General features: G+C 35.0%; 6 protein-coding genes across 6 annotated transcripts in view; 3 read left to right on the top strand and 3 right to left on the bottom strand.

The window, feature by feature from the left end:
* The window catches only part of LOC116016870 (probable acyl-activating enzyme 16, chloroplastic), a 13482-nt gene extending 1714 nt beyond the window's left edge, over positions 1-11768 (top strand). The window contains exons 2-18 of the mRNA XM_031257309.1: positions 541-726; positions 1768-1882; positions 2507-2594; positions 3805-4016; positions 4916-5034; positions 5900-6049; positions 6233-6300; positions 6674-6779; positions 6987-7145; positions 8340-8393; positions 8474-8554; positions 9218-9355; positions 9998-10157; positions 10926-11005; positions 11115-11260; positions 11355-11412; positions 11498-11768. Coding sequence (XP_031113169.1) covers positions 541-726; positions 1768-1882; positions 2507-2594; positions 3805-4016; positions 4916-5034; positions 5900-6049; positions 6233-6300; positions 6674-6779; positions 6987-7145; positions 8340-8393; positions 8474-8554; positions 9218-9355; positions 9998-10157; positions 10926-11005; positions 11115-11260; positions 11355-11412; positions 11498-11590 — 2013 coding nt within the window. The 3' untranslated portion in view covers positions 11591-11768. The remainder of the gene's footprint in view (positions 1-540; positions 727-1767; positions 1883-2506; positions 2595-3804; positions 4017-4915; positions 5035-5899; positions 6050-6232; positions 6301-6673; positions 6780-6986; positions 7146-8339; positions 8394-8473; positions 8555-9217; positions 9356-9997; positions 10158-10925; positions 11006-11114; positions 11261-11354; positions 11413-11497) is intronic.
* Positions 11769-14600: 2832 nt separating this feature from the next.
* LOC116015784 (exopolygalacturonase-like) lies at positions 14601-20033 on the bottom strand. The gene is made up of 4 exons (XM_031255956.1): positions 19881-20033; positions 17283-17351; positions 15734-16048; positions 14601-15516 (listed from the first exon to the last, which is right to left on the bottom strand). The coding sequence occupies exons 1-4, from the start codon at positions 20031-20033 to the stop codon at positions 14776-14778; spliced, it is 1278 nt and encodes a 425-aa protein (XP_031111816.1). The 3' UTR covers positions 14601-14775.
* A 7108-nt stretch (positions 20034-27141) lies between these two features.
* LOC116016819 (selenium-binding protein 2-like) lies at positions 27142-32620 on the bottom strand. The gene is made up of 6 exons (XM_031257242.1): positions 32367-32620; positions 29327-29522; positions 28532-28991; positions 28321-28428; positions 27841-28113; positions 27142-27677 (listed from the first exon to the last, which is right to left on the bottom strand). The coding sequence occupies exons 1-6, from the start codon at positions 32491-32493 to the stop codon at positions 27396-27398; spliced, it is 1446 nt and encodes a 481-aa protein (XP_031113102.1). The 5' UTR covers positions 32494-32620; the 3' UTR covers positions 27142-27395.
* Positions 32621-39089: 6469 nt separating this feature from the next.
* LOC116016662 (heat stress transcription factor A-5) lies at positions 39090-44874 on the top strand. Its single transcript, XM_031257021.1, has 2 exons — positions 39090-39598; positions 43406-44874. Exons 1-2 carry the CDS (start codon positions 39368-39370, stop codon positions 44636-44638), a joined length of 1464 nt encoding a protein of 487 aa, XP_031112881.1. The 5' UTR covers positions 39090-39367; the 3' UTR covers positions 44639-44874.
* Positions 44875-47185: 2311 nt separating this feature from the next.
* On the top strand, positions 47186-47953 carry LOC116017189 (protein RALF-like 24). The gene has a single exon (XM_031257723.1). The coding sequence runs from the start codon at positions 47255-47257 to the stop codon at positions 47699-47701; it is 447 nt and encodes a 148-aa protein (XP_031113583.1). The 5' UTR covers positions 47186-47254; the 3' UTR covers positions 47702-47953.
* A 4237-nt stretch (positions 47954-52190) lies between these two features.
* Positions 52191-54605, bottom strand: LOC116015667 (adenosylhomocysteinase). The gene is made up of 2 exons (XM_031255808.1): positions 53812-54605; positions 52191-53225 (listed from the first exon to the last, which is right to left on the bottom strand). Exons 1-2 carry the CDS (start codon positions 54520-54522, stop codon positions 52479-52481), a joined length of 1458 nt encoding a protein of 485 aa, XP_031111668.1. The 5' UTR covers positions 54523-54605; the 3' UTR covers positions 52191-52478.
* Between the last annotated feature and the right edge of the window lie 6608 nt (positions 54606-61213).

Here is a 61213-nt window from a genome sequence, read left to right as displayed (position 1 = left end):
GGGGGGTGGGTGGGGGGTTGTGTTAGTCTAAAATGATTGTTATGACTGAAGTGCATTTTTGCAATTCCAATGTAGTTTCCATTTTTGCCTGATTCAATCGGGTTAATTACTCTATTGAAGTCATGCTTTTGCTAGACAATTCTCCAATCACCTTCCCAGCTTCACACAGTTCTCTTGCTAGAATATCTGCCAATTTTATATTGAGTTCACTTTGAGGATTTTTAATGCTGGTTACTTCTCTTTTGAGAACCATTTGCTAGGTGTTGTCTCACCTTACACAATCAAGCATAAAGCCCCTGATCAATTCCAGTTGCTAATGTATAAAAACATTCTGATAGTTAAGAAAATTTAATGCAAACCTTTATTAAGTATTACATTCCCATCCTTCTACCTCTTACCTAACATGTACTTTTGGAATGAAAACTTCTTGAGTGAATGTAATATGATTAGGAAATGTTCTGAGTAACTGATTTGCTCCGTTAGATTATTCTAATATTTTTCAGTCCCTAGTTTATTCATTATATTCTTTTTAACATGAAGGTAATACAAATCAGGAAGTGCTCACCTGTTTTGGAGAGCATATTGTTGCCAGAGAATGGAGTATTGCCATCTTCAGAATGGAAAACAGTTCCTGATATTTGGAAGACAGCATCAGAGAAGTTTGGCAACCGCATAGCATTAGTGGACCCATACCATAATCCTCCAACAAATCTAAGCTATAAGCAGGTAAGCCTTTCCTTTGGATATTTTTGCTTTATCACTTTATTGATATTTTTGTCTATCATGTGAAGCATAGTGTTTAAACAGAGGTATTTTCTCTCCTATATGTTCTATGATGTGGGGGTGGCTTGTGCACTTGGTCTCAACTTTTCTTTTGAACGTTGGGGTTGGTGTATTTACTAAGTGCTCACTTGTTGACCATTAGGTAGTGGTCTGGTACTAGGTCATCAAGGTCATTGACTCAAATCCTTGAAACAACATATGGTAAAGTTCTGTACATCTTTCATACCTAGATCTTGCAAGATGTGACAGCCTTGCACATTAGATTCAAACTTATTTGTGGGGTTGTGAGAGTTTTTATCTGTTGTTGCATATGTCCTAGAGGCTTTGTTTAGTATTTTTTTAATTGGTTTCATATAGTTGATGATTATCTTGTCCTCGCAACATGTACATTTCTAGATTTATTGGTAAAATTATTAATTGAGAATGTTGTTGCTTCTATTAGTGATTATCATCTATTTGAAGTGTATCGAAACTATGTTATAATTAGCTACACATCAGGATTTCTTGATGTGCCCAAGTATATAGAGACTGGTTTCCAGTGCATTTCTGCGAGTTACTGCTGTAGCTGGAGGGGTATTCTTCACTAGATCCTGTAGTTTGGCAGCTAGCTACTGTTACAAAGGTGTAGAATGGTCCTTTTATTGCCACTTAAGTTGTTTATCTGAAATATTTTGTCTGCTAAGATCTTAAAGAACACTGTATCTTTATGGAACTTGGTTCTGTACTTCATTTGAGAATCAGTAGTTTCAGTGTTTTTAATTCCTTGTCATGACAATTAGTTACATATTTTGCATCTGGCCACCTCCACATCTAATATACTGTTGGGTGTTTTCGAAGCTTGTTTTGCGAGCAATTTAAGTATCTTGTTTCAAAAAGGCTTGAGTCTCTAACTTTGTCTTGATCCTGATTTTATCTTCTTCTTCTTCTTCTTCTTCTTCTTTTTATTTATTTATTTATTTTTATTTTTTTATATGAAACTTGCAGCTTGAGAAGGAAATTGTGAGCTTTGCTGAAGGTCTTAGAGTTATTGGCTTAAAACCAGATGAAAAGATTGCACTTTTTGCGGACAATTCATGCCGATGGCTAGTTGCAGATCAAGGTACTTTCACACACAGCCACACAAACTCTCTCACTATTACTTCTTACTTTTCATATTTTTATTTATTGTAAGCTTCCACAAGCATGTGCTGCTTGTATACCCCAGCATTCTCAGAAAGATGTTGACTATCTTTTACTTTTTACAAAGTTTAACAATGGCTGGAAAACCATTCATGACCAGAATTTGACAAAGCCATTGTTTGAATTTATTCATTGTTAGTATTTCATGGAAGAAAGTTCTTAAATCCTAACTCCTAAGTATTAGGTGCAGTAGGAAGGATTTCCTGGTTAATTCCCTTGTGCTTAGTCGCATGGTTTCTCTGGCATTTTAAGTATCACATTAATGTTCAAAGTCAAACACATTATAACTCTTTTGAAGTCCGAGAAGCTTAAAAATGCTCACTATTTTCATGTTTACTGGTGGTTTCCAAAACCACCATATTGCTACCATCATTTATAGTTGGTGTACTCTTATGTGGGGTTGAATCAATTAAAACTATTTAAAAGTGACCTTGCGGTTATATTAGCTGTATCAAGTCAGAAACCTACTTTTTACCTATCAAATACATTATAATGCAAAATGAAATTCCTTTATTAAGAAAATTCATTAAAATGAACCCTTTAGGTATAATGACCACTGGAGCAATCAATGTGGTGAGGGGTTCAAGGTCCTCAGTTGAAGAGCTTTTGCAAATATACAAGCATTCTGAAAGGTTAGTCCAGATATTCTTCCAGAGAGGTGCTTCTATTAACTATTAATTTCACTTTCCTTTTTGTCTGAATATCTGATGTATATGCATACATATGATGAAATTTTCTACTTGGTGACGATAAGGTTATGATAATTTTAATTTGGATTATGTTTGTGACTTACTATCTAGTGTTTTTATTGTTTACCTCATAGAGGGCATATAACTTGCTTTCTATTCTTTCCCTCCTTTTCACCCATTTTCTTGTTACATTTCTGTATCACAAGAGCTGCTGACTTAATTTTGCTTTAGGCTTTCATTGAACCAAACCACGCTATCTTTCATTAATAACTCAAAAAATCTGTATCACAAAACATGTTTTTCCCCTTTCTAATTCTTATAAAAGTACAACAGAAAATATTAACAGCTTCAAGTAAATTAGACTGCTTCACCTCTCACATAGTTTTCGACTTAAATTGCTTGAGATGGATGCTACATCTGATTTGTTAAACAAGTTAACTCCAATCCTACATTGAAGTTAAATTCAGTGGGCTTCTGTGGTTCTGCCACTGCACAAAAAATGCAATAAAATTTACCCCATATATATTTGCAGCATATATGTGTTGGTGGCTTTCATTTATGAACATATACATGGAGGAAGAGAGAGGTTTCTAAAAATTGCATATCAATTAACCTGTCTTTTCTTCTTCCAAGGTTTTAATAGCCATTTTGCTTCTCTCAATATTTCTCCTCCTCAAACCAACCTCTCTCCTATAGTCACAATCTTCAAACTACTAAAGTTATGTTTTTGAAATCATATGTATCTTTTCCATCAGGGTCACCAAACTGCCTCGCACACCAGATTATAGAAACAACTTTTGATTTATTTCATCATATGTGTGTGTGTAATATATATGTGGATTTAGAATTTAGAATTTTGAGCGAAGTTTAATTTTGCTGATTGTATATCTCAGCATTTGTTGTTGAAATTGGACAATTTGCTCAAAATGATCTATTCCTTTTATGAGTAAGCTATCTAAAATGAGTGTTCCTAAACTTACCAATTTTCCACTTGCATTTAAAAGAAGCATGCCCAGTTTATGCTAGTAAATGTAATTACTACAGGCTGATTCTCCCTCCTGTATCTTCTTCCTTTCCATCGAAACTGATAAGTTTTTATATCCTTACAAAATAAATGGAACATGCCATGATTTTTTTGTCACTATAATTACAGTGTTGCACTTGCTGTCGACAATCCTGAAATGTACAGCCGAATTGCAGAAACCTTCCACTCCCATGCAGATGTAAGATTTGTCATCTTACTTTGGGGGGAAAAATCAAGTATCACAAGTGAAGTAATGGATGGACGCCCCATATATAGTTATAACGAGATCTTAGATTTGGGGAATGAGAGTCATATGGCTTTGCTTCACTCACAAGAAGCAAGTAAGTGATTTTACCTCAGATAAATGAATGATTTATAAAATTAATTACTGATATTTAGCAGAAGATATTTTGAAGCTTTATTTATATTATCAAAAACAATAGTCAAGAATCGTATCATTCCAATGTTTTCTATGTAGATAGAAATTGTATTCTGTTGAGGATGGTAAATACAATAATGCATCTCCTCTCTAGTAGTTTTTACTTTGGATTGGGGCGGAGCACAAAACATAGCATCAAGACAGGCAGTTTATTGAACTGTTAAATAAAGTAATATATATGTCCATCGCTAATAGTTTGAGGTTTAGTTATGGTGGATAACATTTGCTACTTTATCTATAACCCTCAGCAAATATACCAGACAAATGATACTCCACTGGATGTATATGCAGATAGATATATCCTTACTCTATATTTTCCATTTCTTAGCAAGGAAATGCTAGTTGCCGGTCCATTTTTATAGAAGCTTAGACAACAATTCTCAAATCCACTGCTTACTTTAATTTATCTTCTCCCACATAATCACACTGCTTTTTAAGTCTGTAATTTCCAGTTCCAATCCAGGAATTCTCTGTAATTTCCACTAACTCAGAGTCTAGAACCATGGGGTATATGAGGCTACAACATGTAGACATTTGATTTGACTTAGGAAATAAAAAGAAAAAAGAAAAAAAAAACAACCGTGAATATAATAATGGCCACTTGGTCATACAATATACTTTCACATGGTAATGTGAGAGTAAAATGCTGATTTTATTTCATTTACTTCTTGTTTTATTTTGAATTCTGTTAAATGTAAATGCTTGGGTATCTTAGACACTAGTATATCCTTTGAAGATTCCTTGTCTCAGACTGAATTATGTTTGGGTGGAATGATCACTGACTAACTAATGCAATTTCAGGGCATCAATACACATATGAACCGATCAACTCCGATGATGTGGCTACACTTGTTTATACTAGTGGAACTACTGGCAATCCAAAAGGTGTTATGCTCACGCATGAAAATCTGCTTCACCAGGTCTCTGCATTTTCATTTTAACCTTTACTATAGTAACATTGCCAATATCATTGACCTTTATAAGTAGTAACCTCTAAAAAACAACATTAGTTTCCAAAATTGATATCATTTTAGAAGTTCTTTTCAGCAAGGCACTTTATAGAGTCTCATTCTGAGTTTGGGGTTCACATATTGCTAAACCTTGGAATTGATCATAAAGCAACAGATAGGATATGGTGTTTTTATATTGTTGATCATAGTCCATAGATTGGTTATAGGAAGCATGCATGCATAGAGTTAGTATTGAAATTCAAGTTTTGGTAAGGTTCAAAGAGAGTGAGAGGATACTCCATTGGGGTGGAGTATTGGAGTGACCTCTTTATTTATTTATTTATTTTTTGAGTACAGTGACCTCTTTATTTATTTATTTATTTTTCTTTGTTTTTTTCGTCATGATGATCCACTTTGATGTTGTTGCCAACTCTTGGCTAATGTTAATTTTTATTGAATTAGATTGAGATAATTTCTTCCAAAATTTGTACTCCCTTTGTCCCATTTTTTAAGAATAGTTGCATTTGGTGTGGTTTTTAAGAATACAAATAAGATGGTATGCACTTTCCAAATTTTCCCTTCTAAAAAGAGGTATCCTGAAAAAGTTAAAAAGTAATAAAGGTTGTATTGGGACAGGATCAATAAGATGGGACAGAGGGAGTAGGTTTTTGATCATCCATCCTGGTAATTTTTGCTCGGTTAATATCCCAGGTTCTGGTTGTAATGATTTATAGGAAACTACTTCTAGTGTTTTAGGATCTTGTTATTTTGCTTTTGCTATCTACAGAATTGTTGCTCAGTTGATGCACATTAAATGAGCAGACTTTATATGTAGATTTTGAATCTTTGGGATCCTGTACCTGTTGTGCCCGGGGATAGATTCCTGAGCATGCTTCCTCCTTGGCATGCATATGAACGTGCTGCTGAATATTTCATATTCTCGTTAGGATGCGAGCAAGTATACACTACGGTCAAAAACTTGAAGGTATATTGTATTGTTATATTCGTACTCTTTCATTGAATTTCAGTTTACCTAGTTTTCATTGATATTAAACATATTAGAAATTGTAGTCAATTTGTTTTACTCAATTTGCAGTTGTCATTGTCCTTTAAAAAAAATAAAGAAAAGAAGATTATGTCGTTCTGATTCAGTTTACTCATATTTTAGGAAGATTTAAAACGTTATCAGCCACAGTATCTAATATCAGTTCCTTTGGTATATGAGACATTATACAGGTAAATTTTATGTAACGAGCTTTTTGTTTTATTACTTCATTTCATACAAGTGTTCTATAACTTTACTAAGGAGGAGCTCTGCAGTGATAAAATGACAAAAAATTGGTTTTACTAAAAGTTGGATTGGCATTAAATTTCTATAAACTTCTAAAACACTAAACAGAATTCATGAATACAAACTCCCTTCAACCCAACTTTCCATCTGTTATATTTTGTGATCTAAATTTCTGTAGTTTCCCTGGAATAACAAATATGAAGATTTGTATTCTGTGTACTTTCCAAATCTTCTGGATGCATTCTTTTCTTTCATGATACAGTGTTCTGTATTTTTATTTTTATTCTTATTTTTATTTTTTAATTTTCAATCTTGCAGTGGAATTCTGAAGCAGATAAATACAAGCAGCCCTGCTCGTAAGCTCATTGCCTTGTTATTTCTAAAGATCAGTTTCGCATACAAGGAGGCCAAAAGGATATATGAGGTTTAGCATCAACCTTTCTTTCAATTTTGAATGTGTTTGAGTTTCTAAATTTTAATTAATATAGAGAGCTTTGGTTAGTATTCAAGATTCATATTCTAACAAATCTTTAGCTACAGTCAAAATGTCAGATACTCCACATGTAAATCGATAGCACCTTAACTAATTTCTTTGAATTGTCCTCTATATTTTTTTGTCTCTATGTTCCAGGGGAAATGCTTAACAAAAGATCAGAAACAGCCTTCTTACCTTGTTTCAGTTTTGGACTGGTTATGGGCCAGAGCCATTGCTGCTCTATTGTATCCATTGCATTTGTTGGCAAGGAAATTAGTTTACAGTAAAATTCACTCAAGCATTGGTATTTCTAAGGTATGGTAAAAAGCTTACCTAATTAAGCCACGGCATGCGATTCAGTGTGCAGAAATTGAAGTTAATATGTCACTTTCTTTCTTTTACTTCAAAAGAAATTTGGGATATTTGGATACAAGTGAATGAGTTTCTCAATATTTGGTTAGAACACGCCCATATTTATTTTAGACAATGGTATTTGCATACAGAATTTTATACACAAGTTTACACATGCTGACATGGTTCCACAGCTCTTCATATTCATTGGTTACTTGTGAATTTCAAATTGATAAGCTTAAAAGTCAGCCCACAATGTGCTTACATAATAACTGGGAACTAGTATAAATAGTCTTTATTTGTCACTTTGATATATGATGTTCCAGGAAATTGTGGTAACTTAGGTCAAACTTATAAATTTTTAACTTTGAGTCTTCTCTGTTTAAAAAGCATATAGGAATGTTGAGACCCACTTTGCAAAAACTGGTGAACATTGCTTCCATTATCCGTAAGGAAAACCGTTGGACTGAATAAAATAATTCTGCTTAAGGTTGCACTTAGAGTTATGCTAGGATTGCTAGCAATGAAGAAGCTTATAAGCAAATAATCGAGAAACATAGCAGCAGATAAAAGCACTCTGTGGGTGATTTTCTTGATGAACAGTTGGTGTCTATGGAGGAACCCTTTTAACAAACATTCCTAAAAGCACTTATAAGGCCACTTCTAAAATGCTGTTCACTAAATCTAAGAAATGTGGCAGTTGAGTGGGTCATAATAATCTGAGCTAAGATTACCATATACGTCTTTCTCAAAAGTTTTAAGCACTTGTTGAGACCTATAACAACTTAATATGGTTGAAAACATTCAAGCCAAAATTATCTTCCAAAAATGGGAAACACTAAAAGAAGTGAGTGACGAACAGCAGTAATGCAGCATAGATGCCAATGTACATCGCTGTACTGTGAAGATGTATTTTCATAATTATGTGGCCATGTGTATAGAAAGTATATTTGGCATAGTGAGAAAGAGTCGGGCACTCAGGCACAGTGTAGGTTTTGAGGAAAGGTCTGCAACTTTAAACCCTGTTGAGAGAAGTTGATTCTAGCGCGTGAACCTATGACGAGCAATTGATCACAACATTCCTACCAATAATTTTTTGTACTCTACGAGGTATTATGTAGTAGATGTTAACTTATTAATGGCTTTGGTCTTTTGCAGGCTGGAATAAGTGGAGGTGGTAGTCTTTCCTCGCATGTTGACAAGTTCTTTGAGGTTTGGTGCTTTATCTTTATGGCTATCGCCAAGTGTGTGGATTGATGCTTAGCTCTGATTCAAACTGTGATATCATACAGGCAATTGACATAAAATTGCAAAATGGATATGGTTTAACAGAGTCATCTCCTGTTGTTGCTTGTCGGCGTCCAAACTGTAATGTAATCCTCTTCACATTGAAACTGTGCATTCCTAGTCAATCTTTAACTGTCATAGCTGAAGTTGTTAGTTGATTTGCACTGATTAGTACTTCAAATGAGTGAATTGTCTTTTTGTATTTGTTTTTCATCGCCAACTATTCACATGTTAGAATCATCTACCTAGACTATTTTTTTAGACATCACTTCTTAATTTCCTCAAAACAATTTTGAGTAGAGGTAACTTTTCATGAAATAAAATTGACAGACCCCATAATTCTATACTGGACAACAAAAAATTGGACAAGCCACTGGAAGTTACCCCTAGCAAAAAAAAATTGTGTGCATTACTTTCAGCCTTTTCTCTCATCACGATTATTGAGTGCACAACCCCAAACTATCTTCTCTTTGATCCATCCAATATAGGTTTTCTTAATCATTTTGCTTTATTAATTTTTTCTTGAGGGGAGATTGGTGTTCACTGGGGGAAGAGAGAGCCAGAGAGGGCTTGTTGGCTTGTACAAATAAATTGGTACTTACACCATTGCATGCATATCTGTTCTTGTTGCTTATTTGATTTCGATCTTACATATCATAAATTCCTGTATTCAGCTACTTTTTTACTGTGCTTTGTGTTGCCTATACAAATGAAAGTCTATATCTTGACAATTACACATTTGTTTGTAGGTCCTTGGCTCAATTGGGCCTCCCATTCGGCACACGGAAATAAAAGTAGTAGATGCAAAAACAGATAAGGTCCTCTCCCCTGGTTCAAAAGGCATTGTCAAAGTCAAAGGACCACAGGTGATGAAGGGCTACTACAAGGTTAGTACTCCAATGATTTTCATTTTTTTAGATCAGTTTCATTTTGTTGAAATCAGTGCTTTCTTTGTTATAAAGTATTTGATAAATTGATAGTGTTATAATCTAAGATTGGGCCAAGGTCACTCAATTGGGCTATAATGCACATGGGGCCAAACCACACTTAAAGATTCGAATCCAATCAATTAGCTAGTCTAACTCATAACCTTATAAACCCATATGTCCTCTCTTATTTTATCAATATGAGACTCTTAACAGATAGTAAATCTAAGAAATTTTCAAAATTTTCCATTGAATAAGTCTCTCTTTCTACATAATTCATGAATTTGTATGTGTGCAACTTCACTTTAGTTCTACTGTGTTCTGCTTTCGATGACCAATTGGCCACGTAATGTCTTATAACTCTTACGTGGTGTTTGGTTCATGGAATAGGCCAAGAATGGAACGGCATTCCTCGGAATGTCTATTCTGCCCTTGGTTCATTTTATATTCTGCAGAATCGACTATTTACAAAGCAGCATTAAGAATATATGCTCGTGTGTCCTTGTTGCTTGTCTAGTAGCTTATAAAGAACATTTGCTTTTATCTTTGAATACTGATCTTGTTGTTTGTGTATTGAGTATGAAAATTTGTTTTTATGTTCAGAATCCAATGGCTACAAAGCAAGCTATTGATGAGAATGGATGGCTAAATACTGGTGATCTTGGTTGGATTGTTCCTAATCATTCTATAGGGCGATCTCGCAATTCTTCTGGTGTTATTGTTCTTGAAGGTCGTGCCAAGGATACTATAGTGCTTTCATCAGGTGATTGCTAAACTCTTACTTGGGGTGCAATGATACTCAAGCTGTTATATTCACCCACCATTTTTCATTTACAGTACTGAACAACAAACTTTTCTAATTCCATACCATGGTGATATGGGCTGATAGTAGGAATACAATTTTGCACGAGTATGAAATTTGGAGTAAAAACCTTTCAATCAGCTAAACCCTTTTAGTCACTTGCAATTTGAATCACAAAATTGTTCCCTATCAGTGCTTTCTGTTCATGTAACTTCTGCATTTAATTCAATGCTGCTTTACATGCTTACAGTATTTTATTCTACCGGTCTGGGCTCTTATGAGAACCACCGTCCATGTGAGAACTGTGGACAAATATGGGATGTCCCATCTGTGGACAAATATGGGATGTCCCATCTACTATATCTAACGGTTGAAAAATGAAAGTGGGTCAATTTCATTAATATTACAAACTTCAAAGTTTGTACGGAGTAATATTTATAAAACTGACTCACCCTTTTTTACCTTATTTTCAACCGTTAGATCTACTGCAGCTCAAATTTGTTCACAATTTTCACGTAGAGAGTGGTTCTCATATGAACCTAAAACACACTATCCTACCTTATAATGGGAAAACGGAAAATTAATCTTCTTAATCCTAGTTTTTCAGGTAACTAGTATCTTTTACTTCATAATTTCATTTTCTTCTCAAGGCCTTGGCTATCAGCATTCTAGCTGTGAAACATTTCCATAAAGTTTATGTAACAACTGACATATATATGCAATGGATAGGTGAAAACGTTGAACCATCTGAGATTGAAGAAGCTGCGATGGGTAGCAATTTGATTCAACAGATTGTTGTCATTGGTCAGGTGTGATAGATTTTGACTCGTATTTGATTTCTACAACTAGTTTTAACGTTCATTTGAATACATACACCTTTTATTTTACATCATACAACTTCACACCTGTAACATGTAGGATAAACGACGTCTTGGAGCTCTTGTTGTACCACATAAAGAGGAGGTTCTTTTAGCTGCAAAAAATTTGTCCATGGTTGATTCTGACGCTACAGAAGTTAGCAAGGAGAAAACATCTAAACTATTACACGAAGAACTACAAAAATGGTAAGGCAATATCGACCAAATTATTGTTGTCATCATTTAGTAGAAACAAATGAAATGCACAACAAAACCCCGTCTCGTGTTTCCCTTAATGCAGGACGACAGGTTGCATGTTTCAAATTGGGCCTATCCTCATCATTAACGAGCCTTTTACGGTAATCATTTTTGGCAGCATAGCCATTCATTTCCCAGATCAAAGATTTGACAATAGCTTACACATTTTGGTTTGTGGGTTTGCAGATTGATAACGGTTTGCTGACTCCAACAATGAAAGTCAGGAGGGACAAAGTAACAGATCTATACAAAGAGCAAATTGAGGATCTATACAAGTGACTTCCTCAAAATATTGGGTTGTAATTTTGAACCAATGGTATTTAATTAATAACTCAGTTGCCTTAGTGTTCAAGGTGCCTACAGGTTTTTTTTTTTAATTGTATTTCTCTTTTTACTTTTTCCTTGTATCCAAAAATAAAAATAAAAATGAAGTGATTGATATAATTATTTTCTTAAATGCTTATCAGTCAAAATTTTCTTGATATGCGTTTGGATTTAATTTTTATTTTTTTTACCATTGAGGACCCAAATTGAGTAATGAGTTGATACAAATTCAATTTCGAACAGAGTAATTGAACTTTTACATTTTCAATGCATTTTGTTACGTAGTACAATAAATAATAATAATAATAATAATAATAATATTATTATTATTATTATTAATTTATTATTATCCCTCCTATGTTAGTTTTGCAGTACTTGCTAAGACTATAATGAGGTGTTGCAATTCTAACAGCAGAATCACAACACTTGCAATTCTTATTTCAGAATTAATGCAACACAATTGTAGGCCACTTTTGAATTTTTATTTTTATTATAATTATTACTTTATTGATATAAATAATAATCTTTTAATAAAGTGAGATTACTTTAAATCGATGAAGAATGAATAGTATGGATGAAGAATGAATACAGAATGAATAGTACTATATATTTTTATTTGATTAATTGATGATAATATGTTGGTTGAGTTTTCCTTCAAATTTTGAAATATATAATACCTAATTAAAGTAAACATTATAAGATAATTTTGAAAGTCATTTTCCTTTGATTAACTAATTTGTTCATTCTCATCAAAGCAACAGAACACATACTTTTTTTTTTGAGTACTATTCACTCTGTTATAATGTAGTATAGGCTCGAACCCACTCCTATCATCCATGTGGGAGTGTTAACCGGAACACCGGATGTCACTAGAACACATACTTTAATAGTACAAATCTCACTTAATAGTATTGTAATTAATAAATTATCAAAATTGTAATAATAAGTTAATTAATCAAAATACATTCCATTAAACTAAACAAAATTTATCCTCTTCAATCAGATAGCTAGGAGCTTATTTAAGCAGTTTTCCTTGACAAATGTAAAATGATTGGACAAATTATATATTTAAGAATGTTGTTATTTTACATTGGATATTATTGGTTTTGTGACCGGGGTAGTCACTTGGTTGGCTAACATAACCGATTAAATGAGAAATAAAATGTAAAAAAATAGAGACAACAATTTAAACATAGAAATCAAAAGGTAAAAACCACGGGCCTTTTTGGGCGGTGTCAAGCCAGAAATTCACTTATTTTGTAGGCATTTTTGTACAATTTTGTGTCTTCTTCAAATGGATGTCGATTGAGCTATCCTAGTTCTCGTTCCTGACTCCCTCTTTTATAGTAGAAGGGAGAGTGATGCATATGGTGAGTAGGCTCCCTACAATAATGAGGTATTTAATAGGATTTTATGGGTAGTTAATGGGATTTATTGGCAATGAATAGGTTTTATGGGTGATGGGTAAATATGCAATTGGACTAGGCGGACCGTGCACTTTGCTACCCTACTTGACAACCACTTGGCCGATCCGCATCGACCACTCTACACTTCGTCAACAACCGCTCGCGATCCGCATCGACCACTCTACACTTCGTCAACAACCGCTCGGTCGGTCCGCATCGACCACTCTACACTTCGTCAACAACCGCTCGGTCGGTCCGCATCGACCACTACACTTCGTCAACAACCGCTCGGTCGGTCCGCATCGACCACTCTACACTTCGTCAACAACCGCTCGGTCGGTCCGCATCGACCACTCTACACGTCAACAACCACTTGGCCGATCCGCATCGACCACTCTACGCGCCAACAACCACTTGGCCGATCCGCATCGATCACTCTACGCTTCGTCAGCAACCATGGCCGATCCGCATCGATCACTCTACGCTTCGTCAGCAACCACTTAGTCGGCCTATTACCGCCTCTACGCTTCGTCAGCAACCACTTAGTCGGCCTATTACCGCCCTACGGGCGCGTCAGCAACCACTTAGTCGGCCTATTACCGCCCTACGGGCGCCCCGCTGCCACCCTACGGTTGACTCACTGCCGCCCTACGGGCGACTTATTGCCGCCCTACGGGCAGCCTACTAGGGAGCTAGGAGATTCCGACCTACAGGAATCATTCGAGCTCCCCGAAGTTTCTAATCGTTTGCAATGCTCGAGGCGACAAGTGATGGCATTTTGTGAGTAATTGATCTGCCACCTCGAGCACTTAAACGTCACGGAGATCCTGCAGAGCGACTGTTCGATGTGACCAATGCCGACATGACACGTCAGACCATCCGCATGTCATCTGTTGAGTACTCACGTGACCTGCTTAGTATAAATAGAGGGAGAGACACTTGCGACAGAAGAGGGATCTCTCTGGCTCTCTCCTTGTTACTGTTCGTCACCCGTAGAGCGACATAGCTTCTCACCGCTCAGTCGTTAACCGGTAGAGCGACCGATTGACCGGCTGAGCGACACCCTTTACCTCACGTAACACACATATCCGTAGTGTAATCGTAGACCCCGTTTACATTAACGCTATCAATGGGTAAATGAATATTTATGGCTACTTAATTGGAAGTTATGGATGAATAATTAGCTAGGGAGTCAAGATTGACTGATTACGTCGCAAATTCGAGTGTCATGCCCGACTGCTTGTTAGGTGGTACTGAATGGGTACTTATGTTGGGGTATCCAAAGACCTTGTGGTCAAGTGGCACCCGGTGTATACTCCTATGTGGAAGGGAGTAGGTTCGAGCCTCAGTGGAGGCATCTGTTCACTCTTTGCTTAAGTTAAGAAAGTAGCTATGAACAGATACTACACTCTTTGTGCTTCAGTAGAACTAAAAAAAAACAGATACTACATTGTAACACAGTCAGTAGAACTCAAAACGAAAAAAATGAATGGTCACATGATCGAACCATGTGATTAAAAAGATTGAGAAAATGGAACATATACTATAGAGAGTCATGAGTGTTTCAAAAACAATTATTTATTAATTTACATTTATTGTATATATAAAGATTATTAAAGTGGAGACTTATTACATCATATATCAAGTGTCTTATGTCTATGCTATTGAACTATATGACTTATTACATCATATATCAAGTTTATTCGTGGTAGGTTAACAAGTTAAAATAGCAGGTTAACCACACCTGGCAGGATAATTGCTTCCAACGAATTCCCCTTTGAAATTTGAACAACTGGCCTTGGTTTGTCGTTGACTTCCCCATTTTATGTTCAACCGCGACAATGTGATATCTCGGCAAGGATTAGCTTTGCTGCAATCCATAATCACTGCAATCTCGTCATTGCTAGTTCCCTTGATGTTCTCGTATTTCACGTTTGAGATCTTCACCTGCGATTCTCCCCCCGATCCGCAATTCGAATTCGGACAATAGTTCTGGTCGATGATGATCGGATTATCGACGTTCTGCAAAACGATGTCTCTGTAAGTGACGCCGAACACCTTGCTAGGGTAAGGAGACGCCCACGTCTTGATCCGAAGTCCGTTTGTGGTGCCGGATAATCGGGAGTTCTCGACGACGATGCCGCTCACGTCGCCTTCGTCCTCGTACTTTCCTAGGCTTCCGATGCTGATGCCGTGGCCGGGGCCGCAGTTGACGTTGTTGATGTGGACGTTTTTTGTTCCGCGGATTATGGCGATGCAGTCGTCGCCGGTGCCGATGTCGGAGTTGAACACTTTCACTCCGTCAGATCTGGAGATGTGGATCCCATCGGTGTTAGGGCTCTTGTCCGGCGCTACTATTTTGACGCCGTTTATCTCGACGGTTTGGCTCTCAAAGATTTTGATGTGGGACGACTTGCTGTTTACCGACGTTATGCCTCCGATGTACGCATCACTCACTCCGCTCAGTTTTATAGACTATGAGAATATAATTTCTGAGTTTTAAATATCTATAAACTGAATAAATAATTTGAATTTTGTATAAATTAAAAGAGTATACAATCCGCCAAAGGCCTTTTGGTCAAGCGGCATCCGGTGTACACTCTCATGTGAAAGGGAGTGGGTTCGAGTCTCAGTGGAGTCAACTATTGACTCTTGTAAAAAAAAAAAAAAAAAGAGAGTATACAATCCATACCGTGGGGGATAGGTCGCAATTATTATCTTGTTTGCAATTGTTTTGACCCCACGCAGTTTCACCGAGGCCATTAAACGTGCCGGTGCCAGAAACGGTTAGGCCCCGGACGGTAGTGAAATGAACCCATTCTTCGGCACCGCCGATAGAAGCGCCGGGCGGAGCCTTCACATTGCCGTTAACTTGAAATGTGATTGGAGCATCGCATGGGCCGTAAAAAGTAACGGCTTTCAACGAGAAAGTCCCCTTTGGAATTACAACTGTGTTTTGGTCTTTATTGCTTCCCTGGCATGCTAGGCTCCAGGCTTCCTCCAATGCCTAAAATACAACAAACTATGAGACTATGAAACAAATTTGGTGTAGTATAGTGTATAAATGTTATACATATACAAATATTCTTTCATTTGAAAAATTATTGGACTAAATAAATTAAAATTGAACATATTGTAACAAAGTCAATATTAAAAAAAAAATTGATTGGGTTCGGGAGGGGTGGTAATATTAGGGTGGCTATAGTGATAGCTATTAGATTAGAAAAATAGCAGTACAATAGCAATGAGAGCGATTGGAATGATAAATGACCATAAAAGAATTTAAATAAAATGTATTAAAATAAACGGTGACTATTGGTTCGAGTGGTGTGTTGAAAGCAATTCACTCATTCAACTATTATTTTGCCAAACTTTTTTAAAAACGACTAGAGTGGTGGAGTGCTCTCACCACCGATCATTATATCATGGATCATGGTCCACTTTGTAAGATAAACTACTGATATAAGATATATTTTTATTATATCAAATATACATTTTTAAAACACTAAATGTTCATTTTCTGAATGCATATTATTTGAGTACGTACATTATTTGGTAGTAGTAATAAACCTTCAGTATACAAAATAATGTATGTTCAGTATATTAAAAATAACATTCTTTCATAGTCCACGTTACCAAACTATAGTCCACATTATAATTTGCCATTTCCAGAAAACTATTGGTTCATTTTCCAATAGTTTTCTGGAAAATAAGCAAAATTGTATAATTAAAATTTTAATTGTTGTTAACTAAAAAAGATTTGGCAATAGCTATGTTATGCCCAGTTATTTTTTCAAATAACAATCAAAATAATTTTTAAAAAAAAATGTACTAGTTTCGGTTTTTGCCAAAAACTAGTATAATATACTGGTTTTGTCTAGTTTGTATTGGTTCGCGGTGGAAACCAATATGGTTTCTTGGAAACCAATCAAGATAGAAAGCGGATGATGGCGGAAGAAACCCGAAGAAGCATTCTTAAAAGCTAGGAAAAATCAGTTGATTCAGAAAATGACTTCCTCCAAAAAAAAAAAAAAAAACAAAAATAAAAGAGGAAGCCATTTTCCAAAAAGAAAAACAAACTATTTTTCCTTTGCCCGGAAATCATTTTCCGTTAACTTAAACTTTTCACTTTCTCTTAAAAATTAGAGAAATCATTTTTTGAATTTTCAAACGCACCTTAAATCATCTGCCAATCTTAAAATGAAAATTATTTAAAATAAAATAGAGAATTAATTATTTACCGCTGTAATATCAGAATCTTCATCGGAAATGGCAGCAAAAGAATACACGTTAAAGATTTCAGCTTCAACCTGGTGTAAACAAATTCTGAGTAGAATGAGAGCAAGGAGATAATAAAATGTTGGGATAATGCATGAACTGTTGCAACCCATTTTCAACTTTTTTTTTAATCTTTCTTTCTTCCTACTATATTATATATATATATATATATATATATGAAGTCACACACAAGAAGGGAGCTCTATTTATATGTAAATAACCATTAAAGGAATATATATATATATATATATATATATATATATATATATATATATATATATATAAGGTATGAAAATTATATCCAAGATTTAAAATCTTTATATATCTCATTTAGAATTAGATTATTTACAGAAAATTATTAAAACAAATTGTACTTTTTTTTCTTAAGATATAGGGTAATTGAAAAATTCGTTATAAGTGTTTGTTATACTCACTTTTCGTTTCTAAATTATTATTGATGTTGCACTTTTCGTGCCTTTACTAATAAAACATTAAACACGGAATTTGCAATTTTAGTATAACTCAGGGACGAAAAGTAAACAGGAAATGACGAAAAATGCTAACGCCAATGATAACTTAGAGACGAAAAGTGAGCATGATCAACACTTAGGAACGAACAATTACCTTATAACTTAGAGACGAAATGTGCAATTTTTTCAAAATATTAAGTAAGATCTTAATCATGTCAGGAAGAAGTATATTTTAATTCCAATTAAATTATATAACGTAACCGATCTGAAAATGGGTTAAAGGGCTAAAAATTTGCAATATGATACTTAATAACCATTATACAAATTTATATATATTAGGAATGAATTATGATACTTAACCATTGTACAAATTTATATATATTAGGAATGAATTATGATACTTAATAACCATTATACAAATTTATATATATTAGGAATGAAAATTATGTCATGGGATCTGATTTAGAATCGTCCTTATATGTCTTATTTAGATTATTTATCCCAAAAATATTAATTAAGATGTTAATCTTATTAGGGAAAAGTATATTTTAATTCCAGTTAAGACTATATAACAAATCTGGATTGAACTATGAGACTATATAGAAATATTTTTTTCATTTGAAAAACCATATATATATTGGACTAAATAAAATTTATTGAGTTAGGAAGGAGTAATAAAAGACCTTGTGGTCTAGTGGCACTCGGTGTCCCAGTTTACATTTTCACATGGATGATGGGAGTGGGTTTGAGCCTTAGTGTAGTCAACTGTTGACTCTTTGTGCTTTAGTAGGTTGAGAAAGTAATCTTATTGATATTAAATCATCTGCCAATCAACAGGGCCGGTAATATATATATATACTAGTTTTACACGCTGGGTTAATGCCCATGAATATTTTTTTAAAATAAAGGCATTGTAGACACATAATTATAAATTAAAGAAATCCACATGTATCATTTTTTGTTGTAACTACTAATTTATTTAATTCAATAAGAGTAAAATAGAATGATCCCGCTTGAATTTGTTGGGTTATTTGAGTACTCTCTTTGCCAACTAATCCCCAAGTAGTTAATATAATTAGCTTCAAATTATTTTTTAAAAAAATTTGTTTCATGGTATTAATAAAATACTTGGTAAATAAATATATAATATTATTTTGTATTTTTTTTGAGAATATTATTTTGTATTATAACTTTGATATTTAATTACAAGATACGGATTCTTATAAGATAAGGGGATGTCTTCTTTTCACTGAGGTTTTACCAAACAAAATGAGGTCATCGGCAAAGAAGCAATGAGATAGTCGTTGCCCTCCTCGCCCGACTTGACCTCTATGGATGTTCTGTGTAATGGCTTGACTCTTGATTCATTCCAGAACAAGAATTTCACTCATTTGAATGAAAGAGTTTGATTGTAAAAATAAGATAATGGACAATGTAATGAATATCAATTGATAAATTTTAATGTAAAGAATCTTTGCATGCGAGAAAATAAAGACAATATAACTAATGAAATTATTTCTCGTATTTAATTTAAAGAGTCTTTAAAAGTCTAAATTGAATACTGCCAAACTTTTAAAGTTGATAAAACTCTTTAAAAGTCTAAAAGTTATGATTGAATAAACCCCCTTAATAAATGAAAACGAATATTCTCAAAATCTTAACAAACTACACTGTTCGTTAGTGTTCAATTTGTTAATAACCCCAGTGAGGGTACATCCAATAAGCTAATGATGTAGAAGGATAAAGTGTGTGCATGAGATAAATATATAGACCCATATGCATGTGAGAATGTGCTAACTCAATTGAAATTAGCATGTCATTACCATCAAGAACCAACAAGAATTTGACAGTCATTTGACATAGTCAATTGTAGATCATTAGGTCGTCAAAGGTTCATTGCAATCTGCATATTGCATTCATTGTGCAAGAAAAGGAGGAAGGAGAATACTATGAAGCTTGATTTGAGTTCTGTGATGCTGCTAGCAGTCTCAATCTTTCATAAGCATTGAAAGACATGTGAGAATAATCCCTCATGGCTCGGAAAAGTTCAGGCAACTGAATCTTCAGAGTACCCAAAGATTTCTCTCTCACCTGGATACAATGCTTTTGATAAGCTTCGATTTCCTCATCTAACCTCTTCTGCAAGCTGTCTACCACAAATTGCCTCTCTGAAATAGGATCTTTGCCATTAGCGTATGTTCTTCTATCAGGGTCTATCTCATCGGGTGGAGTTCTACGTTGCATATACTTATGGTACCAGTTTCGAAAGCCTGCCTCTTGCCGTCTTGCGCATATACTCTTTTCTAGTATATATATATATATGCCAAAGGGCTTGTGGTCAAGCGGCATAGCTGTGGCTCTAGTTCTGATATGTTCTGATTAACCTGACAATTCGTGTATATGGGTTCGTTAACGGGTCGACATGATAACGACACGAGCACGATGAGGTTAAACACGAACACGACACGTTAAGGTTAACGGGTTCAAAATTATAACACGAACACAATTTGTTAACAGGTTAAACGGGTTGACACGATAGACACGTTTTGTTAACGGGTTTCGGATCGTGTCGACACGATATTACACAAAACCCGTTTAAACCCGCTAAATCTATTGATATATTAAAAACTAAAATTTAAAGTTAAGTTATATAAAAAAGAAATAAAACATACAATCAAATCCATCAAACAAACTAAAAAAATATTCAATTTATAACATTCATAAAATTATAAAATAACATCCAAAAATCATAATTAAAGAAGTCCATACTAGTTTTTAGAATAAAATTGAACACAATAAACATTCAAATTTCATATTGTTGAACATCAATAATTGGTGTATGATATTGGCCTAATGTAGTAAATTCATTCTTAATCATGTTCATGATATATTTTGTAAAGACAATGGTTCTTACCTAAATGACAATGGTTCTTAGCGGGTTCTAAACAGGTATGTGTAAACGGGTTAACACGATAATATTAATGGGTTAAACGTGTTCTTAATAAGTTTAACGGGTTGACCTGTTAAGACACGAAAACATAACGGGTTCTTAACGGGTCAACCCGTAAACGACCCGGGACATGTTAAGGCTAAACACTAACCCGTTATTTTCGTGTCCGATTTCGTGTCGTGTTAACGGGTCGTGTCGATAATTGCCAGGTCTAGTTCTGATCTACTATGAGGGATCACAATTTTATACACAATTTTTATTTTATATAATACTAACTGAAAAACATTTATGTTGAAATGAAAAAAAAAAAATTAAAAACAAAAAAAAGCAAGTTGAACAGTTAATAGAATCACAACTAAATACCTTGATATGCTCTGATCCTAGTTCTGATATGCTCTGATGTACGAGAGATTAAGGTTATGATAATGGTTCTAATATGAAATGAAAACAACAAAAGGTTCAAAAACCGCATACACCCACACTGAAATGCACACACCATCCCCCTAGCACAAACACACCTCTACACCCATACCACAATAAATCCAACTAGTTGCACGCAATTTCAATGATTCAATGATTTTTTGTTTTGTTTTCTTTTGGGCAGATGATAATAAACAATTAAACTATCAAACTCTTAGTAGCATATATGATTTTTTTAAATGCATGCTACAAGCATATATGTATAAGGGCACTACGCTTTAAATTAAAGTAAATTATAATGTTTCACAAACATTTCAAAATCAATAAAAGAACGCATCATCAAGAAGTATATTCTCATGAACCAAGGTGAAATTAAAGCAAGAAAACCAATTCCACTTCGTGCAACTGCTGGACTTGTAGATGATCAAAGAACAACATTCATTCACAATATTTTTTGTATACAACATCAAATCCAGCACAGAATAGCTTCTCAGCTTCTAAATCTCCCCATTCATTAATGTTTGACTGCCCCTCTTCTTGTGCTTCATAATAGATTTAACCAATTCTCGACTACTCTCATTCTTATGTTATTCCCTTACTTACACCCTTCCCTTGATTTGATTTGTGTGCTCTCCAGAACTTCATCACTTTGACGATGTTCATCCCGAAATAATATTCCCCAAGTTGGTTAAATTCAATCAGATCTTGCAGATCAATGGTTTAGATTTGTCCTCACATCCACACCTAAAGAATTGTTCTCACAAGAATAAAAATCTCTCTCTCTTTCTCTCTCTCTCTTTCTCTCTCTCTCTATATCTCTATATATATATATATATATATATATATATATATATATATATATATATATATATATATATATATATATATATAAGGTATGAAAATTATACCAAGATTTAAAATCTTTATATATCTCATTTAGATTATTTACAGAAAAATATTAGGAAATATTATTCTCACCAAAAAAATAAAAAATTGTGAAAGATTACACTTTTTATCCATGGTTCCTGAGTTATACTAAAATTACAAATTTCGTCTCTAATGTTTTATAGGATAATTGTAGAATTCGTCTGTAAGTGTTGATCATACTTACTTTTCATCCCTAAGTTATTATTGGCACGTTGCAATTTTCGTCCCTTTACTAATAAAACATTAGAGACGAAATTTGCAATTTTAGTATAACTCAGGGACGAAAAATGCAACGCCAAGGATAATTTAGGGACGAAAAATGAGCATGATCAATACTTAGGAACGAATTGATCTATAATTACCTTATAACTTAGAGACGAAAAGTGCAATTTTTCTAAAAGATTAATTAAGGGGGTGTATTCAATCATAACTTTTATAGAATTTTAAAGAGTTTTATCAACTTTAAAAGTTTGGCAGTATTCAATGTAGACTTTTAACCCGGTATTGGATCCAAACTTTTCAAAACTCTTTAAAAGTATGCTGGTATTCGATTCAGACTTTTATAGAGTATTTAAAAGTCTACTGGTATTCAAAATGTTATTAACTTTCATAGACTCTGTCAAAATAGGATTTCGGTAGACTTTTTATTCATTAATATAAATAGATGAAATCCAACCCTCCAACCCCAAACTTTTCAATATTCTCTACAAACCTTTTTTTTCCTCTATTTAAACTAGACAAATTTTTCATTAATTGTACAATATGTCCCAAACTTTGTTACGAAAAATTATTTGTTAATATTGACTGCAATTTTTTATGAAAGAGGGATTGCTACGAATAGCAAAAAAATAACAAATAAAAAAAATTGATGTGCGAACAGCAGCAGCTTGCTGCTGTGCTGTTCGCAGCATTAATTTGCTGCTGGTTGCAAAATTTAGTAAAAAATCATATTTTAAAATTTTATTTAATTAATATAATTTTAAATAATTTTATATTCATTAAATATTAATATATGTGTTTATATAAGAAAATAAAAATATATTCAATGCATTCAAAAATATATTAATTAAAATTTTATTTAATTTAAAAATATTTTTGTAGTTGCTGTTGGTTGTATTTTTTTTTTACAATGCGCTAATTTATTTATGATCTATAGAAATATATTTTTGAATGAAAATTATAAATAATATATTAATAGAAGTTATGGAATGTTTGTAAGGGTGTATTCAATTTAGAGTTTTAATGACTTTTGTAGAATTTTTATTATGAAAAAATTTTTAAAAGTTTATAAATGTTTGTTGTACGGATATTTATAAACTTTTATAAAGTTGATGAAAGTTTAAAAGATTCTAGGAAAATCTACAAGAACTCTACAAAAGTCAATTAAAATCCATCACTTTAAAACTCTTTGAAAATCTTTAAAAGTCTTGATTGAATACCCCGTAAGATCTTAATCATGTCAGGATGAAGTATATTTTAATTCCAATTAAAATTATATAACGTAACCGATCTCAATATGGGTTAAAGGGTTAAAATTTTGCAATATGATACTTAATAACCATTATACAAATTTATATATATTAGGAATGAAAACTATGTCATGGGATTTGATTTAGATCGTCCTTATATGTCTTATTTAGATTATTTATCCAAAAAATATTAATTAAGATGTTAATCTTATTAGGGAAAAGTATATTTTAATTCCGGTTAAGACTATATAACAAATCTGATCTGGATTGAACTATTAAACGGTGCAAGTCTCAAAACAGATTAAAGGGTTAAAAATATAGAAAGTAAGTAAAAGAATTATACAAAGCTTCTGCTTGGAGGAATCGACACCTATTGCTCAAGTCACTGCACAACGCCACAACACATTGAAAATAGAATACGGGCTGATATCAAACTAAAATCAATTTTCAATATCTAGCTAAAATCAACAGCTCAGAAGAAAAAAACTTTAAAAAAATATATGGTGACATTATGATAATTTTGCGTAAGTTCAAAGTTTAAAGTGCTTAAGTTTATAGCTTTAGGTGCCTAAGTTTAAAATTAAAAGGTTTTAAGTTTAAAGCATAAGGTGCGTAAGTTTATAGTTTAATGTGCGTATGTTTAAAGCTTAAAGTGCGTCAATTTCTAGTTTAAGGTCCATCAGTTTAACTTGCGTATGTTTAAAGTTTAAGGTGCATTATTTTTCAGCTTAAGGTGGATAAGTTTATAGGTTTATGTGTCTAAATTTAAAGTTTAACTGCATAAGCTTATAGCTTAAGGTGCATATGTTTATAATTTAAGGTATGTATGTTTAAAGTTTAAGGTGCAATCACTTTCTAGTTTGAGGTGCATCAGTTGTATGTTTAAAGCTTAAGGTGTATCAGTTCGAGACACTTGATCATTCGCGTCCATGTTGCCAAGAAGCGCTTTCTTTTTAAATTTCCTTCATTTTGAGCTGTTGATCTAGATTAGATCAACGACTCATATCATTTCCTTCATTTTGAGCTGTTGATCTAGATTAGATCAACGACTCATCTTCATTTTGAGCTGTTGATCTAGATTAGATCAACGACTCATATCATTTCCTTCATTTTGAGCTGTTGATCTAGATTAGATCAACGACTCATATCTCATTCCATTTTTCACCTGGGAGCTGAGACCCTCCGCACGTGAACCACTCCATATATATATATATATATATATATATATCTTGGTTCTCCTCTCCTCGCGCTAATGAATGTACGTCGCAGTGCTGGGGGAGGATTTGGAAACTCAAAATCCCCTCACGTATTCATACGTTCCTCTGGCTCGCTAGGCACAACAAGCTAATGACAAACGATGTCAGGGTCCAACGGAGAATTTCAAGCAACAGCAGCTACGGAGCCTGTGGGAATGGAAATGAGACAATCGAACATATCCTACGATGGTGCCCTGAAGCAAAGCAAGTATGGGATGGGATAAAGTGTTACCAGGGATGTTATCTAATACTGGTGGCCTCTCATTTTTGGACTGGTTCGACACTGGAATCAGAGGATTTATGAAGGATGGCAGGCGGAATAATAGGAGTGTCGACTTCGTAGTTTCTGCATGGTGGCTCTGGCGCTGGAGAAACGATAAGATATTCAACCATAAGACATCAACGATCGGGTTCAAAAGCTACTGGATTCAACACCAGACGACAGAAATAAACTTGGCTTTCAATAAAGGAACCGGCCCCAGGGCGGCACCTGACAACAGAGCATGGAGGCTTTTCAGCTGGATCAAGCCTCCGTCAAACTGGATAAAGATCAATGTAGATGGAGCTATAATCCCTTGGCTAAAAGAGCGACCTGTGGGGGACTTGCTAGGGATGAATTTGGGTCCTGGATTGGAGGGTTCGGTGAATGCCCAATAGAAGTAGCTGAAGCATGGGCGGTCCTGAAAGGAATTCAGTTTGCCAAGGAAATTAAATGCAATAGATTCTGCCTAGAAAGTGACTCGATGAATCTAGTTGAAGCATTCAGAAACAACCTATCCATCAGCTATCCTGTGGATAACATTTTGCAGGCATGCAGATGTGAACTTGAGGGAGTTGCTGAATGGCATATTAACCATGTGGTACGCGAACAGAACCAAGCTGCGGATGCTTTGGCTAAATTGGCTTCGATCAACAGGGAAACAGTGTTGTTCAGTAGACCGCCAACAGGCCTCTACTCAATATTAGATAATGATAAATCTGGCACTCCAATGTGGAGGCAGTCAGACATTCCGGAATAATGTACTGGGTAACACCCTTCCTGTAGATCAAAAAAAATTATTCTTTTTAAAAACTAAAAGAAAAAAAAAAACAATTTTTGTAGGAATAAGGTTCAAATTGGCCACTGAATGTAACCCGAAAGGGCAATTAGGCCACTGAACAAAAAAAAGTGCAATTATGCCACTGAACACTCCAAATGTATGCAATCAATTTCACCTGATAGTAGGTTACCATGCATTTTTTCATGTTACTTGCTTACATGGACGGTGAGTTGGCATTTTAAAATATTTTTTAATGTATGTTATTAAGCATGAGGCACATGTAATGTAATTTTATGTATATTAAGTTTTGTTTTTATTAGCATATTGAAAGCATATTATGAATTTACTACAAAGGTCCTGTTTGGTAAATAATCAGCCTATCAGTCAATTTTGGCTTATTTGACCACTATTAGTTGTTTGGTTAATAAGCTTTTTGTAACTCCAAAATACTAAAATTCAAAAGGCTACTCAAAACAGCATTTTCAATTAGCTTTTTGAGAAACGAAAGTATACCAAACAGCTATCAGCTAACAGCTAATCTATCAAACAACTTTCTACCATCAGCTAATGTTATCAAGAAATCATACTTTCTAACCCAAACAGCCAACCCAATCAGCTAACAGCCATTTACCAAACAGGGTCAAAGTGAAAGAAAATAGATTTGGTGTAGAAGTAGTTTAGTGTTTATGTATATTATTAATGTTTAGATTTATGATCATATAGAACAAATATTATGAACATATAATACAAAATGAACATTATTAAACATGATGTATTTTCCTCAAAAAAAACATGATGTATGTGTCAGTAGTGTAATGTTTATACACATTAAGCTTTGTATTTATGAGCATATAAAGAGAACATTATGAACCTACTATAAAGTGAATGAAAATACATATGATGTACATTCATTTTAATATTTATTAAATTACGATTTAGGATTATGAACATAGTACTGAACATTGTTGAAAAAATAGCTAGACGCTCCTCGAGGGCCTAGCACCTAGGATGCGATTAATCAGCGCATAGGCGCCCGTAGTACAATGTAACAGAGTCAGTAGTACTAAAAAAAAAACGATATCATTTTGAGTAAATAACCCATTTAAAAAAAAAGGACAATAGCTAATTGACTGACTAGGCGACCTAGTTGGTGCCTAGAAGCCTAGGCGCCTAAGCAGCCAGCCGGCGCCTAGTCGAGATTTTTGCAACACTGGTACAAAATAATATTATTAAACATGATACATTAGTTGACACTTAATATAAAACGACTTCGTTTTAAACTATAACCCAGAATATAATTTGCCAAGGCTTTTATTATGTGATTCTAAAGAGTAACCCTCCATTGGCTATTAGGAAGTGAAAAACAGATGTAAGGGAGAGGTCCTCATAATTTATTTGAAATTATTAGAGAAATTATGAGACAGAGATCGAGTGTGTTTGATCAAACATGCATGCATATCCCTGGGTTATTTAACATGCATGAAATGCTAATATCTCATGGCTACTGGCTACAAGGCTTTATTGATTGGTACATGGTAGCTTGCTTAAATCCAGATATCAGAAGTGCAGTCACCACCAGGATACCTCATCTCATGAGCCAAGGCTGGACCATCAGGCTCAGCTCCGAAGTCGACGAAGAAGTTAGGGTTAATGGAGAGCCCACCTTTGTGTGTGTCCACATCTATCTGTATAATGTGGGAGCCTTTCTCCACCAGATCTGGATAGAACTGCTTGTCCCAGGTGCTGTACAGCGAGTTTGTCGCGTATAGCCTCTTCCCGTCTAGGCTCAGCTGTATCATCTGCGGTCCTCCTCTCAGCTTCTTTCCCTGCAAATCGCGATCAGATGAAATGTTAGGCTCTCCACTGGTGTACAAGAATCAGATTGTTTTGGACGAGGTTGGTTTAGCGTAGTGATAAGCGTTTAATCTTAACAGATTGGAATGGAACCAAGTTTGATGCATTGTAATAGAATAAATGGTCTGCAAATACCTGGATATCTGGGACATCCACCTGGTATGTTGTACCATCTTCAGCCTCTGCAACTACAGAGCTTCCTTTTCGGATCAATCCACCAACCCAGACTTGCCCTGCCAGCTTCGGGTTTGCTCGATCCTCGATGTTATACTGTCTAATATCACCGTGCAGCCAATTGGCGAAGTAGAGGAAGCGATCATCCAACGAGATCAGGAAATCAGTAATGAGCCCGGGCATTTCAGGAAGAATCCAATTCTGCACTTTCAGTGGTTTCACTGACGCTGCTACCTGCAGTACTTAGCTATTCAGCTGCCAAACCGTTAAGCATATACGGAGTAATATATAAATCCAACTATCAGCTTAGGTTTTTAGTTGAGATGGAACACATGCTTCAATTTGATATCAGTACATAAGGTTTAAATCTCTGCACCACCCGATAAAAAAGAGACTATGGTGCACGTGTGCATTTCATGATTGCCAAACACACAACATTACCTCATGGCCCCACGAGTCATCTGGTTTCTTGAAAAAACGAACCATGTTGCTGGTCAAGGCACACCCCACGAACCCGGTTGCTTCAGATGGATCATGCAGGAATCTTATCTGCAACGGGTTCGAGACAAGTGAAATACGAAAAATGGAGAATTGAAGTAAACGCAACTTAGTGTTTATGGAAAGGGAGGAGCGAAAGAGTGAGCCTCCTTACCTCCAAGGGTAGAAGCCCGGTATTTCCAAGATCCAGCGTCTGTTTCAACTCGCCATCAGGCCAGCTATAGACATGCAAATGGCGACCGTACAGCCCATCAGAAACATGCTGAGGATTGAAGCCTTTCGTGAAGGCGGTGGGAGCTCCCCAAGAAGAGCTGATCATCGTCTTGTGTCGAGGCTGGTACCAAAAATCGTACCCATACTGTGGACTGTGCCCCGGCTTTTCCCACCGCCCCTTCACATTGAAATCAGAATCAAGAAGAAGAAACCCATTCCCCTCCGCATTCCCATCTTTATCACCAAGGCACGACAGCATTATGTCGCCTGAAGCAAGGCAATGAGCTGTGTGTGGAAACGCCAATCCAGTCTTGCTTATAATATCATCAGGTTCAACAACTTTATACAAACTGGGAGCTTTCGGATCCTTTATTGTGTCAATCGCATATACCCGCCCTGATCTGAAACAGTAAAAATTCATCTAATGTAACCAAATCAACAGACTAAATAAACTGTTGATTCGTTGTGCTTCAATAGGTTGAGAAGGTAGCTATGAACAGATACACAGATACTACATTGTAACAGAGCCAGTAGTACTAAAAAAAAACAGACTAAATAAACTTAAACTTCTGAGCATTTAGTAGTACCGATATGGCATAGATGCACAAATTTGAACCCGAAACAATTATAGTACCTCACGCACCTCTTGTAAGACATGGCAATGGCGAAATACACTAATCTGAAGACTGCAAGGCAGACCCAAAGGCGGGAAATGTATATAGATCGAGCTACTTACATTAGTGAAGGCAGGACGAGATATCTTCGAGTAGCAGATGGATCGCCATGGCAAGAACTGCAGGAATTCCAGCCAGAATGGTGTAGTTCATCGCCTATGTAAGGCATTGGTAGCCTGTGGATTATTTTGGAAAATGTTGGTGAATTAGGATCAACATCAACAGTAGCCAGGTAATCAGGCTTCTCTGTTCCTGTTCCTGCATGGATGAACCAGCACAAATTTTTATCACTGAAATATTGAAACTGTAAATAGAACTGTCAGCTCCTACATCTATATAGCTTTTCTATTCCTCTAGAAAATGGTTTACAAGGTAGATGGTTCAACTATTTCCAACGTTATCACTCAAAATTGTTCAACTCAACTATCTAATTCTTGCTAATGGTAAATTTCGAATTCCTTGACTTGACAAGTGAGTTGTTACAGACTCCTTAGCGAAATTTGACTTCCATGACTATTGTCCAACTGTTTTAATCGACCCAAACTTGGGGTCTAGCCTTGTAGGGCTTAGCTCAATGATTCAAGGGTCACCTTGAAAGTCTTGCTCCAGTAGCAAGGTGGAGGTTTGATTCCTACTGAAGACATGGTCACTGAGAGACCAAAGCTCAAAAGATTGATCAAATGTAATGAAGACTCCTTATGCACAAACTCCCACAAAGTGCACAGGTAGAGGTGAGCACGGTGTGGCGATTTTAGTCCTTGAAGGACCAAATCAACCACTTTATTAAGTCACAAATTGGTAGTAGAAATAGTCCCCAAAAGACTAAAGTCACTACTTTGTGCATAATTTGGGAATTAAAGATGGTCATGCATATAACTAATAAAAAAATTGAAATTATAAACCATTTGAGTAAACTTAGGTCATTAAACTAAATATGTAAAATAAGGTAAAAATAGCATTTGCTGGCCACAATAAGTAAGACTCCATGTCAGAAATCAAATCCTTAAATACAAAAAGGAATCTTAAAAAAGAATGCACGCATTTTGCTATAATAATTTTTTGACAACAAATCGCATCAAATCTGCTCTTCATTGGATTTGTTTTGAGAGAAGTACTAATAAATTAAGATTATTTAATTGGACAATACACCATGCCACAAATATCGTATTCCAAATTTCATTTCAAATATAAAATCTCGTGAGAAATGTGTTGACTACTGGACTAATGTGTAATTAGAGATGGAATATTCTAGAACACCATAGGTAATCGTTTTTTAATTTTTATAAGTGTTTTTAAGGTTTTTTTTTTTTAGGGTTTAGGGTTTAGGTGGAGACGTGGAGTCTCGAAATATGAGATTTTAGGGTCCGTCCCCGGAAAAGGATGATTTAATAATAATAATAATAATAATAATAATAATAATAATAAAATCATTTTTTCACAAATATTTCATTTTTTCTAGTATTTGGTAGAAAGTAAAAGAATTGTAATTTTTTTTCATTTGTGTTTGTTTACTAATGCGTTAAAAAAGGGAAAATTATACTATAGACTTGGGTTCAACTTGAAGTTAACATATTATGTGCATGTAATTAACATAATATGTGTAAATTATATTGTGGATCATGAATAAATGTACATTTTTAATATATTAAATGTACATTATGTATACTGAAAGTTCATTATTTGATAGTATTGCCTATCAAATAATGTACCTTATAAAAATGAATTTTTAATTGATTAAAAATGTACTTTTTAATATAATAAGAATGTACCTTATATTAGTGGTTCACTTTATAAGGTGAACCATAATAATGGTATAATAATTGCATATTATGTGTCTATAGTTAACTTACACATAATATATTAATTAATGTAGAAACCATTTTTGGTATAGGCTCACATTACAAAAGTGGACCTGGGTCATAGTATAATAATTGTTAAAACCAGGCATCCGGTGACAATGTGACATACAATGTTTGTTTTTATCTAATTAAATTATTAAGAATAGTGACGATAGATTCAATATTTATCCAATCAAATTATAAAGATTCCTTGGCCCAATGAGAAAATTCATGGTACTAAAAGATAATAAGGTAAGATAAAAAAGAAAATTTTGATTATGCTTCTCACAAATATGTCAATGATCAATGTTGTGATGTGAATGTTGGCCTTTAATTTTCAAAATGTGAAAACGAAGAAGAAAAAATGGAGAAAAAAACGTAGTTTTGAACAAAGAAAAACAGATAACCACATTTGCACCACTACTATTCATGAGAATGACAATATATGCTACGTATTAAAAATTGAATGGTGACAATTATAACACAAATAATTTAGAAAATTTATGTGAAATTGATAATTGGCATATTTTTGAATGACATAAATTAGAATTTTTTCTAAGATAAATTATCAACCTAAGCTGAAAATATGTTGCCTATCTTCTTTTGATCTTATCCAAGTAGACCAAGACTCATGATGACAAACGTGCCGTATGACAATACACTACTATTTTAACACTAAAATTTATAACCATTCAATTATTGATCATAAAAAAAAATTTAAATGTAAAATAAAATAAAATAAAATAAAAAAGAAAAACTAATGCTAGAATTCAAGATTTATTACACCCTGGCAAAATTGAGAATTGAAGTGTCATTTTAAATGAAATACGAATTTTTTTTATTTAATTCGTATTTTTGTAGTATCGAATATCTCGTAATCAACTCGCATAAATTTCATAATTTTAAAATAGGAGCTTTTTTTTTGAAAGGTTAAATAGGAGCTTTAATCCTCTTCAAAGAAAAAAAAAAAAAAAAAAACTTTAATCTTAATTTTCAATTCCTTGGATGCATCGAAAGAAAAAATAATAATAATAATAACATTCTTTTTCCAGGCACCGAGAAAATTAATTAATTATTTTGTAACATAAAAGTGATAAAACCCGATAATGATAACAACCTAAAATTCGCTGTTTTTTGGGATATCCGAGTCCGACGGGGAAAGGGAGACGATGATATTCGTGAATCGGAATCGGAATTTCACGAGATTTCCGAACCGGAATCGGCGATTCCGAAACCACGAAAGGGGGGGGAAAAAGAAGGATACCTGAATAGACGCACGTGACATAAATGAGGGACTCCCTAGGACCTTTCATGGCTTCCTTGGGGCTAGCATAGCCGGGCCCAGTCTTGCAGCACCTGGGTTGCTCCGCTGCCGCCGCCGCCGTCGCCATCTCACTTCTCCGGCCAGGAAAACGAGAGTCCAAGGCTATGAGTGATGTGTTATCAGGAGGCCCCTGAGGTTTTTTTTTATTCGTAAAATGAGATTCCCCCGGCGAGCTGCTTCTTATAATCTTATAATACGACGACAATGATTATATTAACGGACATATATAGGTGCAGGGCAAGATTGTCAAGTGCCACAAGTGTCACATGTTTTGTCGGTATGTGGACGCTCTTGTATTCTGTGTGAGGGTTGCATGAGTTTTGTGTCCAGAGGGGATGAATCTGGTGTGGTCTGTCTTTGGTGATACCATATTTTCAAAATCAGATTTTGTGATCAATCGCTTCTTGCTATGACACGTCCCAAGATCTATCTTTTCAGAAAAAAGTCAAACAAATCTTCTATTGGGCTTGTTTGGTTATGAGCGGTTAGATTTTAGCGGTAGCGGATTGTGTTAGCGGTTATCAAATAGCGGATTATATTAGCGGGTTTGACCAGTGGATTGTATTAGCAGTTTGTAAAAAGATGTTTGGTAAAATTAGCTGTTTAGATTAGCAGTTAACATTTAAAATGACCAAAAGAGTATACATAATATATATATATATATATATATATATGTATAAATAATAACAATAATAATAATGTTTTAATACATACATAAATAAATAAATATATATATATATAACAATAAATAATAAATAATAAATAATAACAATAATAATAATGTTTTAAAATTAAAAAAAAACAAAAAAAAAATAAAAAAGGGGAGGGGGGTGGGGGGAGGGGAGCCACACGGCTCCCCTTTGTTTCCCCACTTATCCCACATCGGTGGGATAAGTGGGGAGTGGAGCCTTGAGGCTCGCCTCAAGGCTCCATTTTTCATTCAATCAGTTTGCCCAGCGCAGGCGGTGCGCTGGGCAAACTGTAAGTTTTAAATTTTTTTTTTATATATATAAGGGCGTTTTGGGGAAAGTAATACTTTCCCCAAAACGCCAAATGCAAAACGCTGCTATATGCAGCGTTTTGTATATTGGCGGTTTGGAGCAAATCCGCTGCTCCAAACCGCCATTAACCAAACAAGGTTTTCAGCGTTTTGACCATCGTTTTGACCATGGTCAAAACGCTGAAAACGGCGGATTCGCTACTAACCAAACAAACATATAACCCTATTTTTATCTATTAAATTCACTTCCACTTTTAAAATCAGATCTTACTTTATAATATCATTACATGGGTTAATTTCATTTTTATTGTAGATTTATAGGTTACAGATTTAGTTCTTTTTTATCAAAATTTTTTATTTGGTCTTAGTATTATTGTGATATTATCATTTTTTGTCATATATCAATAAAATAATTTCAATTTCATTAATTACATTTCGGTCAATTATGATTTTTTTCAAAAAAATAAACATAAAAAATATAGCAAGTCAACCTACTTTATATAAAAAGATCAAAAAGTCCTTGTATTTAACGGTATTTCAACGACTTTATAATGAAGGACAAAAAATGATCATGCCACAATAATACTATGACCAAATGTGAATTTTCTAATAAAAAGGGACTAAAAGTGAGTTGTCACCTATAAAGAGTGTGTTTGGAAAACAGGAAAATGATTTCTGGAAAATGAGTTATTTTTCAAAAATCATTTTCCTTTCTTGTGTTTGGCTACAGAGCAAAAAACTGTGTGTCATTTTCCAGAAAATGGGCAAGGAAAATGATTATTATCCATCTATACAATCCAAAAATGCAAAATAATCACCACAATAATATCACAATTGTTACAAATAATCATTCATTTATAACAAAACATATGTGTTAATAATGATAATATTTTGTAACATTTTATAGTTATTGCTATTAAATATCAGGGATTACGATTGAGGAAATTGATTGTTTCGTTATTACTGTCACATAATTATTATTACAATAATAAAGATTATCGATTTTGAGCTAAGGAATCAATATATAGTAACATTGTTATTATTGTTGTTTTTGGATTGTGATGCCCACTTTGATTAAGTATGAATATTTGATTATATATTCATATTTTTAATGAGTTTGTTTTATGCATATAATTAAATTAAGTGTATAATATTATGATTTGAGTTATGTAATTTAGTTTCATGAGAATTTATTTTGCAAGTGAAAACATATCCTATGGTTTTGATATTGTTGGAATTTGCATTTTTAAGCGCTATATCTCATAAAGTTTATTATATGCATTAAATCATTTTGTAGTGGGCCTACAAGTTAAAACTTTTCAATAGTTGAAAAGTATATATAGTTATTATAAATAATTTTTTTCCAAAATGGTCTCTCGATTATTGCTCATTCTCAATTTTACATTTCAACTTTCAATTGCACCCAATATGGTCTCTTGACTTTCAAAAACTCATCCAATATGGTCGATCTTCCGTTAGGTTTGCGTCAACTTAATGTTAAAATTGAGGGTATTTGCGTCAGTTCACATCATTCGCAGCTAATACACCTTCCGGTCGTCGTTCATTTTTTCACTCTATCTCCCGTGATATGATCTATTTGTGTTTGTTGGATGTTATGTACTTTTTTTTTTTTTGAAAGGGGATGTTATGTACTTGTGTTTGAATGGTTTTATTGCTTTTGTGCTACATTGCATGTGGTGTGAATGTGTTATATCTTCTCTTTACAACTACCTGCCTACCTTCACATGTGAGAAGTAAAAATGGATGTTTTCTTGTTGCTTTGCTAAAGTTAATAGGATGAGAATAATTTGTCTGGTGATTTGTAATAAAAATTTGCTAATCAATTCCCATAATAGTATAAATTTTTTGCTAATCATTTAATGTCATTCATGCTTAAAGTAGTTCTGTTATTGTTAATTACTTTGAATTATTGCTAATCACTTCCCATTATTGCTAATCACTTCTAATTGTTGCTAATCACCTTCCCATTATTATATTGCTAATCACTTCACATTGCAGTATAAATTCTCTTACTAATCTTCTGTTAATTCTGTAATTTAATTTTGAAGTAGTTCTTTGTGTTAGAGGTCTTTGTGATTCATATTAGCATTTATCTTATATCCTAAAGCAGCATGGAATGTCATGAGTGAACACTAATTTATTATTATGTTACTTAAATGGCACCAAATTGAAAAAAAAACTACTTCACCTTCTTTGTGATCTTTGCATACAATACGTTGAAAACAATAAAGGAAAAAGCGGTGGAGTAACCTCTCAAAGGTTATTGTGGAAGAAGATAGAGGCAGAATTTCAAAAAAAAAAAAACAAAACAAAAAAAACAAACCCTGAATGGGATAAAATAAAACAAAAAAAAAAAAACAAGGTAGATTGGATGAGAGCTAGATGGGGTTTGTGGAAACAACTCAAAGGAAGAGAGACAGGATTAGGATGGGATCTTGAAAAGGAAACTATTAGTGCTACATATGAGTGGTTGGATTTGAACATTACGAAAAATCCAAAGTTTGAGGCTTTTCGGGGAGAAGAGTTTGAATTTGAACTAGAAACTAAGATAGATCAAATTTTTTGTTGTTATGCTCAAGAAAGTATTACTTGGTGGATAAAGGCTTCCCAGAAAGAAATGGATATTTGACACCTTACTCTAAGACTAGATACCATCAATCAGAGTTTCGTGGAGCAAACCCAAGGGGATCTAAAGTATTTAATCGAGCTCATTCATCTTTAAGAAGTTGCATTGAGAGGGCTTTTGGTGTTCTTAAGGCTCGGTGGAAGATATTGCAAAAGATGCTTATATATTCATTAATAGATCAAAACAAACTTATTTGCTCATGTTTTGCATTGCACAACTACATAAGAAAAAACACAATTGGTGACCCCGGTTTTAGATTCATTGATCAAGATCCAGAGTTCATACCTTCAAATATTTTTCAAGATGTTGAAGCTAACTTTGTATCAAGTGATGATAATATGAGAATTCAAGAAATGACAATTATTCGCTATACACATTGCATCTAGTTTGGTTGCAGCTAGGCGTCATTCCTAGAGTATTATTACTTGTATTAGTTGTATTAACTATTATGTTGAATTATTATTATTGACTTATGTTTATTCTGATTTTGTTTGAATTGATGTTTTTGATGTTCAACTATTATGAGCTATGGAGTCTTCCTCTATAATTATAGAATTAATAATACTAATAAAAAAATACTTGAAAAGTTTAATAATAATAATAATAAATAAATAAATAAATACAAATAAATTGTAAAAGTAATTAAAGAATTCATGAATTAGCCAAACACTTTTGTATAACCAGTTAATACAATCAATTAGTCAAATCAGTTAATAGAATCATCTGTTAGTTATCAACTAACCAAATCAGCTATCAGTTATTAGCTGATTGCCAAACACCCCCTATATAATGATCTTACTAAAAATCAACTAAAAAACTATAGAACCAAAAATAGTACAATTGAAATAAATAGGAAATAGCATTATTTTGGAATAAGAGCCAAATTGGCTACTCAACGTAACAGGACAGTGCAATCAAGACACTCGACCAAAAAAAACGTTCATTTACATCACTAAACAGCGCAAATCCATCCGAATTCACCTGCTAGCCGGTTTCCATCCCTTCTTTCCGGTTGTCCGCTGATGTGGCTGATTACATGGAAATATCTAGGTTTATTCTTTTATTTTCCTTCGTCTAACCTTCCAGTGTGTAAGCATAGTGACGTAGCCAAGCGATTGCAAATCCCCAATTCGAAAAAAAAAACTCCCATTCAAGCTCCATAGGCGTTCCTTCTCCAGTAGTTATTCTTGTTCTTTTATTTCTCTTGTTGTTACAGAAACCCTAGGTGCAGGTGTACAAGAAACGTAATGGAAATTTCCAATTCAAGGTCGCCTTCAAGTTCTCCAAGAATGTCCAATCGAAATTTTACTCTCCAATACGAGTTGTGTTTGTACTGTAAATGTGGGTTGAAATACCCATTATGCACAGCTCGGGATAGTGGAAGGAAATTTGTTGGATGTCAAAATTGGAAGGTTAGATTTTTTACTTTTGTTTTTTCATATTTTGTTTTAGTTTTGATTAGGGTTTACCCACTTTTATTTTCAAGTTAGTGGATGTGGTTTGTTTCGTTTATGTTGAGGATATCATACAAGGGCTTGAAGCTATAGAGTATGAATCTAACAAAATTGATTTAATGGAGTGCAAAAAGATTGTTGAAAGTTTAAGAGATGAAGTGTTGGTGGTCCAACAGAGATTGGACAGTATTGAAGAAGCAACAAAGAAAATGACTACAATTGACCATCATAATTGTGTAAAGGTTGTTAAAGTTGTAGGTTTTGGACTTGTAGTTTTAGTTGCAATTGTATGGTTTAATTTTAGGTTTATGAGTAAACCTGGACTTAATTGTATTTTGTAGATGCATTAACCTCATGATGAATGCCCAAGCACCTTTTGCTCAGATGGCATGTAGTGATTCTCCCATATGAGAGGTCATGCGAGGCGGTATTGGTTCTTATAATATAATGTAATAGAGTCACATTTCAGTGCAGTTACAAAATACATTAGTAGAAGCCATGTATCATGTCATAATTCGACCTTGCCTAGAAATTTTTCCAACAGGGGGTTCATTAGGCTCACGGGTTTTCTTTTTCTTTGGCCTTCCGGTCATAGGCCTTGGTAAATGGGCTTATCTCACCATTCAGTGGTTGGATAGTGTGACTATAAATCCTATTGTAAACTTCCTTTGAGTAGCATTCATCAATGAATTCTTCTAGATCTTTGCCTAGATCAAATATGGCACAACATGCATGTGGACAAGGTATACCTGTGAGGTCCCAAGTTCTACATGAACATGTTTTCCCCTTTAGCTTCACTTTGAACTGCTGACTCAATATTCCATTCAACAACTTGACCATTTTTCTACTTTATTATTAGGGTTTAGGGACCACATGAATGACTCTATGTTCCATTAAAGAATGCACACCAAAACGACAACAACATTATTTCCATTCGACGAGTCAATGCTCAGAAAAAAGACAACCATGGACCACATAAAGCAAAGCAAACTACATATGTCTCCATTTTAGTTTACAAACAACAGAAAGTGTCATGCTTTTCCTAAAAAACAAACAAAAAACCTAGACCCAACTATAAAATAACTCAGAAAATCATACCTCAACTTCTGTAGTTGAAAATGCGAAGTGAAAGCCTTCAAACTCTTCAAACAACGAACCAACAACGCAAGTAAGCTTTGGGGTTTTCTGATTTGGGGGTTTCTTTCGAATTGGGATTTTGTTTCAGTGTTGAGGATTTCAAATTGGGGATTTGCAATCGCTTGGCTAAGTCGTTTTGCTTACACACTAGAAGGTTAGACGAGGGAAATAAAAGAATAAACCTTGACATTGTCATGTAATCAGCCACATTAGCAGACGATCAGAAAGAAATGGTGAAAGAATGGGTGAAAATCGACTAGCAGGTGAATTCAGATGGATTTGGGCTGTTTAGTAATATAATTGAACATTTTTTTGGTCGAGTGACCTGATTACAATATCCCGTTATGTTCAGTGGCCAATTTGATATTTATTCTTATTTTTAAAGACTTGAACTGAGATAACTCAACCATTCCTATAGTTGTGATTCCAATTAGTTTGGTTCAAACCTTGATCACGACTACCCTGGTCAGGGTAGCTTCATAGAATTGAATTCTTGATTTTGGCTTCGAATTCAGATTGAAGAGATTGAATCGAACCCAATTGTCAACGACTTTAAATCCACCCAATTTGATCCACCAACTACCAAGCTTTTACCTGCATCATTTCAAAATCTCTTCTCGTCAATTTTAGACAGCTCGCAAAGTCGACCTGCAACTTCTCCCTTTCTTCTCTCCTTGGACTAGCTCATCGGAAGTCAACGGAAATGGATGGGCTTGCTCCGGTGCCGGCCGGCGGGGGCGGCGGTGGTCCGGCTCCGTTCCTTATCAAGACGTATGACATGGTGGACGACTCGGGCACCGATGAAATCGTACAGTGGTCCGAGAACGGCAACAGCTTCGTGGTTTGGAACCCTCCGGAATTCGCGCGGCTTCTCCTCCCTACCTACTTCAAGCACAACAACTTCTCCAGTTTCATACGTCAGCTCAACACCTATGTATGTTAATCCTCTCTCTGTTTTACCCGTGCAGACTTCTAATTTGTTGAATTCATCTAAAAGCCCCAGCTTTGCTTTTGATTTTTGATTAATTCCTGAAACTTGGTAAGTGTATACATGTGCATATATTTGTGAATCCTTTTTTAGGGTTTGGAGTGTATGCGTTTAGGATTAGAGCGAAATTTCTGTGAAAAATCATTGTCTTTGTGTATACTGCCTCTAAAGAGTGGGAATTGAATTTCTGTCTTATTTCTGTCAGCTATGTTAGATAGTAAATTAACTTTTGTTTAAGACGATCAGTGGATAGGATTGGGTGAATATCTGATTTGTGTGCTTTATTTATGATTTATGAAGCCTTTGAATGGAATATGTATGAACAGAGTGAGGGTTGATGCATTTTCATGTTTTGGTTGAATGGGTTATGGATTAGAGGAAACTTTGGGGTGTCACTCTTCAGGGACAGATAATGCTCACGGCTACAGCTGGTACCAGGGGATGACCAAATTAGAGTGACATTAATGTATGGTGCAGGATGCTAGTAATTAGCATTTCTTTTAGTTCCAAATCTTCAAAGCATGCTGCAGTTGATCATAGGATCTCGAGTGCCCGAGTCATATGAGTTAGCTGTGAGGACAATATTGCTTACTTAAAATGAAGTTTGTCTTATCTTAGCTGAAAACCTGAAAGTGAAGTTTATCTTATCTTTTGTAGTTTTTGATTGATAAGGAAACTTAACTATATAGAGGTGCTTTTATATGTTCCTTGGAGGATTCAATTTGCTAGTGTTTATGTGTTTCGGGTGCAACCTAACAGAGACTAGATTTGACAATTCATGGTTATACTTCTGATCTAATCCTTGGCTTATTCCAATGTTAGCTTTGTTGTTCTGAGGTGCTTGTATAGTTGACAAATGCGAACTTATTAAAAGCGTTTGCTTTTGCGCTTAAAGTGAAAAAGCGAGGCAAGCGACACCTTGTTGCTCCGCTTGAGCAAGGCGCAGCCGTGTGAAAAAACGTGCGACTGAGCACGCTTTTTCAGTGAGGCCAAAAGCGAGGCTTTACCATGTACAGTGCAAGTCAACAGTCAAAAAAAACAAAAACAAAATTCTAACCTAACCCTAAGTCGCGATAAAAACCTCATACCGCCGTTCTCTGCTCACCCTCTTCATCCCTCACTGCTTTCTGCCAATCTACCTTGATCATCATCATCGCCGCCTCGCCACCGCCTCCTGCCTCCTCCCTGATCACCCATGCTTCTCACTCTGTTTTTTTTCTTTCCCTTTCTCTTCTTACGATTTACGTCGTTGAAGACTTGAAGAAGACTGGTGTGAGGTTAAAATGTTAAATAGGAATAGAGTTGGAGTCTTGGTCAGACACTTGGCAGTAATTGTTTACACTTCAGTACACATTTTGTGTGTGTGTGTGTGTGTTTTTTGTTTCCTTTTTTGGTATTAAATTAAGTTTTGAAATTGCTATAATTAAAATCTTAAATTTCAATTTACATTTAATTCATTTAAGATTTATGCCTTTATTATTGAATTATTGATTATTGATTGTTGAATATGTGATATTTTGATGACTAAATGACTTGAATGACATTATTTTGATGACTAAACTTTGTATTATTATGATATTGTGACTTTAGGAGTTTCTATTTATGTTATTTTGCATTGGTATTTGAGTATTTTGAGTATATATAATTTTTTTAATAAGCGTCGCTTTATGTGAAAAAGCGACGCTTCGCTTTGCGCTTTTGCTTTAAAGCAAAGCCCAAGCTCATTGCTTTGGTGCGCTTTTTTGCTTTAAAAAGTTTGGAAATGTAGACCGACTTTTCTAGTCATTGAATTATGGACAATGATTAAACAGGTAATGCTGGATTTTGATGCCTTGAAAATGATTCTTCTGAAGCTTTGGGTGCACTTTGCTTTTAACTGCCTGTGTTCTAGCCTGATCATAGTTCAGATGTTGCTACTATACTGAATTTGAGAGTTGTTTGGCATACAGCTTATTACCTGTTTGCTATTAAATCACTTATCATTTGAATAAAGGTTTGAGAATACACCTGTATTTCTTTAAAAGTTTAGACATAGATAATTAACATCTAACTCCTTCAGACATAGATACCTTCAGAACATCACTACTCTCAGTTTCCTGACATTGAAATATAGGACCTATGGGGTACACCAAGGGAACTTCTCTTCTTTTTTTTTTTTTTTTAAATAATGTGTTCAGTGTTCTAGGTAAATTCCCTTGGGTGTTTCTATGTTATGGATTAACAGACATTAGAATGAGCTGAATGGACTTCAAAACAATTTTGAACTTGATAAAAATAATGTTTCTAATGCATTCTGATCTTTAGCTTTCGCATAAACTTGATCTTTAGCATAAATTTATAATTTATACAGAGTAATAAAAATAATAAGGGATAAAGGTCAAATAAACCCTCGAGCTATACCTAATAATGCAATTAAGCCCTCAAACTAAAAAAAAAATGATATCTCTCTATCAATCTTTCTCACTCTCTTTTAATTATTACTCCGTAACTCTTAATCTTGTATCAATACATTGCATATCTCATTTAATTTGATTACCGTGTGCTTAGTCAAATTCTTGGTGGCCTGGTGATCTGATATGAGTTTAGTGGAGTCATTTATTGAATTGATGAAAATGGCTTCTGTTAATAGGTTTCTGATTGTTTGGGCACTACTAATTACTACCCTTCCCTTCTCGTGCTTGTGCGCCAATGGCACTGGCAGGTCCAACGAGTGCCCCATCTACATAGTCATTCATGGCAACAACCTAAACCACATGGGCGGTGGAGGTGTTTGGCTGCCATCAACCGGATATTTTTTTTTTTCATTTTAATTTTTTTAAAAATTGTTTTTATATTTTAATAAAAATAAATTATTACATTAAATAACTAAATAAGTAATAAAAATGACATGGAAGCATACACAAGCAATTAAGGTGACATGGAATCTAAATTAGTAGTCAAGTAAGCTACAACTTAGCATTAACTTGTTGATCATCTGCTAATAGGCCTAATTGCACTTTTTTGTAGGTTTCAAGGACTTGAATGAAGCTTTTTTAAGTTTGAGGGCTTAATTGCATTATTAGGTATAGTTTGAGGGCTTATTTGACCCTTATCCCAAATAATAATAATAAATGATGATGATGATGATAGTCTCAGGAAGGAATTATGTGATGTGTACCTCTGAGTTTATAAGAAAAGATCAAACAATGCATGGAAATCTGAGCTTCAAGCCCTTGTTTGATACCCACTGAGAAGCCCAGCAAGGAAGACTGTACCTCCACTTAAACTCCTTAGATTCTTATGAGACCTTTTAATGTCTGTTTAAACATGTTTGTATGGATTTCTGTCATCCATTCTAAACCTTAGTGTCTGTTCTTTAATCTTTAACATGATGTTATGGATATATCATATATGTATGTGCCATGGTCTGATTACTGTACCAAAGGTCTGAAAAAGGTACAGATAAGAATTCAATTTACTGGGTTGAAGGCTTGAAGCTGTATGGATATTGTTTTAACTGCTTCAGCAGGACTTTTGGCTTGTTTCCCATCCAAAATTTACAGTCTGTTTCTTACCTTGATTTGTCGATTTATATTCATTCCATATGTTGGTCTGATTACTGAAAGGTACAGATAAGAATGCAATTTGCTGCATGAAACTGTTTGAATATTTTGGTCACTGCTCCTGCATATTTCTCAGCTTTAAAATTCTCGAGATTCATAATTCCCAATGTAATTACATAAAATTGCATTGACACCAATGTCACCTTGATAGGGTTTTCGGAAGATTGATCCTGAAAGATGGGAATTTGCAAATGAAGAATTTCTGAGAGGCCAAAAGCATCTCCTTAAGAACATTCACCGCAGAAAACCTATTCACAGTCATAGTCATCCTCCAGGTTCCACAGTAGATCCAGAAAGAGCTGCATTTGAGGAAGAAATCGATAAGCTTTCTCGTGAGAAGAGTAATCTCGAGGCCAACATCTCAACATTCATACTGCAACAGTCCACCGCAAAACAGCAGCTCGAAGAACTAACGCAGCGGGTTGGTAATATGGAGCAAAGGCAAGAGAATTTGTTGGCATGTTTCAAAAAGGCCATCCGTAATCCCGATTTTGTTGAACGTCTTGCTCAAAAGCTAGAATCCATGGATTTTTCAGCTTATACTAAGAAAAGAAGATTGCCTCAAGTTGAAAATTCCCAACCAGTTGAAGAGACTATCCTGGTAGACAACCATAGCAGCTCTAGACCTGAGTTTGGTAACCTATGCCACCAAGATTTCTCAAATAAGCTGAGGCTAGAGTTATCTCCAGCTGTTTCAGATGTTAATTTGCTTTCTCATAGCACTCAAAGCTCAAACGAAGACGGGGGTAGTCCCCTCAGGAGATTATCTGAAGGATGGCCGAATGATTTGCAAATGAGAACTGCTGATGTTCTATATGCTCCAGAGACAGTCGAGCTTTCAGATACAGGAACATCATTTACCTTGAAGATGGATTCTCCTTTGACCGGTAAAGCAAGTGGTGTCACAAGTCCGAGACTCAACTCGTTTCAACATACCTTGACTGCTAATGAGGAAGTCGATGGGCAAATGTCCTGTCAATTGAATCTTACTCTAGCTTCTTCTACACTGCAAGTTGACTCTAACCCACATTCAGCCAGAATGCCACAAATGGGCGATATGATTAGATGTTCAGAATCAAGATCCAACATTGATGGCAATGTAGCAGATCATAGCATTCCACAGAAGACCAGAAACCCTTCTATAGATAATGCCAATTTGTCTTCTGCTCACAATGCATCAAATAACAAGCAAGGGTCTGCCACACCTCCGGCCCGAGTGAATGACGTGTTCTGGGAGCAATTCCTGACAGAAAGGCCAGGTTGCTCTGATAATGAAGAGGCGAGCTCTGGTATCCGAGCAGGTTCATATGATGAGCAAGAAGATAGAAGATCAAATCAGGGAATAGCTCGAAACACAAGCAGCATGGATAAACTTACTCTCTAAGGTCGAGATTCTTCCCCCTTTTTCCATCGCTCTTCAATTTATAGCTTGTAAAACTAATTTCAGTCAACTTGCAAAGATTTACAAGCATTTTCGTCCAATGGTTTATATCATTGTACATTAGCTGCTCAAAACCGTGAATAGGGGCTGACCATTTGTACATATATTAATATTTGTTCCCCAAAACATTAGGTGAAGCTTGATGGGAGATGATTATTTATCCTATTTTTGTTCTTTTATGGTTGCGAAAGCTTTACATCATTAGTAAGATAAATGCTTAATTTATGTTCCTTATTGAAAATCACATAACTATATAAGTTTAGATTCATGTTTTCAATGTCATATTGGTCAAGTTGGTTGACACAACACATCTTTACATTAGAATAGATTAGATGGTTAAATCAACCCAATGGGGTAGCTCAAGCAGCAAATGAGCTCTCTTTGTGGTGAAGAATTTTGGGAAATATACAAAATTTTTTAATGAATTTCATGAGCAAATTACTAGAAAGAAATAAAAGCAATGTGGATCTCCCACTTGACTTAGCCTACATTTCATAGAATGTGGCTCCACAAGATGCAATATACAAGATCGTGATAAAATTATTTTAATTTTTTTAATGAATTTCACGAGCAAATTACTAGAAAGAAATAAAAGAAGTGTAGATCTCCGACCCGACTTAGCCTACATTTCATAGAATGTGGCTCCACAAGATGCAATATACAAGATCGTGATGTGTCAGTCCAAGCACAATAGCAAGAGGGTTGTACTTGAGCCCGTCCATGTTAACTTACGGGATCTAATCCATATTGTCATCCATAATCTAAAGTTATGTGAGGTAAGTCTATATTAACGCGCGAGATCTAACTCACATTGTCATCCCTAATTCAAAATTTTTAAATCCCCTTCACACTTGACTTGACAACTGATGAGGCAAGGACAGCCATAGTTTGAATGAGCATTGAATTGAACCCAGCCCAGATCCAACTCAGCCTCTGCAACACTGTAGCAACATCGCTCAAAGTCAAACTGATATCCAATGCAAAGAAATTGGCATTACTTTAATCTGGATCTTGATTGGTACAATAATCTCACCAAAACTTGTATGGATGGTTTTGGATTATTGGTGGGTCATTTTCACTCACCCCTGCACTTTCCCATGACTAAAGAGTAGCCAAGTAGGTAAGGCAGCAAGATTACCCCCACAACATTAATGACTAATCACCATCTATGGACTATGGCCCTATCTCTTCTTTCTTCTCTCATATTTGAATAAAGGTATCAAATTTGCACTGCACATGTCAAAGGTCTTGAACCACAACTGCTGAATACAAAGGAATTATATGCAATGGGAATTATATAGATTCACTGTAGTCTTGTGATGCACATATATATGGCATACCAAATCTTTAGAAAGACAATCAACAAGGAAAGGGGAAGGCAATCAAAACATTCCCCGCAACATGACACAGAAACGGCCTCCAGAAAGCAGCACGATTCGCAGATTGCTTAGCAAAATAGAAGTCAACACCATTAATCATGGATGCAACCTCTTTAACATCATCAATGATAAAGCCAAAAGCATAATTAAATGAGTTCGAATGTAAAGCAAAGTAGACTAACTGAGAATCTGTCTCGATGTTAACATCTCTCATTCCTATTCCTTTTAACCAGCTAAGAGCTTTACGAATACACATTGCTTCAGCCACCTTGGGTAGGATGGGTAATTTTTTGTTTGAGAAAATTCTATTTCTAGTCCCTAAGTTATAGGTTGGCAGCAAATTTAATTTCTTGTGTTATAAGTGTCTACCAGTTTTAGTCACTAAGTTACTAGTGAACAGATGCTTTTGGTATATTCGTAATCAACACAATTCAGATTAATAGCCATCATTTTTAGCCACTAAGAGCATGCACATAAGTGGTTCTTTCACTATTTTTTAGAGTATTATAGCCAACATGGAAGAGAGAGAATGTAAGAGAGCGAAGAAAGGATTCCATCTGCAAAATAGAGTTTTTGGAACAATAAAAGTGCATTGGAAAATGTGAACTGATATTGATGCTTTTTTTTATATATATAATCTTGTTGATTTACTGTTTTACGGTAAAAATGCATTGGAAAAGTGAACAGAAGAAAGAGTTTCATTTGTTTTACTGACTCAATATCAGTCTTCTATTTTTTTTTCTTTTCCCCTTATTTCTTGTCCAACTCTCTCTCTCTCTCCTATATGACATATTAAAAACTGTACAAAATGTGAACTGATATTGATGCTCTAAGTGAGTTGGAGTGCGATTTTAGAAAAAAAGAAAAAAACATAATTAAAAGTGAAAATGGACAACTGATGTAACTATAACATTGAAGTAGTGTGATACAGGGCAAACCTAGCTAAATTAGTTGAAGAATTAGTTTACTAATCACAACATTTCAAATCTACCAAATCATACTATCAGTCATCCTAGAAAAAGTCTGTAATAAAGTCATAATTGAATAAATGTAAGAATATTCTTATTGGTCTGTTTTATATGTACAGTTATTTCACCAAAATTTGCACTCCACCACTCTTTACTTCAATGTCATTTCTTTCACAGCCACAAATCTCACTTTTCACTCCCCATAACAAATCATGAAAAAAGCACTAGCAGGGAAAATCTTGGGACACAAGATGCTGAAAACCCAACAGCATTTCAAACCCTTCATCACCATCTTATTATCATTACTTTTCTTGAATTCCCAGTTGAGCCTCTGTGGTGGGGCTTCAGCAATGGGCCTAAATCCGGTGAAAGGCACCGACTTTGATGTAATGGTTAAAAGGGGCTGTGTTGGAAAGAGCAATGAGTGCACTGCCATGGCTGTGGAGGAGGAAGAGATGGATTCTGAGAGCAATCGGAGGGTTTTGCTGATGCGAAAGAGGTACATTAGCTATGAGACTCTGAGAAGAGATTTGGTGCCTTGTGATATGCCTGGTGCTTCATATTACAACTGCAAGGGCCCTGGAAAAGCTAACACTTATAACAGAGGGTGTGAGATCATCACAAGGTGTGCTAGAGCGGTCAATGGCATCAATTCTTGAGTTGGTGGAACTGGGGATTGTAGTACAGAGATGGAATTGGTAAAGTTTTAACTGTGCCTGGAATATTTTGCTGATTTTTGTTTTAGGATTCTTTGTTTTGTTTATTGTAAATGTGAAGATTTGTCTGTCTATTTTCTGTTTTGACTGTTTATGTTTAATCTCATCTGATGCCATTGAGAATATAGGGCTTTATTTTTGGCATGAAATACTATTAAAAATTCTCAAATGTAAGAATGAGTATTTGCCAGGTAACCTAGGTTTAATTGAAAGTTATTGATAACCTCATGCCATGTTGAAGATTTTGTGGACGTTAGACATCCACTTGTCTTCAACATAAGAAAACTGAACCTAGCCCACACGGGGAGATCAGTTGGTTCTTAAGTGGCAAATTATTGGCAATGACGCATGATTGAGCCCTAACAGTCATAGAGATTGGGAATCACACCCAATGTGGTGGACTCCTTGTGGGCACCAGGCATTGGTCCTCTTACTTAATGGGTCATTGAGTCACCGTGATTTACCAGTTTCACAAATCTTGTCGGACCGGGGTGTGGGGCCCCCGGGGGAGAGATTTCGTCTTTTGTGGGCAAGAAAACTGAACCTAATAAAATCCCCTTCACATGTTCTTGATAAGGTACTAGATATAAAGAAACTGCTAGTTTTGTACAGAATTATCAATTATGTTGGTGTTCTTATCTTCTGAAATGTAAGCCAAATGTTGTGATTGCTTCTATAAATAGTGAAACTGCAAGCTAGAAAGCAAAATGAAACACACAAGGCCCTGCTTACTGTCAATCACTTCACTTGCCCTGTACAGTATGAAGATTTGCTTAATTGTGTTGGATATGCTATAACCTGTATAGGATATAGGCCAGAGGTAACAGCAATTGTAATATTTCAAAAGGAATCTGATATTGCAGTTTTAGCTTAATTTTCAATTGAACTGATACAGAATACTTCAAAGTCAAGTCATCTTGTTTGTACTGCCACAAGGAATGCTTTAATATTATCATAATTATTCTAAACAGTTTAAACAAATCTAAAAAGCAATTTTCAATTTGTTGAGTAACTCCATATGTATGCAAAACGAAGCTACCATTTTCTAGAAATATAAAATTCTTTGGCTTACCATGATCTCTTTTTCTTGGGTTCCTTATCTTGCATATATTTGACTCGCTAATATAGTAATGTAAAGTTATGTTGATTAGATAGAAGGGTTATATATGTCTGGGTTTATACACTCCCAATACTTTGGTTTTGCATTTTGTTAGGTTAGTCAAATGAAGAACTATAAAAGGATTTTGTTTTATGACAGAATTCTTGTGAAGGTGAAAGAAGATAAATGGTCTTAAGATGTTGTGACTTTGATTACATCTAAGATGAGTATGAGAAGCAGTGGGGATAAAGAATTTATCAGAGATGGCTTGACATGTTTAAAGTAGAGTTCTTGATGTAGCTGTGAGAATGATAGAATGAGCCACAGATTGATAGTAATCAGAAACATGAGAGAAAGAGGTATACCTACTCAGGTGTTATGAAAGATGTAAAGGTCAAGAGTTTACTAATAATTTAGCACTTGTTTTCTTTTTGGTTACATACGAGGCCAACGGGGATTGAACTTGTGTCCTTCACTTAGAGTCACAAATTATGCTCTTAGATGGGGGCAATCCCAGCCAAGTTGATCGGGCTATTGGCTTGGTAACAAAAAAGTTTCAAATTCAACCCCGAATGGGAGCGGCTTATTGGCCTTCTTAGTTTAATTTGGTTAGCTGTGGGTAATCTAGGCTGGCCTTCTTAGTTTAATTTGGTTAGCTGTGGGTAATCTAGGCTGGCCTTCTTAGTTTAATTTGGTTAGCTGTGGGTAATCTAGGCTGGCCTTCTTAGTTTAATTTGGTTAGCTGTGGGTAATCTAGGCTGGCCTTCTTAGTTTAATTTGGTTAGCTGTGGGTAATCTAGGCTGGTTTACTTCCTTGTAGTCCTTTACCGGCTAGGTCACAAGGCAAGGTTTACCCAACACACACCCTCAGATACCATTATCTAGGTTTCATTCAGTGGATAGAACAAGTTATATTGCCTTTAGACCTAAACCACAACTTCAATGAAAATGTGGCTCCAGATGTAGCAAAGAAGGTAAATAAGATCACCTTCCATGCTTGCCCATGCTCATCTAGTCATCTTATTTGGCTTTGATTTTAAAGAATCTTTTGCATTGTATTCCCACTTGGTTAAAAGACAGATTAAGTGCATTGGGGTGAAGTTATGCTTATCTGTGCATTTCTGTCTGAACTGTTTCTATGCTTCTAACTTGGGCAAACAATTGTGCAATAGCCAAATAACTAATAGAGAAAACTAGCATGTATCCAAAATATTGTAGTTTTTCTAGGCTATCCCCAATAATGGTTTTATCATGGTTTTTGAGAAAAAGAAAGATGATCTGGAGGAGGGTGTGAAGAGAGAGAGAATGGGTGAGGTTCTACTGCAAAATGAGGTTTTTGGCAGTGAAGTGGGCCCCACCGTGAGGAGAAGAGATGCGCCTCACGCGTCGCGTGAGGCGCAACTCTCGCGCCCGCCTGGGTGCGTAAATCTGTATTTTGTTTTTGTTTTTTCAGATTTTGATTTTGTTTTTTTTTTTTTCTTTTCTTTTCTTTCTTCCCTCCCCTTCCATCTTCTCTTTCTTAGTCACACTTGCAAAAACACCTCAAAAATTCCAAATATTGAGAATGTCCTTAGAATCAACCTGCAAAACAAGAACATCTGTTGCCCTTGCCCCTTGGTCAATGAACTTCAACAAGCACGGTATAGTTTAGATGCATGATAAAAGTCCAGAAGTCTTTGAATAGTTCTTGCAGTGAAAGTCTTTGGTACCATGCTTGTTTTCCATGTTGAAGATCCTATGTTCAAGTCATCTCAAAATTAGGTTATATAGTCTTATTGAGTATCTATGAAGGAGTTCCAGTCTATTTGTGCTATATATGAAGGAGTTCTAGTCTAATTGTGTTATCACCATTGTTATATGTAAGAGTTTAATCAAAAAATATTTCATCAAAATTCCACATCACAAATTCACAATAACTCACAAAATAATTCAAGACATGATGGGTATAGTTTCTTTAAAATTGATTTGTTTCTTCCCAAGAGTTTTTCATGATACAATGGATATACAGTATATAATTGAGCATTTGAAAAATATACTTGAGTTATTTTCAAAAAAAAAAAAAAAAATACTTGAGCTGCTAAACAAAGTAAAACACTTCTGTCAACTACTATGTAGTATGATCGCACTTCTGTTACCATTACAAATATAGGTGGTCACAAAATCAAATCCCCGTGATGGGGGCATTGATTCTTTAGACTGAAAAAGATTGAGAAAAGTATATAGTAAATACTATTTTGTAAAGAATCATGAGTGTTTAAAAAATATTTTTATAGAATTAAAACAAATACTATTTTAATGCAATAAGGATTAATATAAATAAGGTAGAAGATCTTATAAAAGTAAAAAAGCCCAACATTGCATCCTGCACATAACCACAAAATCAGGTCACCCATTATCTCATGGTTGTCCACATTACACACAAAAGACATGATAGGCACTCAACATTTCTTACTGGCCAGGTTAGCCTTGTAATTTGTAAATGTACTTTCACCAATCATCTCTTAAATTTGCTTCTCTATGCCCAACTTGTTTGATGGGTTTTCAGACTCTTCTACACATGCTCTAAAGGGCTTCAAAGTTTCGAGTCCACTTATTTGAGTTTGAGTCTTTATCCTCCTCAAAGCCAAATCATATTGTCAACTATGAATAAATATTTTTTTGATATATTATTTGTGTATTAAAAATTCATTATTTAGTAGTATACTAAATAATGTATTTTCAGTACTCAAATAATTTTATCTTTAAAAAATATATTATATTTTTTAATATTAATATACGGAATGTACATTATTTGTATACTAAGAGCAAATCCATTTATTGGGTTTTTTGAATGATTTTTGTCAGAATTATAAGAAAAAACAAAAACAAAAAATTAAAAGATATTGTGGTGGTCCAGTTAGCGACTTAAAATAAATTTTTAGTGTATTAAAAATGTACTTTAGGTCAATGGTCCATGGTTAATATTTTTTATAGGGTGTAACATGTTGATGTTTAATGAGTTTCTTCCACCCAACCACAGCCACCAAGTTGGTCCATAGTATAATAATTGCTCCTCAAGTAGGCTTACTCCCAACAACTTCAAAAACTAATACACTAATCAAATATTATTTGGACAATGTTGAAGTTGAGTATACAATTTGCAGCAGATAAGGTGTGGGCAGGTAAATCCAATTAACAGATGACCAACTTACACAACATTGAACAAAACATTAGTCCAAACCAAACTCTACCAACTCTTATGTAGCTCTTAGTGGTTTATAATGTTCTAAAAAAAAGGAATATAAAGACAGGATGGTTGTTAGCCTTGATTGAGGTAAAAGAGTAAAAACAGGATGGAAAATCAAATTTGGTTTCCATTTTTTAATGAAAGAAAGTCATAACAGAAGCAAACCAATCTAACTGAAACAGGCTACAATACCACAACACACCACCTCCAACCACACAGCCTTATTCAACATATAAGAGATGGTCTTCTACAAGAAAGACCATTCTTTCAAATTTTCCAGCCTCCCAAAATCCATCAACCAAAAACTACCATTTCTAGCCCAAATCAAAATGTGTATAAAGAAAGCAACAATTGCATTAAAACATTCTCTTCTTCTTGATCTTCGAGGCTTCCGCTTAGTACCTGTAATGAGGAGGCTTGTAAGGACCCTCAACTGGAACACTAATGTAAGCAGCTTGTTCGGGGCTAAGTTTAGTGAGCCTGGCACCGAGCTTCCCGAGATGAAGGGCAGCAACCTTCTCATCGAGGTGCTTTGGCAAGACGTAAACCTTCTTCTCGTACTTGCCGGTGCTCTTCTCCTTCCACAGCTCGAGCTGGGCAATGACTTGGTTAGTGAAGGAGCAGGACATCACGAAGCTCGGGTGTCCAGTGGCACAACCCAAGTTCATGAGACGGCCCTCGGCCAAAACAATGATGCCGGTGTTGGTCTCGGGGAACACAAATCTGTCGGTCTGAGGCTTGATGGTGATCCTCTTCACGCCAGGGTACGTCTCGAGCCCTTGCATGTCGATTTCATTGTCGAAGTGGCCAATGTTGCAAACGATGGCGTTGTTCTTCATCTTCTTCATGTGGCTAACCATGATGATGTCCTTGTTACCGGTGGTGGTCACAAAGATATCAGCATCAGAGACAACATCCTCGAGGGTAAGGACCTGGAGACCCTCCATAAGCGCCTGGAGAGCACAGATCGGATCAATCTCAGTCACGATCACACGGGCACCAGCCTGCTTCAAAGCTGCAGCACAGCCCTTGCCAACATCTCCGTAACCGCACACAACTGCCACCTTTCCGGCAATCATCACATCAGTGGCTCTCATCAAACCGTCTGGTAGAGAGTGGCGGCATCCATACAAGTTGTCAAACTGTCATCAAACATCACAAAATTTCATTAAGCATAACTACAACATATAACATACATCAACAAGTAATAAATCAACACAAATATGCATTGCCCACATAGACAGCTCGGTTAGTTCTTGGGTGATCAATTGCGGAGATCAAGCCCCAACAACCCAACGTGGGAGTTACATCCAATGTGGTGGGCTCTATGCAAGCACTAGCACTAGTCCTCCCACCTATAGTCACAATATTTAACTCTCCAATATTCTATAAGGCCGAGATGTGGGGCCCGGGACGGGGTTAAGGGAATCTGCATTGGAGTGCCTTCAACTAGGGATTGCATCACACTACCATTTTTTCTTAAAAAGGAATTGGGACCAGATTACACATATTTGTTATGTAATATAAGTAGTAGTAAAGTACAAACTATTAGAAAAATCAAAGTAATCATGTCCTCACTCTAAGTATCATCAAGTTTGTATTAGATCTAGGTTTTATAACACATTTCAAGTAAAATCAATCCAAATCAAAGCATAAACAAGCAAATATTCATTAAAATTTCTCAGATCTAGAGCGTATAAGTAATTAACACAAGTAGGGTTAGGTTACCTTGCTCTTGGTTACAGAGTCGTTGACATTGATGGCAGGGAAAAGAAGAGTTCCATTCTCCTGCATCTGATAAAGTCTCTTGACACCAGTAGTGGTCTCCTCGGAAACGCCAACGAGTCTCTCCTTCATCCTCGTGTACTTCTTGGGATCGGCCTTGAGGCCGTCTCTGATGATGGTGAGAACGATCTGGAACTCGGCATTGTCGGTGGAGCTCGGATCCGGAACGGTGCCGTTTTTGGCGTACTCCTCCTCGGCCTTGACGCCCTCGTGGATGAGGAGAGTGGCGTCGCCGCCGTCGTCGACGATGAGATCCGGGCCGCCGCCGGGGCCCCAGTCGAGGGCCCTCTCCGTGCACCACCAGTACTCCTGGAGGGTCTCGCCCTTCCAGGCGAAGACGGCGGCGCTGTCGCGGGCGATGGCGGCGGCGGCGTGGTCCTGGGTGGAGAAGATGTTGCAGGAGCACCATCTGACCTCGGCGCCGAGGGCGGTGAGGGTCTCGATCAGGACAGCGGTTTGGATGGTCATGTGCAAACTGCCGGTGATCCGGGCGCCCTTGAAGGGCTGGGAAGGCCCGAATTCGGCCCGGCAAGCCATGAGCCCAGGCATTTCGACCTCGGCCAGCTCGAGCTCGAGGCGGCCGAAATCGGCCTGGGACATGTCCTTGACCTTGTACTCGCGGCCGGACGTGGTTTTCTCGACGGTCAAAGCCATGGGTAGAGAGAGTATGGACAGTAGGGGGAGTAGATCTGGGCCTCTCTTCTTCGGGGTTTTTGGAAGAAGGGAGTGTGCAAGGAAGGGATAGCAGAGGGGAGTGATATAAATAGGTTGCAAGTCTTCAAATGAACGATCAGGATTGATGAGATCTGAAAACAGTGGTGTGGTTTGGTGGATTTTAGATCTGACGGCTCCTACACGGAGAATATGGTAAAATAGAGTCTCTTTAAAGAGGCCAAATGACCAATACACCCCATACACCTTGTGCCTTGATATTTAGTCTTTTTTGTTTAAATTTAAAAAAAAAATGAAGTAAATTAAGTCAATATAATTTAAAAACTAACACCAAGTATAAAGAGTCTAATTCACATCTAATTCTCCAATGTTTATGGAGAGCCGCCAAAGCAAGTCTTAACCTAAGCATAGAAAAACACTAATTAGAGTCGGTCAAAATGAGCTTAGCTCACTAAGTCAGTCCATTCTACCTCCTCAAAAAGGTAGGGCGGACTTTGAATTTTATGGCATGGGAGGGTTTTTTAGCCTGTCCCGTCAAAATAGCGGGCCGGGCCGACTGCAGTCCGCCAAGCCCGTCTAGTATGTATACATTATTAATATTAGTGTGTATATATACATCATTTTATATAATTATATATATAAATATATGTTAATTAATTAATTAATTTAAATTGAAAAATGTATTAGTAAGTAATGCATTGTATAAATTATTTGTTATTGCTTTATAGATTCACATATTATGTACTATTTGATTATTTATTAAGGACTTATTACTGTTATTGTTGTTCTCAAAAAAATTAAGGACTTATTACTATATTAATTATCGTGTTCAACAAATTACAAGTGCATTAATATATATTTAAACTATTCAACTTATTTTATTTTAGTATACACTTATTAACTTTTTCATATTAATTTTAATTAAATTTAAAACTTTTTTAATTTTGAGGGCCCCAGCCAAGGCCCGCAGATATAAGGCAGAGCAAGACGGGTCAACCTATTTTAAGCCCGTATTTTGACATACCCCCTCCCACTGGCCCGTTTGACAGCTCTACACTCAATCAAAACATATAAAGGAAAAGGTGTTTTACCATAAAACCATCATAACCATCATACCTCAAAGCCTTCATCACCCTTATAACCCTCATTGCCCTCATTACCCAGGGTTACGAGAGTTATGAGAGTTACGAGGATTTTAAGCTATATATATGGGGTTATGTTCACATAGTCACATGAGAACCTCATTCCAAGTAAAAATTGTGGACAAATTAAAGTCATAAAAATTAAGTGGTCAACGACTATATTTAAAAGTCAACACCCTAAACTCATTTGCCTAATTAGCAATCCAAATCGCCCAAAAATATCAATTAAGGGGTAAATCTATCCTAAACTTCTATCAAAATAGGTAAAGCATCAACAAAATTGGGTTGTTGGTAGCACATAATGTTGGTTAATTTGGGTGAAAATCTTATTGTTTTGTTAATATCCGGTGTTTTAATTTAATTTAGTAAGACAAACACGTGGAATAGAGGACATAAAAAAAGAGTGTGGTGATCTACTTTAGGCGATTGTATGCACTCATGCACAAAATTGTGTGCACATAAAATGTCGTCAAAATTGTGAGCACACTTCTATATTGCATTGTTCACATTTAAACATTGCACTATGCACACGTTCACATTGAAATGCACACATACATATCATGCACCACCAGCAACAACAAATAAATGAATGATAAAAAATTAGTTGATTCACATACTTGACTAGTGCACAAATATGTCACTAGATGCAAGTCACATTACAAACAAATGCACAAGCATATGTATTATAGTGCATGCCCACCAAGTTTATAATGCACAAACACACATCACATGAACACAAACTGTAGACTCGGTCACAACGAGGCGTACACGTACGACGAAAATCCAACTGTGAAGAAGAAGATTACATTTGCAAAGGAATCAAAATTTACCATAAATAAAACTCCTAATATCAAGCATAACATCAACCTACAAGCATTCCAACATTCAAAATACATAACAAAATTAGCATATCACCACGTTGTGAGTAAAAAAGAAAATAAATCTAAACAAATTCAAAAAAATCACAGTCATATAACATACTCCAGATTTGTCCATAATTTTTACATATGAGATGGTTCTCATATGAACCTAAATTATACACACACAATGAAGGGTTCATGTGAGAACATGCTTCTATTTAAAAGTAAGAGCTGATGTGATCTATTAATATGTGTAAATTAACATATGAGGATTACTAAAAAATAAGGGGGGAAATGTAAGGTTCTTTTTATAAATGTTAAAAACTTGAAAATTTTTAATAATTATAAAATTGATTACATGTTTTTTTTTTTTTTTTACTAAAACCTTAAACCATTAATAAACTCTTATAGAAGCTTGAGATCAATTGTCACTTTATATAAGAGGGGGTTGTTCACGTTTGATATATATATATATATATATATATATATATATATATGGCATGATCAATAAGAACATGGTCCTCTTGTAAAAAGTAAGGACTAATCTCAGTGGTCCATCACGGTTTATCAATTATTGAGGGTTTTAGTAAAAAAAAAATTCACAAGTTAATTTTATAATTATTGCAACCTTTCAAATTTACAGTATTTATAAAACTAGCCTCACACTTTTTCCTATTATTTTTCAGTAATATTTGATTGTTGATCAATCCAAATAGATGGATCAGATCGACCTTCACTTTTTACCTTGGAACCTATTGGGGAGGACTCAAGTGAAAACATACTCCCAGGTATATTGTGATGGCTGATGTAATCCATCTATTTAGGTTAATCAACAATTCAAGGTTGTTGAAAAATATGGGGAAACATGTGTAGTTGGTTTTTAAAATATTGCAAACTTAAAAGTTTGTAATAATTATAATTTGAGAAAATTGTCATTTTAGTCTACTAACTATTGGGGTCCTCTTAATTGCAGTCCACGACTTTCGAAAGTGTTAATTGCATACCCTGATTATTCAATTTCTGTCAATTTTGGACACTCCGACCAAATTGTCGGCCAAATCTCATTGGAATTTCTTAAACTAACGAGGGCATTTTAGTCATTTCACACCATAGTTCTTCTTCTCTGCTGAGCTACCATTTTTTCCAGCGAGCAACCATTTTTCTCCAATTTAGCAACCATTCGTTATCCATTTTTTCTGGTCACGGCGTCGCACTAAGCTTGTCCGGAGGAGCACGGAGTGACCACCCTTGGTATAGAGAAGTAGGGAAGAAGTAGCCGGCGACATCTGAGGCACCACACTTGTTCCCTGACGCTGTCGTTCTCCATAGTAGTCAGCGATATCTGAGGAGCAGCAACCAGCGCCGACAACATCTACCATCGTTCAGATCCGCGACCGCCACCCAAAGCCGGCGACATCTGCGTCGTTCAGATTTGCGACCACCAACCAAAGCTTGAGGAGCAGCAAAGCCGACGACATCTGTGAGAAGAAAAAAACCATGGCTGCCTGGTCCGCCGCGCGGCATTAGTGAGAAAAAAAAAACTAGGTTTGCGTCGTCGCTTGGCCGGAGAAGAGGAAGAACAAATGGCTTCGCCGGAGACAAATCCATGGCTGCCTGGTCCGCCGGAGAAGAAGTAGAAAAAAATTTTCGCCGGAGAAGAAGAACAATATGTGAAATGCCTAAAATACCCTTATTATTTTAACTTTCGCCGGAATTTGGCCGGCAATTTGGTCGGAGTGTCCAAAATTGACAGAAATTGAATAGTCAGGATATGCAATTAACACTTTTGAAAGTCGTGGACTGCCATTAAGAGGACCCTAATAGTCAGTAGACTAAAATGACAATTTTCTCTTATAATTTTGACCATGTGTGTATTTTTTTTTTTTACTAAAACTCTCAACCATTGATGAATCATAATAGGTAATAGTGATCAGTCCTCACTTTTACAGGAAGACTATGTTGTCATTTGAACCCAATATATGTATACTTATATGTACACGAATAAAAATTGACTAATGAATACGGAGTAATAAAATAGCAAAAATATATGGTCAACATAAATATAAATGTAAAATTATAGATGGAGTTATAGGACTCACCTTTAATAATAGACTATTTTTTTTGAGGAGGAGAAGACATCATTTTTTTTATAAAGACTTTAAAAAATATGTTTAATTTTATCTATAATTGGAGATTTTTTTTTTTTGTATAAATCAAAGTGTTTTTTACTACGCAATATTATCTTTATTCATTAATTTTTTAAAAGAAGATTTGGGTCATTGAATGCTTGAGATCAATGACCCACATATGTCCACACGGACTCATGGAAAATACTCATTTTGGTCCCTCGACTATAGGGAAATACTTGATTTAGTCCATACTATTAAAAGTACTCAATTTAGTCTTCTAACTTGTAAAATTATATCCAATTTGGTTGGCGTTACAATTGCCATCCATCTGTCGTTATAATCAGGGGCAAAAACGTCATTTTAATAGTCAAGGAACCAAAATTGGTACTGACTATTATTATTATTATTATTATTATTATTATTATTATTATTATTATTATTATTATTATTATTTGATATTGCTACAATGTCTTCCACCACCATATTACTTCCTAAGTATTATTTTAAAAACTAAAATGTAAACTACTAAAGTCTGTTTGTCCGTCCTTAAATGTGGTGTGCGTTAATTAACTAAAAACCCTAACAGGTTACCGGTAAAATTATCGACGTTAACCACCGTTGTCCGCCGCTAATCACTGTTGACCACCGTTAAACACAAAAAAAAATAATAAAATAAAATTTCGGTGAGCATTTCTAGAGAAGACTTCTGGTCGCCTTCTCCAACAGTTTGACGACCGGAGGTTGTTCTCTCCATTTTTTTTTAATTTTTTAAAGTTTAATAATAATAATAATCATCATCATCGTCATCGTCATCATCATCATCATCATCATAGTTAGTACCCATTTTGGTCCCTCAACTATTAAAATGACGTTTTTACCGCTGATTATAACTGCATATGGATGACAACTGTAACAGGGTGACCAAATTGGGTATGATTTTACAAGTTAGATGACTAAATTGGGTACTTTAATAGTATGAGACTAAATCAAGTATTACCTTATAGTCGATGGACCAATATGGGTATTAACTATATATATATATATATAACCAAATAAGAATATGGTCCTCTTGTAAAAAGTAAAGACCGATATCAGCGGTCCATCACGATTTATCAATTGTTGAGGGTTTTAATAAAAAGAAAAAAATCACAAGTTAATTTTATAATTATTACAAACTTTCAAATTTACAATATTTATAAAACTAGTCTTGCACTTTTTCATATTATTTTCCAGTAACCTTCTACCATTGGATCAACCCAAATAGATGGATCTGAGGCCTTCACTTTTTACCTTGGAGCCTATTGGGGAGGGCTCAAATGAAAACATACTCCCAAGTAAAAAGTGATGGTTGCGCTGATCTAATCCATCCATTTGAGTTGGTCAACAATTCAATGTTGTTGAAGAATATGGGAAAACGTGTGTAGTTGGTGTTTAAAATATTACAAACTTGAAAGTTTGCAATAATTATAATTTTGACTATGTGTGTTTTTTTATTACTAAAACTCTCAATCATTGATGAGTCCTAATGGGTGACAGTAATCAGTCCTCATTTTTTACAGGAAGACTATGTTCTCATTTGAACCCAATATATGTATATTAGTTATATGTACACAAATAAAATTTGACTAATGAATAATAAAATAGCAAAAATATATGGTCAACATAAATGTAAAACTATAGATGGAATTATAGGATTCACCTTTAATAATAAGAGACACTATCTTCTTATATAAACTTTAAAAAATATGTTTAATTTTATCTATAATTGGGGATATTTTTTTAATATTCATTAATTTTTTTAAAAGTGATACGTAATAGTTGTGATAATAACTTGTAATAATTTATATTTAATATTACACATCTTTATCAATAGGTAAAATTACAAATAAATTATATAGTGCACATTCATCTTAGTTTACTAAAATTTAATCTTACATTTTAAAAAAAATCAACCGATATTTTTATATCCCACAAGTTAGAATATAGATACATCATGTTTGCTAAATATTTCAATCAATATTATTTTTTAGAATCTTTGAAATGTAAATATAGGATTATATCCGCAATTATAGATAATATTTCTTTCCATTAGAAGTCATTAGCGTAAAAGGAAAAAGATACTACATTAAATTGATAACCATTCTAGTCATTAACGTAAAAGGAAAAAAAAAAAAACGTTGCATTAAATTGATAATCATACTTTAACTTTTGTAGCATATTTTAAAATAATTGAGTAATTTTCAAAAAGATAAAGGGGTAAATTTGAAAAATAAATGTAATGTTTGCTAAATATTTCAATCAATATTATTTTTTAGAATCTTTGAAATGTAAATATAGTATTATATCCGCAATTATAGATAATATTTCTTTCCATTAGAAGTCATTAGCGTAAAAGGAAAAAGATACTACATTAAATTGATAACCATTCTAGTCATTAACGTAAAAGGGAAAAAAAATATTGCATTAAATTGATAATCATACTTTAACTTTTGTAGCATATTTTAAAATAATTGAGTAATTTTCAAAAAGATAAAGGGGTAAA

This window comes from Ipomoea triloba, chromosome 4 (genome assembly GCF_003576645.1).
Source record: "Ipomoea triloba cultivar NCNSP0323 chromosome 4, ASM357664v1".
Taxonomy (NCBI): Eukaryota; Viridiplantae; Streptophyta; class Magnoliopsida; order Solanales; family Convolvulaceae; genus Ipomoea; species Ipomoea triloba.
The sequence above is the reverse complement of the archived record's forward strand: the minus strand, read 5'-3'. Positions and strand labels throughout refer to the sequence as shown.

Bases quoted from the DNA above. Each gene is read 5' to 3' on its own strand.
- LOC116016662 (XM_031257021.1), top strand. From the start codon at position 39,368: ATGGATGGGCTTGCTCCGGTGCCGGCCGGCGGGGGCGGCGGTGGTCCG. The intron at 39,599-43,405 runs GTATGTTAATCC...TCACCTTGATAG, and splicing joins TACGTCAGCTCAACACCTAT to GGTTTTCGGAAGATTGATCC.
- LOC116015667 (XM_031255808.1), bottom strand. From the start codon at position 54,522: ATGGCTTTGACCGTCGAGAAAACCACGTCCGGCCGCGAGTACAAGGTC. The intron at 53,226-53,811 runs GTAACCTAACCC...GTTTGATGACAG, and splicing joins ACTCTGTAACCAAGAGCAAG to TTTGACAACTTGTATGGATG.
- LOC116017189 (XM_031257723.1), top strand. From the start codon at position 47,255: ATGAAAAAAGCACTAGCAGGGAAAATCTTGGGACACAAGATGCTGAAA.
- LOC116016819 (XM_031257242.1), bottom strand. From the start codon at position 32,493: ATGGCGACGGCGGCGGCGGCAGCGGAGCAACCCAGGTGCTGCAAGACT. The intron at 29,523-32,366 runs GTATCCTTCTTT...TCATCCATGCAG, and splicing joins TGTCACGTGCGTCTATTCAG to GAACAGGAACAGAGAAGCCT. The intron at 28,429-28,531 runs GTAAGGAGGCTC...AACCCGTTGCAG, and splicing joins CCGGGCTTCTACCCTTGGAG to ATAAGATTCCTGCATGATCC.
- LOC116015784 (XM_031255956.1), bottom strand. From the start codon at position 20,033: ATGCAACGTAGAACTCCACCCGATGAGATAGACCCTGATAGAAGAACA. The intron at 16,049-17,282 runs GTAAATAATTAA...GTTGTATTTTAG, and splicing joins AAGATTCTGATATTACAGCG to GCATTGGAGGAAGCCTGGAG. The intron at 15,517-15,733 runs GTATGGATTGTA...ATATTCTCATAG, and splicing joins ATTGCGACCTATCCCCCACG to TCTATAAAACTGAGCGGAGT.